Raw genomic sequence first — 60386 nt, 5'->3', positions numbered from 1 at the left:
GTGGAAGCTTTTCCACGAGCGACTACACTACCCCACAGCCCACGTTACAAATCAAAAGTCAAGAGTTATGTGGAAGCTTTTCCACGAGCGACTACACTACCCCACAGCCCACGTTACAAATCAAAAGTCAAGAGTTATGTGGAAGCTTTTCCACGAGCGACTAGGCTACCCCACAGCCCATGTTACAAATCAAAAGTCAAGAGTTATGTGGAAGCTTTTCCACGAGCGACTACACTACCCCACAGCCCATGTTACAAATCAAAAGTCAAGAGTTATGTGGAAGCTTTTCCACGAGCGACTACGCTACCCCACAGCCCATGTTACAAATCAAAAGTCAAGAGTTATGTGGAAGCTTTTCCACGAGCGACTACGCTACCCCACAGCCCATGTTACAAATCAAAAGTCAAGAGTTATGTGGAAGCTTTTCCACGAACGACTACACTACCCTACAGCCCATGTTACAAATCAAAAGTCAAGAGTTATGTGGAAGCTTTTCGAACATAATTAATCCAGAAAGAAATTTGGATAGTAAGGAAGTTGCCCGTCACACGCAACATGTGAAGCCAGTTTCTGTTATTCTAACATAAAAAGAACTTGGATGTTGCCAAGAGTGGTTTAAAACTCATCCCGCAAATGAGGTTTATTAGGTTTTATTTTTGAGAAGCTGCGTGGCGAATATGTAAACAGGGAGACTATGTTGTAGATTATCCCTATCTAAATGAAATGAACAATAACTAACAATTATATAAGACTCTGCAAATTCTGCACCTTCCTTTCTTTAGAATTACACGATGACAGCGACAAAGAGGCGAATGCATTAGGTCGAGTCAGAGAAGGAAGGTGGTTACATACAGTTGTAACAATATTCCATATATAATACAGCAACACTAGTCTCAAACGCTACATATATCCATTTGGGGAACAAAAACTTCAGCACGAAATTTTTAAAAAACTAGGTGACCTCGTCGATCGTAAAACGCAATGCTATCTTGTGTTGCAATGCTGCTCGTTTCCTGTCGTCATGTTACTTGTAGTGACAGCTTCCTCGTCTGTCAATCTTCACACTCTACATTATTACAACAGGCAACAACATGTAGCAAGTCCGGTATTTCTTCACTAGCACAGGATCATCCCTTATTGCTACTTTGCTGCACATAAGATGGGCTGATGCACCTTCAGGACGTATCAAGTCAATTATTTCGTACAAGCACGATAGGTTTCAAAGCTTTAAATTTAAATAAGATTTAGGGCTTGTCCAACCTTTGTCCAAAAACCATGTGCATGTGCGGGCTTTGTCTTGTAACGGTAGGAACGCCTGACCTTAAGGTCCCTGGTATTCTTTTCCAAGACTGTCACAAAAAATTAGCTATGTCTCTCTATACTTCAATCTGCACATAGGCAACAACACACTTGCTGGGAACCTACTCTAACCACAGGCCCTCCTGTCACTGCGAGATTTAAAGACTTTTTAAAAAAAAATATTAAAAATTTTTAGATGACTGCCCGACTTGAAATGCTTCACAGTACTATATATCTAGACACATTGTATTGTGAATCATTCGACAGTCATCTAAAAATTTTCATATTATTAAAAAAGATCTCTAATCCTCACAATGACACGAGGCCCTGTGATTCTAACCCAACATTACCACCTTGTACTTTTAATCTCACTTGTGACAAACAGCAAATGTTGATGGAGCACATTTTCTAACCAAGAAAGACCACCTGACCTATTTGGTTGTAGCATGTGAAATAGCTACTGGTCCGACAGCCTGTGGCTAGTAAAAATCCAGTTAGGCTGGTAAATCTCCAGTCTGTGGCCCGACTGGCCAGTGAATTTTCATGGAGTCATTTTGAAGATATATCACTCTCCAACTTTTTAAGTTACAACAATCTTTCAAATAATGCAAGAGTATGGCCTGATAAAAATGTTTATAATATTAGCAGTTTAATGATGAAACAAGAGTCTACATTCAAATTTCGGAATTGGGAATTATTTTAGGGGCCAGTAACTTTCAGGCAAGCTAGCCCGACAGCTAGCAAAGTCTGGAAACTATTTCCACACTGTCTGGTCGGTTGCTGGGAACATGTTCTAACCAAGAAAGAGTTAGGCCTAGATATTCAAAGCTCTCTTAGCGCTAAGACAGTCGTAGGTTAAGCTTAATGTAGGGTCTTAGGGCTAAGAGAGCTTTGATAATCTAGGCCCTACTCACTTACCTGGATGTGTCTTGAAAACCTGGGCATCTAGATGGGAACACCTCACCAAACACCGCCAGTGGGGCACACTGTTATAGTAACACAAGATGATATGAAACAATGAGATTATAACTATAGGAAAAAACAACAGATTTTGTCCCAGTGCATTCAACACAGACCAAGGTCACATGTTTTATTCAGCCAAAGAATGGACACACAATAATTTTAAACATTCCTTGTAATAACTTCAAGTATTACAACTGCAATAGTAAATATACAATACTCTATCACATAATCACATTCACCTTCCACACACTATTTACAATCAACAGTTCCTGATAAACTGTTACACACAAGTGCTTCTTCCTTCTCCAGTAGATCATTCACGTGTTAATGTGTCACTTTCCTTTCTGGCTCAGTACATTAGAAAACATGCTGTAGAAGCACTGTAATATCAACCGGTTCACTCTCCAATGAATATGATATGATTTATCTTTTTTGTTATGTAAGAATACTGGGGTGGTTTCACTGCAACATTCTGGAATTTGCAACAGCTGCACATAAACACTGCGTTGTGCTTATTCTAAGCTTAAGATTCAGACCCACTGTGACATTAAGACAATCACCTGGCACGTCACACCGCTTTCTACAGATGCATTCTGAGATAACATGAAAAGCATCTGGTTAGAGTATTATGACCTTTTAGATGTAATGTCAACTGCATCAACAGAGATGTAAACTGAGGGATTTATCTGGAGTGAAGCTACGGAACATCAGATGAAGACATATCATGGCTCTCAGATGAAGTAACAGCATAGCATTAATGATGGAGAATGTCTCAGATCATTCCGATCAGGTCATCTTCAGGCCCTGTGTTTGGACTCTGTCTGGATCTGATGACCAATCATATCAACCAGCTTTGCAGCAGCGTCTGGTATCCGTGTTCCTGAAGAAGAAGACACTCTATAGGAAGATACATAAGGTAATCAGCATCTGGGGTGCGGGGGAAAATTCAAACCAACCTGCACAGGTCGCTGATTCTTTGAAGAGAGTCCTCCAAGAGGCAGTTATAAGCATTTCTAAGTCCACTTAAATTCCTACAACAGTTGTAACAAAATTTTGAAAAAAACATTTTACGAAACAGAATACTCGTATTGTCTTGTTTGAACACCCCATCAGGTCCCTGTGGGACCCCACAGCCAAAGGTTACTCTAACCTTCAACCTCGGAACTCACCTTCCATGCTGTCATTCACATGGTAAAGACTTGTGTCCTGTCCTGTCGACTTTTTCAAGAAGTTTTTATGCAAATAAAATTGCTTATAAGTAACCCCACAGAGGACCTGTTCTCAAAAAAAATGAAGTTGTGTACTTGTCTGACTTTGGATGTGTGTGTGGTTGTGTCAAGTATCAGCAGTGGATAGCTGCTCATAGGTTGTTTTTTGTTTAACGCTGCAATCAGCGATATTCAAGTGGTCTGTAAAAAACTGTCTGGGTCATCATGGGCACTGATCTAATAGCATGGATTGATGCTCATGATGTCAATCACTGGATTGTCCTGTCCAAAATCAATCTTCACAGATGTAATCACATTGCAGGAATGCTGCTGAGTGCAAAGGTAGACAAAAAGCAAACACATGAATCAACCAAGACAGCGACCCGGACCACCTGATCATTTGTTGCCTATTAGGACAAGTATGGGTTCCTGAAGACTAATTCTAACCCGGATCTTCACAGGAACATAAGACTTACAGGAAACACATGACTTACAGGAACATAAGACTTACAGGAAACACATGACTTACAGGAACATAAGACTTACAGGAAACACATGACTTACAGGAACATAAGACTTACAGGAACACAAGACCAACAGGGAACAAGAGGCTTACTACAAAGACTAACTGGAAACATGACACCAGGAGACAACACTATCAGGAAATACAAGACTAACAGGGAACAGGAGGCTTACAACAAAGACTAACAGGACACAAGACATCAGGAAACACAAGGTATCAGGAAACACAAGATATCAGGAAACACAAGACTAACAGGAAACATGAGACTAACAACAAAGATGAACAGGAAACAAGACATCATTAAACAACACTATCAGGAAACACAAGACTAACAGGGAACAAGAGGCTTACAACAAAGACTAACAGGAAACATGACACCAGGAAACACAAGACCATCAGGAAACATGAGGATAACAACAAAGACTAATTTATGCTCACCTGGGCCAAAGATGGCTGAGCATCCAACACTGTAGAGGAAGTCATAGTCCTGGGGAGGTATCACACCACCGGCCACAACCAGGATGTCACTGAAACAGCAAGACATGACTTAGCCACCACCAGGATGTCACTGAAACAGCAAGACATGACCTAGCCACAACCAGGATGTCACTGAAACAGCAAGACATGACCTAGCCACAACCAGGATGTCACTGAAACAGCAAGACATGACTTAGGGCCAAGTTAGGGGACAGACTGAGTAAAGGAGTCCTTTCACTCCAGTCATCAGAATCACAACTAAACAAGGGCAGTGGGTTAGTCTAGTTGTAAGGCATGTGCTCTTCATGCAGAGGATCTGGGTTATATTTCCCACATGGGTACAATGTGTGAGCCCATTACTGGTGTACCCCGCTATGTTATTGCTCAAACATTGTTAAAGGACCACTAAACTCAATTTTTGGGTACTCTTTTTATCACTGCATATGAAAGACTTTTTGTTAGTCATAAACGAAACACCATTTGTTTTTTTTAAAAAAACTTGTGGTTAATTAATACCAAGCGCTTAAAAGTTGCTAAAAAGCCGTCTGCTTCTCTCTTGCCAGCAAACGAAACCGCAGACAGGTTACGTAACTCTCTCACCAGAGCCGTACAGTGACGTCATAGAAGGAACGATATCCATTTAAATGTATAGAAAATGTGTAGGAAGCTCGTCATTTTGCCGATTTCTCAACGTCACCAAAGACATGCCGAATTGTTGTGTTGCCGTCAGTTGTTCCTTGGGGTCGGGTGACGGTGTCACTATGCACAGATTTCCACCAGACTCTGTAGTTTGTGCTTAAATTGGTTTTTTGTGTGTGCGAAGTGAGCATTTTGGAAGCATGTGGTATATACTAAATTGGATGGTTCGCCCCCTACCACACTTCCAGGACAGAAATTGGAGTTTAAGTTTCACTGAGTTTATAAAATAAAGACTGCTTACTACACATTACTGACCAAAAGCATTTTGCATGGATATAACGCTTTCTTCCCCGGAAACGAGGTTGTAGTCGAAGTGACAATATTATCATAAGTAATATTATATTATATTATTTGACCCCTTATATTGACCGATTCCAAGAGTGAAATTGTTATGTTATAAGCAATGTCATGTAAAAGCCTAAGGTCCATCAATAAAATACATATTTTACTACCAGTAGAAAGTAATTTTGATTTTGTAAGTTGGTGAAAACAAACTTAAATTGCATTCATCCTCAGACAGGGTGCTGTCATTTTTGAAAATCGTGAAGTCACAGGCTAAAGTCCGTTAGAATTATTGAGATTATGATTTGTTCTCATCAAGTTAGAAAATCAAAACTACTTTTTACTGACAGTTAAATATGCATTTGAATCATGGCCAAAAGGATTTAGCATGACACAACTTTAACATATGACCTTCTTCTAAGGAAACAAGGTGGGGGTCGAAGTGACATTTATATTGCAATGTTATATTGACCTCCACCTCACTTCCAAGAGTGAAATTGTTATGTTATAAGCAGTGTCATGCAAAATCCTAATGTCCATCAATAAAATACATATTTTACTACCAGTGGAAAGTAATTGTCCTTTTGTAAGTCAGTGAAAACAAACTTAAATAGCATTCATCCTCAGACAGGGCGCCGCCATTTTCGAAAATTATGAAGTCAAATCCATTTGAATTAATGATATTATGTATGGTTTGTTCTCATCAAGTTAGAAAATCAAAACTACATAAATATGTATGTGAATCATTACCAAAAGGAGTTTGCATGACACAACCTGTAACATAACCTAAGCATGGTCGGGGTCGAAGTGAAAATACTGCGCGATAAATTTCTTCAGTTGCCAAATTTACTTGGTTTGTAACGTTCACTCACCAGTATGTAGATACTTGTCAATATACATCTTTATACTTGGTCTCATAATCCTAATTACTTTATAATCATACTTGTATGCATTTTGAATAAAAAGAAGCGATCTGCGAATGTATAACAGGAATGTAATATGTAGACATTACATAGTTTTCCCAAAAGGAATCATAATTCGCACGCACACCCTAGTGTATGTCGTCTGCATCATTACAATTAATGACGAAAACCACGATTTTGTTGAAAGCTACGACAACTTATTAAAAACAAAAATGCAAATATTAAAATTAAAGTTATAGGAGCAATGTCAGGCTATCACCTTCTTTGAGGAATGTATCCATCAATATCCACAAAAACAAGTGATACATAATTCATCTGCAGATTTCCCAAGTGATGTGTCTTTTAACAGTCCAATATACGAAAACGTGATGTATCGTTTCAGGTTTTTCACATTGTTGTATAGTTTCATTGGTAACCCAAGATAGCACACCTGGCAACTAATTGCATAATGTGCGTCATTCTTTTTATTTAGTTAGCCAATAATGAGCAATCAATCAATGTATTGGCGGTTAATCCTTTGAAAGATGAGTGTTGTTTACATAGACACAGACACGACAGAGTGTATAGATTAGTAAATGTACATACATAAACACCACCTTTTAACAAATCCCCCATTTAAATCCCCATAAAACTAATTAATCAATCAGCGTGTTATCGGTTAATCGTTTGATTGATCAAGACAAAAGAAATGCCAAATGGGAGCCTTTGTCGGGTAATCTAAGTGGCGTTACCACTAATTATACCTGTTATAAATTCATTAACTGAGCATCAAGTGTATAATGACAAATAACGTGTAGGTTTATACCACCTAACATGGATTACAACCTAGCGACACCAAGTGATTTTGACAGAATCGTCTATGAAAACAAGGGTTGTAACTCGAAAACTAGGCAACGCAGGAGACAAAACTAAATGATAGTAGATTGTGAGAACATATAGCTTTCATTTTTCTCAACAGTTTTCGCGATTTCAGGTTTGTACAAACCTGTAAACGAAATAGTTTAACCCCTGAAATGTAGATGAATACTGCACAGACCCTCATTTCTACCCACTATTACGTCACAGAGACGGAGAGAATTGGTTGAAATTTCGTTTGCGGTTGAGAATTGTGCACTGTTGACAAAAAGGTCGATTTAAGGTAATTAAAGATTGTAAAGAGCAGTCTTAATGACAGGGTTTCATTTATAACGATGTCAGCAACTGATTTTGCATTTGTACCCTGTTAGAGCATATGTGACCTTTAAAAGCATGTTAAAACAGTACTCATACAGCTACATAACAGCATCCAGTGCAAGAATACAACAAGCACTGGAGCTGACACTGGATGACTTAGTACTTCAGTGAGTTGCAGTTTACACCATCAGTGTGTGTTCCTTACTAATACCACGAGCACCAAGCATGGGTCCATTACCTAGCCATATTGGAAATGAAACCTGAAAAAACTAATTTAAAACACTTTGTCACCTCTCAACCCCTGTTAATGAAATATACTGGACAGCAAGAGAAACACAACTCTGATCTTTTTCGAGTTTTTGAATAGAAGACATAAACATGAATGCTTCCTTTTATGAGATTCCATTTTTTGAAAATTGTGTTACCTTTGCAGTACAGTATCTATTAAAACAAAAATATGTAGCATCTCTATTTCATACACTACGATTCCTTCAATAACTGTCATACTATCTCCCATACATACATGTCAACTATATGTGCTACTCACGGTCGTCCCATGTTCTTGAGTTCTTTGATAAGGTCGGGAATCAGGGTCTTGTGACCAGCAGCAAGGGAGCTAACTCCGACAACATGCACATCAGCATCAACAGCCTGCTGGGCAGCCTCTTTTGGAGTCTGTGATGAAATAAAGAATATATACAGAGGTTAAAATAACCCACGCCCAATGCCCAGGAGAAGTCGGTTTTCATTTCAGATAATCAAATAATGGTGTCTTACTTGTCTGTGGGCTACAACACAATTTCTGCTTATGATTTCAAACTGCAAATACACTTGGAGTTCATTTCATATCTGCTCAAAATGTAGCTATTAAATTTCACAATGACAATACAGGGTTATCTTTCTTTGGGTGAGTGAGTTTTGTTTTACGCCACACTCAGCAATATTCTGCTATATGGCAGCAGTCTGTACATAATGAAGTCTGGACCAGGCAATCCAGTGATCAACAACACGAGCATCAATCTGCACAATTGGGAACCGATCAGATGTGTCAACCAAGTCAGCGAGCATGACCACCCGATCTCGTTAGTTGCCTCTTACGACAAGCATCATCACATTTTATGGCAAGCATGGGTTGCTGAAGGCCAATTCTACCCCGATATATTTTTCCTAATTATATTATCATCATTATGTAATAAATATCTGGGCAAGTGGACAATTAGTCAGGACAAGTTAGTTTCCTTGTGGCAAGAGGTTTTGAAAAAAATATGTGAACCCCTGATATATATATTACACACTAAATTAACATGTGGTCATCTTGTCTTTGCTTAAGAACCACTGGACAAAGAGACATTTAGACAAAGACATATGCCAGCATGTGTAATATGGATGTTACTTACGGTTTGGTTTGTTGTTATATGCTATATGGCGGCAGTGGTCAGTAAACATTTGAGTGTGGATCAAAAACAGTCATTATGATTGACATGCACACGTGTGATGCGGCATGTGTCAGCCAAGTCAGCGAGCCTGTCTACCCGATCCCATTAGTCACCACTTACGAGAAGAATGGATTGGTGCAGACCACTTCTCACCCGTATCTTCACAGGTGATTTTATGAAAGGAGTGAACATTGAACAGCTTATTTGAGTCAACATTTTAATATAAAGTTTCACTTACTGCAAAAAGGGGTCCTATATCAACATCAAAGCCGAGATCAGCAAAGCCTGTGGCAATCACCTTTCCTCCCCGATCGTGACCATCCTGACCCACCTTGGCTACCAGGATACGTGGGCGGCGACCTTCTGACTCCACAAAGTTCTACACAAAAACAATGATACTTGCTAACACAGTAACAATGAACTTAAGTGTTTGTTTTCTGGAACCAAAGTCTTCAATATTCCAGCTTTATCATGGCAGTCTTTCAATGACAAATTCAGGTCAGATTCATGGGGAACACCTGTTACATGCAGAACTGGCTGTGTTATTCCAAGTATTTCATAAGCATGTGTTCAAGAATAGCTATCTTAACACCTATTTCATGAGCATGTGGTCAATAATCGCTATCTTAACACCTATTTCAGGAGCATGTGTTCAGGAATCGCTATCTTAACACCTATTTCATGAGCATGAGGTCCAGAATTGCTATCTTAACACCTATTTCAGGAGCATGTGTTCAGGAATCGGTATCTTAACACCTATTTCATGAGCATGAGGTCAAGAATCGCTATCTTAACACCTATTTCAGGAGCATGTGGTCAAGAATCGCTATCTTAACACCTATTTCAGGAGCATGTGGTCAAGAATCGCTATCTTAACACCTATTTCATGAGCATGTGGTCAAGAATCGCTATCTTAACACCTATTTCATGAGCATGTGTTCAAGAATCGCTATCTTAACACCTATTTCATGAGCATGTGTTCAAGAATCGCTATCTTAACACCTATTTCATGAGCATGTGTTCAAGAATCGCTATCTTAACACCTATTTCATGAGCATGTGGTCAAGAATCGCTATCTTAACACCTACTTCATGAGCATGTGGTCAAGAATCGCTATCTTAACACCTACTTCATGAGCATGTGGTCAAGAATTGGTATCTTAACACCTATTTCATGAGCATGAGGTCAAGAATCGCTATCTTAACACCTATTTCAGGAGCATGTGGTCCAGAATTGCTATCTTAACACCTATTTCAGGAGCATGTGTTCAGGAATCGGTATCTTAACACCTATTTCATGAGCATGTGGTCAAGAATCGCTATCTTAACACCTATTTCAGGAGCATGTGTTCAAGAATCGCTATCTTAACACCTATTTCATGAGCATGAGGTCAAGAATCACTATCTTAACACCTATTTCATGAGCATGTGGTCAAGAATCGCTATCTTAACACCTATTTCAGGAGCATGTGGTCAAGAATCGCTATCATAACACCTATTTCAGGAGCATGTGTTCAAGAATCGCTATCTTAACACCTATTTCATGAGCATGAGGTCAAGAATTGCTATCTTAACAGCAAAGCCAACAGATGTTCACAAAAAAGATAAGCGTGTCATGCCCCGCTGATAGCTCTCGTCATAATGTATGCAATTCTAGTCCAGTAAAGTCTCGTCATTTATCACATATTTTCAGTAAACTACAAATGACACTTGATTTTACTTTGACAGACTGTCCTGTGTGAGTCTAGTTTTGCACCACACTCAGCAATATTCCAATATGGCGGGGGTCTGTATCTAGACTCGAGTCTGGACCATACAATCCAGTGATCAACACTATGAGTATCGATCTATGCAACTGGGAACCGTTGACATGTGAGCAAGCCTGACCATCCAATCCCATTAGTCGGTTCTTCTGATAAGTATGGATAACTAAACATTAATTTTAACCAGAGCTGACAAACTGTCCTAGACTTCTGAAGACAGAGATGTATGTTTAATAAATATGCCCACTGGATCATGAATGAATGCTCACCTTTATTCTCTCGGATACAATTCTCATTTCCTCTGCTTGTCCGAACTCTGTTGCATACGCTCCGCTCACCATTCTGTCACTGGCTACATGACGTCCAAACACCTGTTCACAAACATGTTCACAAACAACTTCAATATGGAGTTACACAGTCATAATTTCTTATAAAACTGTTTGTTTGTGTGTGTTCTTTAATCCACACTCAATCAGCAATAGTCAAGCTATGAGACAGAAATCTGTAAATTACCAAGTCTGAACCAGACCATACCAGTGATTACAGCATGATAATCGATCTACACAAGTGGATTTTGATGGGCATGTATCAGTGAGTCTGACCAACTGATTTGCTTAGTCATGCCCTGGATCCCCCAAATTGTATTGTTAAGATTACCCTTGACATAAACAAAGAAGGAGGACTATTTTTTGTCAAGTTGTCATGACGACATGAGAAATGTTGCCTATGCAGAATGAACACATTGTTAAACCATAAAAAAAATTGTCTTCTTTCTTCATCTAACCAACTTCAAGACTGCCCCAAATACAGTCCTATGTAAATTCACGTCAAACAATGAGATTTCACTCCTCTTCAGTGAAGCTTTCTCAGAAAGAGGAATTATCCACAATGTTGAGCTTACCACTTCCATGGCCTGAGTTATCTCCCCTACAGACGCCCTTGCTCGGGAGGCCTCTATTGAGAGGTGGAGCAGATTTCCTTCTCCTGTCTCACAGCACTTGGTGAGAGCAGACAGAGTCTCCTGACACTGAAACAAAGAGAATGATACAGTTAATGTATACTTAACTCACCCATAGATGCGTAGGTTTGAGATCATGGTGTAACAGCTTCTTTAGGATTGATGTTTAACCACAGATCCATCATAGCTACTAAGAAATTTGACATTCTCTACCTACCGACCCATGAGGGTCTGGGGTTTAATAGGCCTTCAGCAACCCATGCATGCCATAACTAATGACAATGCTTGTCGTAAGAGGTGACTAACGGCATTGGGTGGTCAGACTCACTGACTTGGTTGACACGTCATCCGTTCCCAATTGTGCAGATTGATGCTCATGCTGTTGATCACTGGGTTGTCTGGACCAGACTTGATTATGTACAGACCGTCCCCATATAGCAGAACATTGCTGAGTGCAGCATAAAACTAAACTCACTCACTCACTCACTCTCTTCCTACCTTAGCCTCGTCTCTTGTCTCCCTCATCTTCTTCAGTCGGGCCACCTGTTTCTGTAGCACCACAGTGTTGTCTATAGACAGGACTTCCACAGTGTCCTGATCCTTCAGTCTATACTTGTTCACTCCGACTATCACCTCTGTCATAAAGGCACACAATTATTGTTCCCTAAATATCCACAATATTAATAAAACCAGCAGACCACAGATTGGGTTTTAATGTGTTGTATCAAGAAAACGATCAGCAAATGTTGTGTTAGATAAGAGTTTACATGGTCCGCAAACTGAGGATTCTTCAAAGAAAACATGGATATTAACGGGACATTTAGGTACAGAAGTTAAAACCTGTATCAGCAACAATTTACTTGTTTCACTAGTAAAATAACAAGCATCTGTTCTGAAATATTAAACGAAAAGGATAAGAAATTGAAATCCAGATCTTTTAAATAAGTCAAAATACTGCTTAAAACCTGAAACATTAAAATATCACAGACACTTCAGTTTACTCTTCAGAAAATGACCCCAAATGATCAGAATTTCCACCTGTGTTTAACATCTCTAACCTGACTCGCTGTCGATCCTTGCCTGCCTCTTGGCTGCACATTCCTCGATCTTCAGTTTAGGCATCCCTGACGCTACAGCCTTAGCCATTCCTCCCATCTCCTCAATCTGTGGATAGACGGTACAATCCTAGTCCCTCAAACTCATTGTTATGACAGGCACCTGCTCTAAGAGTAATGGTGGCTCAACGCCTATCACTAGTGGCAAACAAGGATAAGTTGGACAAGCACAGAGTAAGCGTTTATAAGAAATAGGCTCTGCACGGCAATGAGCAAATCCATTTGGTTTGTGAAAGGCAGATCAAATGTAGGCTAGTGCATGTGCAGTGCATGACTATGAAATTGATCCCGCGCAGAGCTGCACATGCCTTGCTAATAAGACTCTCACATGTCACATGCTCGTAAGACTCTCAGCTGATATTATAACCTGGGACCCCTTCGCTCACAATGGTAAACGCCAGTGAGCAGCACTGATACATGCTAATATGGTAAACTGTTGAAGTGAGTAACCAGAATATCTGGGCAAAATGGGGATTTTCGGAACTACATGGATCAAGCAATATTTCCCTGATTTACAGCTTTGCTTTTGTTCAGTTTTCTAATACACACAGAAGAAACAATCCAAATTGTTGAAAGGGCGAATACGTGTTAAAATACCTTCTGTTGAAAGAGACAGTACAACTCCAGTCCAACCTGCTCATAGTCAGAACAGGCAAATGTTCCACAAAATGATCGTGGTTCGAATGACCATATGTCAGGGTGCATTGGGTTCTTTTTCTGCACTTCACAAATGTAGGTTGCAGTTAAGAACTGGCCAAAGCACATATTTTGTCAGTTTGTGTGGAATTAAGAATGCCCCCAGAGCACAAAATTTCAGGATAGATCAATACACTGAACAAAGCTTGACAGAAAGTTAAAGTCCAGTTCCAGTGTTGAGATTTGTCAAGCATTGTAAACCAGACATCACTGTGTTCTTTCATTTGAATGGTTAAAAAACATGATCAGTTAGCATTTGATTCCTGGAAACTGCATGACTATTTGTTGCATATTGCCAAGTACAAATATCACACACAACTGTATTGTTGCATCGTCAGTAGTGGTGATGTCATTCACATCATATTGTGCTATACAGTCTGAATGACATAGGAAGTTCCAGACACTAAGTTCCAGATCAGCTTAAACAGCCAGCTGATGACACTTCACAGCTGAACCTGTACTCGACGTCAGTGAGTCAGACAGAATAACCCTTGTGGACCTTTTGGTTTACTTTACAATATCAGTAAACATCATGTGTTGGCCAATTTCCAGGTGTTATTGAGTATTTGAAATTGAAGCATGTGAATGCTGTCAGTTCCAAATTGATTCCTATGCCTCAAATACTCGATAACACCTGGAAATTGGCCAACACATGATGTTTATCTCCTAAATATATAACCTCTCTGTCTCTAGAATCAGGGCAGGGATTGATGCACTTCAGCATATCCTAGTACAACAAAGGGAAGCAACTACACTTTTTAGATCACTGTGATGCCCATGTATTCAGCTGACAGATGAACATGTTGAGGGTGTCTTGTAGGGTAAAACATATTATCACTGAATACTAAACTGACCTCGTTGATCAACTTGAGTGCTTCATCGTAGATGTCATTGGTGAGATTCTCCATCATGTAAGATCCACCCCAGGGATCAGCCACCTGAGACACACATTAAACAGTATTACAGGATTTTTATCGCTACCTCAATTAAACTCCAAAGAATCCTTGATGTCCCCAGGGTCTCAGAAAAATCTCCACTATACCCTGAATGTATCTACAGGTCAGTCTGATAATTATATTACCTCCCTTTGCTGGGAAAATATATGCAAGAACTTCTACCTCTTTAAGTGTTATTCTGTTGCCAAATTTAATGGATGAAATAATTCAAGAAGCAAAAGTGAGTTGCGATTGGTAAGCTCAACTTCCCAGCCTAGACACCTGATTGGATGAAAAGCCAGCCCAGGGAGATAATAAAGTCGTTGAGTCGAGCTGTAGATGCATCCAGGGTACAGTGGAGAATTATCAGAATATGAATGTTAAACAATATCCAGGAGGGATACTACAAACAAATTTGAATTATGATGGTAATACAGTTTCAGCTATTCAAAGAGCAAATGTCAAGCCAAGGTCAAAAGTCCTGCTGAAAGCACATCTACTAAATTTAATTATACTTCGAAACTGGTAACTGAGTTTCTTAAATGAACTGGGCTTACATCACTGTTGAAAACTATCATGTGAATCTTCAATGTCACTTTTGCTGAATCTTGGACTTGCAACAGAGGAAAAATAAGACAACTGACAAAGGACAATTATGCCAAACAATGCATCAATTGTCATTCTGCAAACTACTACAAACTTTCACAGCACTGGTATCTGTTACAAGATGATTTACATTAGGAATGCCCGACTCTTCCTGCAGAATGATCTGGGTGTTCCTGGCAATCCTGGCACTGAATGGCGTCGGCAAGCCCAGAGCTTCATCGAAAGAGTTGGTGTGTAGAGACTGTGTGCCCCCAAACACTCCAGACATCGCCTCCACCACTGTGCGGATGATATTGTTGTAAGGATCCTTAATGAAGATTTATCAGTTATTATAACAATGAGATGTCCTCTTTATACAGCTGATATTAGTTGAGGTGATTACCAATAAACATGAAGATATCTGATGCTAGTTCTTCTGCAATATATGTAATAATTGTAATTTCACTTTCTAAGGAGAGTAGAGATTGTTACACATTTTGTTTAGAATCCCATCTCAGATCTGAAGCTACTCTCCAAGAGTGAGGCACCTAATTGCCAGCGCCAAAATTCAATGATCTAACCCAGTCAGCAGCTCGACAAACTTGACAAATGGTAGCCTACTGCACCTACTTTGTGTACTCCTCTGACAAGTAGAAAGTATCATGGCGCTCGATGGCCAGATGGACTAAATGCCCAAAGTGTAGAACTGTCCTTTACTGACAAAATGTAACCCTAAATATCATATGCTATACCTGCCCTGTTTCTCAAGGGCATTCAGCATTCATATATCCCAAAGGCACTCACCTGTTCTGTGAGTGACCAGCCCGATGTCTGACAGTGAGCTCGGAGTAACTCGGATTTAGGGTTCTTGGGCTGGAACTTCTCCCTCACTAAGTTGGCCCACAGGCGCCGAGCTGCTCGCATCTTTGCAATCTCCTGCACACAGAAAGTGTACTTGTTGGGCTTTGTTATTACTGTGATAATAATTACTGCAAACTGTACACTCAGAATGTTATGAAATCTGTATTAGGTTCCACTACATGTGATGTCATCACAGTAGGATCTTTCTCAGGTGTAAGTGAGTGAGTGAGTTTAGTTTTAGGCTGCTTATATAAATCTGAAGTGTGCTTCTCACTTTCTATTAGGTCGTCTCTTGCTTTCCCAGAATTGAGGATTTTGTTTTGTGCAAACAGGTTCTACTTTTCGTTAGTAAGACCTCTTCCCAGGTTTTACCTTTTGTTAGTAAGACATCTTCCCAAGTTTTACTTTCTGCAATCATCTCTTCCTAACTCATTATGAATATCAACATGCAAATGATATGCGAGTGTTTTAAATCAATTGAAACATATCATTCAAGATTAAGCTCGAAATGCTAATGTTTTCCCTGGCAAGGTTGGAACTGCAACTCTCAGATTTGTAGGAAGACGCTCTAGCACACAGACACCGGGCTAACAAAGGAAGTGGGGTTGAATTATGTACTTATAGTTACTGTCATTAACCTGATTTTATGTGTGCTTCAGTTATTGTTATGTCAGGAAATTTACCTCCCCTCTGGTTTTGCATTGTCTACGAAAACCTCAGAGGTGTGTTCTCTCCTATGCTTAGCAATATTCCTGCAGTATCATGGCGGACACTCTAGAAATGGGCTTGTATCCATGTGGGGAATCGAACTCAGGTCTTCGGTGTTACAAGTGAACACTTTAACCAGCAGACTACCCCACCGCCCCTCAGGTATAAGTGAGTGCACCATATTTAAAAACAAAACGTACAACTTTATGGGTGACAGCTTCTTCTTTATTGCATAGAGTGGCGTTTTGGTGTAGGTTCTTACGTCATTATCAAGCTAAGAGTGTGATGTAAGAACCTACATCAAAAAGTCACTCTGTGGAATAAATATGTTTGTTTCAGTTTTGAGTCACCAACTTCTAAAATACAAATCAGACAATTTGCACCATGTTTGAGTGAGTGAGTAAGTTTAGTTTTACGCTGCACTCAGCAGTATTCCAGCTATTTGGCCGCAGTCTGTAAATAATCAAGTCTGAACCAGACAATCCAGCGATCAACAGCATGAGCATCAACCTGCGCAATTGGGAACCGATGACATATGTCAACAAAGTCAGGAAGTCTGACCACCCAATCCCATCAGTCGCCTCTTACGACAAGCATAGTGTCTGTGGCAAGCATGGCTTGCTGAAGGCCTTTTCTACCCCAGACCTTCACGAGTTCATGTTTGATGGAGGAAAAAGAACCATGGTTTGCTGTGTACAACTCACCATGTAGAAGTTCATGCCAAGGCCCCAGAAGAAAGACAATCTTGGTGCAAACTTGTCTACATCCAAACCTCGACTGACCCCTGGTAAAAGAACAAATAAAAACATTTACTAACTGTAAAGAACGGAGTCAAGACATATTCACTGAGATGTTGGAGTTGCTCTGTGGCCATACCTCTCACACAGTGTTCTATAAATTTAAAAACTGTGACTAATCGATTTTCCTTTTAATTCTATTTCTATTTTGCACTAATGTATTCAGTTGGTACACAGTTCACTACAAGATAGAAAGACAAAGACTAACAAATCTGTGAGATGGTGAGTTCTAATTCAAATGCAACAATAGGCCGTCATATATAGAACCACTCACCAAATTTCAACACTAATTTCATAAGAGGCTGAAGTTCAAACAACTCTGGTTGAAAGTGCTGTCGGAGAAACATTGTGAAAGTTCAACTCCATGTGATTCATGCAGTGAAAACTTCCACGAAGTAATCCCACACTAATATTCTACATGTACTAACACAATTCTCCTGAACAATGCCTCTTCAACTAAGTGAGTGAGAAAATGGGTTAAGGTTGTTTGGGAATCCCAGACGAGAATCCAATAAGTTTACGGTGCTAACAAACATTTTCTTCTGACACAAAGAAAATGCCAGAACACTGCACCATGACATACTGAACCTGACAAATGGTCATGCCTGAGTCACCTCTGTCTTTTGTGTACACATTTCCAAGGACTGTATAACTTATACCCCAAGTACTAATGTGTTCACACCTGTCCTGATATACTCTAGCCCATCAGCGACAGTGAAGGCCAGCTCTATGACGGCGTCTGCTCCTGCCTCCTGCATGTGGTAACCGGAGATGGAGATGGAGTTAAACTTGGGCATGTTCTGGAGACAGAGGAAAATGTATTAGGCTTTCAGCTTAGGCATCAAATGTTTAAAGGGCATTTAGAAAAGGAATGCATAAGAATAGGAAGATGTATGGATGTCAGTTTCTTTCGTTTCAGAGTGTATGCTTGTTCCTTCATCATCAGTAGATGTTTCCAAGGCGGAAGATATCACAGATTAAATTGACATAACTCGAGACTACTACACGCATTGATACTTCTTGCTGTTGCTGTTGCTACTGCTCCTGCTGCTACATAATCGAACAAACTTGTAGAGGTTGCAGATTCTTTGAATAGAGTCCTCCTTGGGGTACTTATAAGCATTTAAATGTTCTTTAACTTCTTGCGACAGTTGTAACCATATATTTGCTGCTACATAACTGAAGATTCATTTAGATTGCCAGATTTGATTGTAAACCTAAAACTGCCTGCTACAAGACTATACTTACAATATTCATTTTCCTTGACTTGCTAGCTACATCAGTCTATATGTATATACACACCAATACCATATGAACTCTTAATTTTGAAATCCAAGGCAACAGTGCTGACCTGGTGTACTGAGCTTTATGCAAAATATTTAGATCATCATTCCAGAGACCCAGACAAACCTTTGAGGTGTACTCGAAAATGTCCCCTATGATCTTCATGGAGGGTTCAGGAGGGAAGATGTAGGTATTCCGCACCATGAACTCCTTCAGGATATCGTTCTGTATTGTCCCGGCCAGCTGGTCCTGTGATGCCCCCTGCAGACCAACCATACCATTTTGTTGCATAACACAGCAATAATCTTCTATCACACTCACTTAATAGTAAGGGTGATTGTGAGGGGGATGTAAGGATTTGGGGCATCTAGGTAGAGGGCGGAAAGTCAGTAGTTCAATATACTCTATCTGAGTGAAGTATACATCTCAAGCCAGGGCACGGTTTGGTTTGGTTGTTGCCTAACGTGGCACTTAGTAATATTCAAGCTATATGGTGTCTGTCTGTAAATAACTGAGTTTGGACCAGACAATCCAATGATCAACATCATGAGCATCGATCTAGAAAAAGGGATACAATGACATGTGTCAATCAAGTCAGAGAGTGTGTTATTCTGGGAGTCTGTGATGACTGGAGCTATGCAATCGATAGTTGTCTTGAGTTGATAATAGGGGTGACTAGTGAGGGACAAACAAATTTTGCCATAGTGATAGTCTGTTGTAACATACTATTGCAATAGAGATAGTCTATAGCGAAATACTATTGCAACCAACTATTGCAATAGTGTTTTTCTCCTTTAATTGTCTCATTGGAAGTCATTTAACAAATGAACGTATAGTTGCTATGCAACAAATAAATGTTGAATTAGTTTCAGTCTCTTTTAGCTGGTGACAAGAAGCTTGAACCCAGATCAAGTGTACAACTAAAACATAAACTGCTTGGTATTCACAGTATTAAACTCCCAGTCTCCCATGTTTGCTTAAGAGATAACAGGGGCAGATAACTCTCAATAAAGTGAATGAATCAAATACTTCCTGTATTTCGTGCTGCCTATTTTTTGCTTCTGTGGCTTAAATATGTGATAAAATTCACATCAGTCTATAAAATGTCAAACCATAAAATATTATAACATGAATGTTGAACTCTAACAACAATACCAGTAGAGGGACATACATTTGAAAATACTTTAACTGTTTAATGTCTCATAGACTGAAGAATATCATACAGTAATGCTGACGCTGTTCATCACTGGATTGTCTGGTCCAGATTTAACGAATTACAGACTGCTGCCATATTGCTGGGATATTGCTGACTGCGGCAATAAACAACAAACCAAGTTTACTGGTGGGTCAGAGTAGCCACATTAATGCTGAAGAAAATATCACAAGTGTGCAAGTCCAACATACCTTATGACAAATCAGGGATTATCCTACAACCAGTAGATCCAGTGATTAATGGAAAAACTTCAACAAAGATCACTTGTTTTATCTTCCCTCACCTGTTCCTCAGCAGCGACCACGAACATCGCCAGGACTGGCAATACTGCTCCATTCATCGTCATTGATGTTGAGAGTTTGGACAGAGGTATGCCATCGAACAGCAGCTTCATATCTTCTACTGAGTCTATTGCCACACCAGCCATACCCACATCACCAACTACACGGGGGTTGTCGGAGTCGTAGCTGAAACACGAGACATAAAGCTGGGACTAACATCACAACATTGTATCTGTCCAGCATCTGGATGGTTTACAGTACAAGGACACTGAGATACTATGTCTCAGGTTAAAGTGGATAATGAGTTTGTTGTTTAATGTTGCACTCAGCAATTTTCATCTCGTATATTCGTTGTTTGATGGCTAATGTCACACTCAGCAATTTCCCAACTATGTGAAGGTCCAAACTCCCTATCCTTATCATCTGGTACACTGCATAAGAACAAGAAACAGTTCAAATGACATCATGAGACACAATGTCCAACTCAAGACATAGTGTCCACTAAAATTATATGGCACATATGGAGCTGAGATGACGTGAAATTGGGTCTAACATTGTACTTGAGAATATTTCACTCACATGACAACTTATGTGTGTGTGGTTGCTTGCACACGCCCTGACTTAAGTTGGTTTTATAGTGCAAGGAGATGCCATGCCGCAGTTGAGCATGAATACGCCACTCAGGCACATTATACTGACTCCGAGCTGACCAGTCCTTGTTGAACCCATTACTGCCGAACATCAGGCAGGGACCAACAAGTACCATATTTTAATGTCTTTTGCCATGACCTTCCGCTTTCCAGGCAGACACTCTAACCACTACACCACGGGGGCAGTCACAGCATATATAAGATGACTCTGGTTGTTTCAGTCCGTGCTGAGACTCACCCTCTGTGTGTTGCAAGGTCAAAGGCAACACTGAGACCCTGCTGGCCAGCTGCGATATTGTCACGGTAGAACTTGTTGCTCTCCTCCACGGTGCTGAATCCTGCATACTGAAAAAGAATGTACCAAAACACATTGATCACTCAAAGTCTAGATAACTACTCAAACTTGACGTGTGCTATATCTGTTGTCATAAGATCTGCCTTAGACCTGATCTGCACCAACACATGCTTGTTGTAGGAGGCAAAACTAACGCCATCAGTGGCGAGACTCCCCAAATTGGTTGGCATATGTTATCGGTTCCCAAATGCATAGATCGATGCTCATGATGTTGATCACTAGACTGTCTGGTCCAGACTCGATTATTTACAGACTGGTGTAGGGGACTACAGGTCAAGTCACACATCTACCTATCTGATGGTCCAGGGTGTGTGTGTGTGTGTACATGGTGTAGTAGGGACCCCTGGTGTAGGGGACTATGGATCAAGGCATGTGTGTCTACCTGTCTGATGGTCCAGGGCCTGTTTGTGTACATGGTGTAGTAGGGACCCCTGGTAGATCAAGTCACACATCTACCTGTCTGATGGTCCACATCCTCGATATCTCAAGGGTATAGGTTCCGATAAGTCTCCACTACACCCTGGATGCATCTACGGCACTGCCCCATTAAATTTATGACCTCCCTTGGTTGTGTTTTTATGAAATCAGGTGTTGACGCTGATAAATTGAGCGAACCAATCACAACTCACGTTCGTTTTTTCAATTATCTAACCGATTAAACTTGGCAACACAAACTATGCAGAGGTTCTCTGGTAGGAAGGAGCGCTTGCATATGTTGTTTTACAGTTTCGGGCCTGTCAATTTGTTTGTATGATTTCTCTAAAATCTGAGTCGCACTGCCAGGAAACCTTCACAGGTGCGACCACTACCTAGGTTGACACCGACAAGCTCGGTGATAACGGCAGCTTAGCTGATTGGCTATTGTGAGAATGCGGAGCCAGCAAAGGGAGGTAATAAAATTATTGGGCAAACCTGTAGATGCATCCCGGGTATAGTGGAGACTTATCGGAACGTATACCCTGGAGATTATCGAGAATGGATGGTCCAGGGTCTGTGTGTGTACATGGTGTAGTAAGGACCCCTGGTGTAGGGGACTATAGATCCAAGTCATGTGTGTCTACCTGTCTGATGGTCCAGGGCCTGTGTGTGTACATGGTGTAGTAAGGACCCCTGGTGTAGGGGTACTTCCCTGGGATCTCATGTGGTATGTCCTTCACATCTTCCTTTGTGTAGAGAGGCTTGATGTCTATCCCCTGGTGATAGAAACAAAAAACATTCTTACATATCATTCTTACAAACAGTCACATCATCACACGTCATATAAGTGATGTTCAAAATTGAAAAAAAACAACAAAAAAGCATTTGAACTATGTAACCAAGAATTACTCAAAACTATTATGAAAGGAAAGGTACGGCTATATTCACACCTCATGAGCTTAATGATTTGTTTCAGTGGCATTTCACAAAATGGGACGTACAATATCGAACAAGTTCCACGGATAACAACTTCTTTATTTCAATACAGATTCTTTTTCCATTGCTATCCATAAAATTTGTTCTATATTGGGTTTATTCACGCTGCAGTATCGTAAGGGTTCTGTGATATACAGTGGTCCAGTCTGGGATTAACATCCTGTTTAAACAACAGATTTAGCTCTAGCAATGAGATATACTCTGTGGTAACTCAGATAATATAAACAGTGATGTTTGAGTCAGAAATCTGGATTAGACTGATTTTGTCATGATACAAATGTATATGAACACTGAAAATACATACAGCAAAATTTGGCCTCGTATTTGACAGTGATCAGGATTCCAGTTTACACAGATTCTCTTTGAATATTATTTGAGAGAGTGACCATGTGCGTTTATGACACTTTCAGCAATATTCCACTTCCAGCAACATGACAGCAACGAACACCAGAAATGGGCTTCACACATTCTACCAGAACAGAACAGAACTTTTAATACACTCAGGTGGGGATACTTGACATAAGAAATATAAAGTTAAGTGTATATAGGATATACAGTTTACATGGAATATTGTTGTACAGTTTTCGTGATGGTATTACAAAATATAAAAGCAGTGGACTCCCTCTAAACCAAATTCTGAACCAGTGAAACATGTCAGTTTAGAGGGGGTTTTTTTCCAAACACTTATTCGTTTACAGTTACAAGTTGGTACATTTTAACACATTGAGTATTGACACGATATGCTTGAAGAATGGGCACAGGAAAATGTACTGAAATTCATCGACAACATCATGTGTCACAGAAGTCTAAGGGATAACAATCAAGGTACACAAAACAGGGATCTACCTTAAGCCCAATATTTGAGTGTCCCTGGGACTTATACTCCTAATTTTCAGGGGTTCTGAACTACCAAACAGTTGTACCAGACACTTAAGGCTGCATAAAAAAATTAAATGTTTCGTGGGCACATTATTTTCAAAAGTGACATGGGCGGGAGGAAATAAAGAGAAAATTTCACTTTTTTATTCAGCCTAAATATTATCATTAATACTATATTGTGAATTTTGTTTTAATTTGTGATTTTTTTATTGTACTGTGTATCATGACATTGTTACAGTAACTGCAAATAATACCATAACCCAGCTAGTAGCAGACTCAGTGATAACTACCATTACTAGTTCAACATTTTCACTTTTTCTACATCCTTCTGGACTCACTATTAAATATTGTTGCATCCATTATTAAATTTTATGTGTATAGTACGCATCCTGTAAATCCCTGTTTGTGACAACTACACTGGACAGAAGACAAGACGAGACTGATGTACACATGCAGCACAGACAACCCACGAAGAAGACTCAGACGTGATTGGCTCAATGTGTCAAACGTGTGATACACAGGTATCACAATACATAAAGGGATCATGTGTCACATGTTTACATCTCACAGCTGTTACAGACACTCTCTTTGGGTGGAAGATTGTGCCACCAACCCATGTGGGGAATCAAATCTGGACCTTTATACATGAGAGAATCAAATCTATTTACTAATGATTGGTACATGTCTGACAGTAAAATCAGAGCAGTTTACAATGCATAACTTTGTACATAACCAGAGGAGGTGGATCACTACTCAACTACCGTAGCCACAGTACACATGGTACAATGTTTGCTAGTTTGATCACCTCTGATGTTCTCCATGTGAGTGTGTCCTCCACGTCCTTCCCTTTCAGTTCCTTCTTGGCTCCAGCCGACCACACAGGGTCAAGAGGAGATGAACTGCTGGCAAACTGGGTGCAGTTCCATACAGGCACGAGTATCTTCAACAGAAAAAAGCACTGATAAGCGATGGACATAAATATAGACTGGAAGACATTAAGTAAAACATATTACAAGTGCATAATAACTTAGGAAATCATAGAGACTGATATATTTTGAAAAGACCCATGAAAATTCACCAGCCTGCTGGAAGATTACCTGCCACAGGCTAGCAGCCCAGTGGCCATTTCACACACTGATAACAAACAAATAACACTTAATCACAAAAACGCCAAGATCCGATTGACAGTGAGCACAAATCTCATTCACATCTTTAAATGTTTCTTTTCTTTTCCAAAATGTCCCTATTCCAGTATGTAGATTGTAATGTGATTCCATAAAATCCTCTAAAACATTAGCAAAGCCCTCTTGTGCATTGACAAGTAGAGTGTCAAGGGCTGCATGCCCAGACAGTTATAAAGACAACAAGTTAATACTCAGTGTAATATTTTTTACAGCAATATTACACTAGTGTGATACTGCTAGACATCATAACGCTTCACAGGTATGACATCACAATGCTAATGCCACTGACGCAATGATACTGGACCTTTCTTGTCTTAACACTGCTGGCAATTTCGCCGCAGTTTCTATCAATTTATGTTGCCAAGTAATAAACAATACTAAATTTGCTTCTGTGAAATACCATTTCTACTAAACTCATGAAAGATATTGTATCAAACTCGCTTTCTCTTGTTTCATATCAAATTATGGTATTACTAATTAGCAAGTCCAGACCAAGTGAGTTGCCAAGGGGCGTAACTCTGTAGTACTCATGAAAACCTGGTCCATTTTTGGTAGCGGGAGGGGTCCTTGTTTTATACGATGTATTTGAGTGAAAAACAACAATGGGTCCCTTCAGAAGATATTCCCGCGTTGGCACCATTGGCGAAAAAGGTTGGTTTACTCTGTTCTTTCATAGTTTTTCAATACCTTGTGACATTTGTATGTTATTTTCAATAAAAACATTTTGTGGTAGTTAAGCAATGATAAACCAAATTTACATGTATTTTCTGTCTGTATCCAGAAGTGACAGCCAGAGAACACAAAATTGTGGCTAATATTTGAAAACTGACTATATTTTATTGATCTTCTAATTTAAGAAGAATTCAGCATTATTCATTTGTGGATGTCATAGCACTTACATAAACACATGATGTAGATTTGAGTAGAGAGTAAGTATTTTTTGCACATTACAGCATCACAACATACTCACTGACTCAGGTTTAAAGCGAACAATGAATTGGTTAAAGGTGTTGGTATTCTTTTTCAAAATTTAAATAAACATATTGCTGCCACATTAACATATGTTAAGATTTGTTCTGCTTCATGAACCATGCATACAAACTCCCATTTCATAATTTTCACTGATACAATTCAGCATCAGATTTGCTTCAGGTTTGAAACATGGTATCTTCAGTTTTAAAGCACTGTCTAAATTGAATCTTCAACACTGGTGATACAGGTTCAAGATTAGAATATATGAAAACATGTCACAATTGATCTTAATTGATGCAAAACAAAGGTAGCAGGTCATTATCTTGACTCTCTAACTTGAATCTGTTTCAATAATTTAGTGTTAAGATACTGATTTTGCCAACATTGACCTTGTACATCAGTCATGTTTAATGAACTGTTTCTGTCTTCTTATAGGTCTGCAGACCTGAAACATATGTTGATTTGAAGTTCTAGGATGTTCAAAGAAGACGTATAATTCCAGATGAAACATTTTTCCTCTGTAAGCACTGTGCTGATAGAAAACACAATTAATATATTTGTGGTTCAACAACATTTACTTAAAACAGTTTGGTATTTGAAATAAAAGGGTGTGACAGTTTTTTTTACAAAAATGGAAACGAGGACATTTCGCATAGTTTTAAAAATCTGAACCGTTGATTTAAAAATGGTGTGGACTAGCTAGTATTACATGGAAGGTCATTTAATATCCTTTATGTAGGTACAGCTTATACAAGATTCCCCAGAAAGTGAATACATAACTATCCAAATAACAAAATGAACATGTCTGGTTTTACTTTTCAGTGAACAGTATTTTGGATGTCCTCACATTATGCCAGAGTGATGTACCCATTTACAGCTGGCTGGACTGGAACACATTGAACATATGGAATTGATGCACCTTGATCACACTTTTGCAAAAAAGAAATGTCTTTGCATTACATAGTACACTCTCAATACGCCAAAAATGTCAACATTTCATTCGGACACATTCGGATAACTTAAGATGTAACGTTTGTCGACATATTGCGCCAAACCGATCAAATAATTTGAGGGAACTTTAAAAAATGCCATGTCATCAGAAGAAATATGTTATGGAGGAAATAACTACGTGGTCACATATGTATCCAGTGGCATGTTCCTTTGAAGGTTGTGCATCAGTACGCTTTTACTGCATATGAAAAGTCGTAAAGATATTGTAGTGATCGAAAACAGAACATTTTGTGGTCGATCAGAATATATCATGCCTTCTTTCCGTATCCATACAATGTCATACATGCAGAAGGCTCTTTGGATGTAAGCAGTTTACAAGACATACTTGATTAGATCTGTTGCCTATTCCTCTTCGACACAAACTGTAGACACGAAACATGTTTATGATTATATCGCATCGCCTGAACACAAGAAGGTCAAGGACGACAACGGTGGACATGAAATTACGGATTTGGGCTAAAACGAATCTGGGGAGTATTGCACTTTACCCTGCGCATTTTTTCAAATTAATTAGCGCTCCCTGATGATCGGAAACGCTACCAGATCTTAACCCCAAGCCCTAACTCTAACCCCAAACCCTAACCCTAAGGATTGTAAATGGTGCCCAACCCTAACCCCAAAAATCATGCCGTTGACGGTGAGAGATTCAAAGACACGAACGTGTGTTTGTTGACATAACGGCTCTCACTGGTCCAGTGTTTTTCTGACGACTTTGCGGGTTTGTTATGGTGATTGTACGTGCGCTCCAAACAATTTTAGGAAATGTAACTATTAATCGCTAGGCGTTTCAAAAAGAATACTGTAATATTTGTATAACTAATCAGCTGTAATCTTTAACACTGGGCATATGTTTCACATTCATGGGAATATTTTAGCCTACCTTTTTTACCCAATCGCATATTTTTCAGTGAATTCAGTTAAAATTCCACTTGGGGTATTGAATTGCAGAAAGGTTACACGAATGTTCAGTTTGAGAAATATTTCGAAGTCATTTTGGCTGTGGGATTTAATGTAGTTTGTATTTAAGAATAAGCTTTAGATGCATTTTCAATAAAACAAATCCTGTTTGTAATTATTAAACCCCTTTCAGAAAATTTTAATTTAATTGGAAATATATGGAGAACATGTAGTAATAATTACGTCAGAATATGTCTTTAACAAATATATTTTCTCCTTCTTTTACGTGTACCAAGAGGTGTAATTCTAATGTATAAAAACAGCAATGCAATATGCATGGGTCCTTCGGTGATATTACGTACCATTGGAATCAGTCAGGAATAGAGTTATCGTGGCATCGTGTAATCATCGTTCCTGTTTGAAGTAGTTATGATGTTCCTAGGCAAATTTGAAAATCCTTCGAGAGAGGCAAGAGTCGCTATTCGGCTTGTCCTAACACGAGTTGGTCACGAATGGAGCTATCAAATTTGGCATCCTGTTACAAAAATCACAAAGACTACAGTCTCACTGTAACCAACTTACCCACCAGTGATAATGAACATTGGTTACGATCGTCCACGATGGCTATTTGCACTTCTTACGGTAAGCGGGTATAATTCAGGCCGTCTGCTGTCATCACGTGCTGCACGTGATCTCCGACCTGAAACACGACAAAAGATCTATTGAATCAGAACACAACTGTCAGAGGACTCAATCTGGCCCCAGTCTGTTTCGCCATTACGTTCAGGTAATTGGTTCTGATTAACTTCATTCAATCAAATATCAAATTTGTCCTAAACATTTATGATTTTCAAACGCTTGAGAAAGAAGTGGATCCGGGTATCGCATTGTGATAAAATGGCTAAGATTCGTTTCGGTCCCTTGAGGACTGCACAAAGGTAAACTGCTAACTCGATGAAGAACTTTTATCAGGCCATAATCTTGCATCATTTGTAAAAATGTATCATAACTTCACAATTCGGAGATGATGTATTTACAGAATGACCCCATGAAAATGGTTGGGTTGAGTTGTTTAACGCTACACTCAGCAATATTGTAACTATATTACAAAATTCGACCTGCAACCGATGTGTACCGATGTGTATCTATATGTATGCATGTTTGACTGTGTCGGTCTGTGTCTGTGTGTGGCAACATGCAATCGTCTTGGTGTCCCCACCGTCATATTGCTGCGGCGTAAAACCACATTCTACCATGACTTTAGTAAATACTGGATTGTGATTGATTAATCAAAGTCATTCAGTGGTATATAATCACACTATATACCTCTGATTTTCCAACACATTATGTATTTGTTTAATATCTGAATAACGCGGTTATGGCAGAATGGAGATAAACGTACTGTGTTGGTAAATCAGACGAATATAACGAAATTTTGTATTTGAAACATCACGCTACGTGTTCGATTTTAAATCAAATTTAGAGCTATTATAATTTTGTTATATACCTCTGATTTTCCAACACAATATGTTTATCTCCTAATTCACTCGCCCCAATTATGTTGTTTTCCTGAACTTAGTGACAGGGGGAGGTATAGTTGAAAGAGAAGGTAACCCTCAGGACCACATAAATGGTTGTGGTTGACAGGGAACCACTGATCTGATTGATGAGGGTCTAATAGGTCAGAGGGAAAGACAAGACCCGTTCCAGATTCGAATACGTTAATGTACCAGAGGACTTATTAAAAGAAATTGCAGAGAGAAAAACAGTCTGAAAGTAGTGTGTAAGTCAAAAGGTTAGTGAGTTTATTTTTAGCAAATTTTAGCAAATTTAGTACCATTTCTTCATTCGTGTCCACACTAATTATGGTGGTGAGTTTAGTTTTACGTCGCTTTTAGCACTGTTCCAGCAATTCAGCAATCCAACAATATCGCGGCAGGAGACACCAGAAACGGGCTTTTCAAAATGTACCTGTGGGCAACTGAACCCGGGTCTTCGGCGTGACAACCCTACCTTACCGTGCGACACTATTAAACCTGACAAGCGTTTAAAGCATAGTTAGAAAATTTCTCTCTCAGTTTCGAACATTCAGTGAGTGAAAAACTGCTATCATTTCAGAACGACCGGGACATGTCACTGGGTCCACTGAAAGAGTCCAACCGGCTCAACGCACCGACGTCTTCCACATCCAAACCAGAGAGCAAGAGTTGTTGCGCTGATGACCTTGTACATTCAATTTCTTCCTGTTCACCAACATGCAGTTCCGCCGAGAAGACCTTGAAAGAGAACTACAAAGAATCCGGGTGTTGTGGTGGACATGATGCTTTCTGCTCAGACGAAAATTGTTTGGATGTATGCGAGTTTTCCCCAGACATTCCCGAGCCCCAGATGTGTGGGAAGTGCGGCAAGCATGGCGTACGATTGAAGATATGTAGTCGGTGTAAGACAGCGTTGTACTGTTCAAGAGACTGCCAGAAGAAAGACTGGCAGAAACACAAGAAGGTAATAAAGACATAAATCTGCAATACGAAACACCATGACCCTGCTCGTCACAATATAGGCTTTCGATTGACTGGAAATTCTTGTCCAATCAAATTACTCCCACGAGCGAGAGGATGTATGTGCCGAAAGATGCAGATGACGTTTGTGCGAAGGGAATGTGTCCAATTTGTTTATCAAACTGGAATGGAGATAAACAAACCCGTACCAATACAATTACTACATTGGTCACATTTTTGTTTTTCACTCGCCACTTGAATCTCAAATTGATGAAACTGATTCTTGAATATAACTTTCAGTTATCAAACATCCCACGCTTTGTAGGAAACCAATTTATATGGTAGCGCATGTATTTAGAGGGAAATAGTTTGAGGCGAAAGAGAATGCCATTGCAATATGTAAGTCAGTACTTCCGGCTGCCCCTTTCTTTACACTCCTCCCTCGCAATAAATAGTGAACTGTGGTAATATTTTAATTATAGATTGATAAACAACGGGGTTTTTCAAATTATGTTTAGGGCTTAAATTATGCAAAAAAAACTTAGAGTTGGTCGGAGGTTTTGATTATGACATCCGTTTCATTGAGAAGTCTGTTTAATAGTTTTAGAGTTTGACTGCAATTCATCGGTCCACTTTTGAGTCAAACGGACTGTAGGTTATTCTTTCGTTAAGCAGACACCCGTGACGATCTGGATTAGAGCTGGCCATCAGTAACCAGTCCCTCCTGGATTCCGCGATTCCGCGGTTGCAGAAAAAATCGCGGAATTTACCTTGCCTTGCAGAAAAAAACGTCTCGTCCGCGGAAAACGCATTTGCGTGCAGCATCCGTGCAGAATTTGCCACTTCTCTTCAACGGAATTAGCTCATTTAAAAAAACTGAGTGAAAACTGACTGTCAGCCGAAACGAAAAGTAGAGCTAAAGTAGGGTTGGTTACACATAAAAAGGACTGACATATTTATTGTGAAAGCATTTTCAAAATAATGACGATTATAGATATTTTATTAATTAAGCAAGGTTTAGGCATTTTTCAAAAGATATTAGATGAATTTGACACTACAATTACATTCTCAAAATCGATTACTTTGAAAATTGAAATTATTTCAAATTTCTTTTAGGTATAAAACTGTCTGCACGAAACCGGAAGTTGTTCGTCTGCATCAACGTTAGAATTGAGCGGAGAGAAATAACTGTCAGTGAGTGTTTAATTTTCAAACACAGAAAAAGTGTGGGTGCTTTGTCACTCAAGATGTGATGTGTACTGTCGACTTAACTTCGTATCTGTGTTTGAGAATTAAACTATGAAGGTCTTTATAATGTTTTTGGTTTTTTTTCTAAATATTTAGCCACAGAATGGTTTCCAGAAAAGTGCGGTGGAGAATTTGCTTAAATTTGCAGCGGAATTCTTAAATATTTGCCACGGAAACCAGGAGGGATCGAGTAACCCCTGCTTGTCGTAAGAGGTTACTAACGGGATCGCGGCGATGTGGTTGTCCAGTGGTTGTCCAGTGGTTAAAGCGAATACCCAGGTACGATTCTCCTCATGAACATCACTGCTTAAAGCGGCGTCCAATTAAACCCCCCTCACTACTAAGGGCGTTACTGGTCAAACACGCTGGCTGACACGTCATCTTATCCCTACTACGTCGTTCGATGCTCATGATGTCAATCGCTGGTTTATCTGAACCATATTATTTACAGACCGCCCACTTGTAGCTGGAATATCCCTAAATGCGGCGTCGAACAACAAACACAAGTGTAGTGACATTCAACGATGCTGAAAATCAAATACTTGCTTTTTTAATCCAATGCTCACAATTAATATAAAATATCGTTCAGACATGCAGAATACCGGACCACGACGGGAACGACCTGAAGACTCTCCTAAAACAACTGACTACCAGCCTTGTTGTAGAAAAACGTAGAAAACTCACCTTCACTGAGGCCAAGGTGAAGGCTGAGAAGTTATATCCAGGGAGACCACTCTTCGATGAACTCTCCAAACTAAGCACGCACCCGTCACGGGGGATCTTCCTGGGGCTTATATCAGAAATGCACTTGTATGTAATTCGGCACGGAGTGTATGTGAAGGTAGGAATTACAGATTTGATTTCAAAATGTATTCGCTTATACTTTGACCTCAAATGAGTTGATATTTCTTTTATTTTTCACATCGGCAATATTTCAGTCATATCGTGACGAGATCAGTTAAATGTTATTGGTATACATAGTGATTAACTGTAAATTGTAAAATTTGTCAAGAAAGGACAATAAAATAACTAGATGATCGCAGATATGAATTTAATACTAATAATAAAATCAAAAACAGTTTAAATATGCATGAAAATACAATATAAAAACAGGCAATAGATTGCCAACAACTGAAGGGATCACTGGGGACTTGAGACACATTTGCTTCCTGCATGGGCCGGAGCTGGATTTACATCATCCCTTCAGCCGTTAGTAATTGAGACAAATCTAGCCATATATCCATATATTAAAATCACACATATTCTACGATTTAAAAATGGAAAGTTTTGATTTACCTTGAATGTTTTGGGACTTAAGTACCCTCTCAGGAGGACAATAATTTTACAGCAATATACCTATGACAACATTGCATGACTTTTACCCGTCTGTTGTAGGACCGCGTCGGCCGTGAGACATCTCTATTCTTCTATCTGGATTACGACAACCCTGACCCTTACTTCAGCTGGAACGACCTTCAACCGGGCAACTACATTTGTGTAAAGAATCCCTCTTTGCATATTTTCTTAGATGGTCAGGCTGGATTTCGTATTGACGAAGCATGTTCTGTCAAGATTATTTTGTGACAACATCGTGTCGACCATGGGAACATTTGTTGATTTCTTTTTAGGTTTGGTCGATTGTCCATTTGTCATTACGATCTGTAGGGAAATAAATACAATATATGTAACTGTCCGCATTTGTTTCCATGTCACTATTAGTTATTTATCTCTTCTTGTCGTCCAAGACAAAGTGGCAACATAATCATTGTTGACAATAAACCTGACTCCCGTCGCCAAGACTATTTTTGTTCCCTTGATGCAAACTTGAGAATATATACTGAACGGCTATAGAAACGCAAGTTTCGATAAAATAAAATCTCAAAAGTAAGCCTTCGTGTTAATGTCTTCTATTCAGAAAATTAACAAAGAATGATTTGCGTTTCATTTGCTGTTCAGTACATGTCTGTTGGCTATTCCTCGCTGTGGAGTAGTCGGCGGATAACGAGAGAGAGCTAGAGCGAACGTATATGGTTTTACGCCGCTTTTACTCGAGCAATGCAATGGTTGCATACACAGAAAATGGTATATATAAGTCGTGCCCTTTCTGAGAATCGAGCAGGGGTTTCGACATTTCGTACAAATTCTTTATACATGTAACCACCAATACGCAAGGAGGTGAGAACTGGTCCATGCGAATGATGCATACCATTTAGTACGCCGGGAACATCGAGGTTTCGTTTTACAGAAACAGTAAGACTCCATGGTAGTTTAATAGTTTTAGCATGAAAGTTATTATTTTTACTTCGGCAATCGTTTGTTATAAACCGAAGTCAAATTTCAAAATGGTCAAAATTGTATAAAGTGTTCTTTGTAATATGATTGCACACAAGTTCGCATAAAGCAATGATTTGTTACAAACAAGTCGCTTTAGGAACCCCGCATTACTTATTTCTGCACTGATATTCTCTCCTCTGTAAAATCCCTTTTCAACCACTCCTATGTTTAACTTAGTTTAACAGATACTTCACGCTTTCACTTTTAACTAGATAAGTTGTAAAGATATATGTCAAAAAAGTGTATTTTACTGTTTCCGACAGTACTTTAGTATATCGCTCAGCCCTCTCATTGGAAAGGTATTTGAAATGGCGCTGATACAACACTTACAACCGCTGAAGTCTATGGCAACATTTCCCAGTGAACAGCATATGGCGTATGAAACATGTTTGTGAGCACTCGGAGCATCATTGAATGTGCAAGAGACTATGCTCGAAAGGAAGTGAGATATACACATTGTCTTCTTGGACACAATGGCATCAGATACAGTTTCAAATACAAGCGATATTACAAGCATGGGGTCCTGGCTACGTGTGGACTACTTATTGACAGGATGTACAAAAGTGTGACATGTACAACTCTGGCAAGATAAATCTAATCAGTTTGAGCTTCTCCGAGGAGTCCGCCAATGCGGAGTCCTTTCAGCTGAGCTGCATTTGTTATATTAAACGTATATTGATAAAGAAGAAATTCTCTGATGCCAAGAAAGGTGCAATGTTGTTAGATGTGGATGTTTCTTCATATGAGCAACCCGTAAATGTCCCGGGGTAAAACTGGCTTTCCTCAACCCATGCTTGCCATAAAATGCGACTTTGCTTGTGGTATGGGGCGACTAACGGGATCGGGTGGTCAGGCTCGCTGACTTGGTTGACACATGTCATCGGTTCCCAATTGCGCAGATCGATGCTCATGTTGTTGATCACTGGGTTGTCTGGTCCAGACTCGATTATTTACAGACCACCGCCATACAGCTGGAATATTGCTGAGTGTGGCGTAAATCTAGACTCACTCACTCACTATGTTGACGTGTAAGGACAGGTCCTCGCAAAGGTCTTCTGGACCGAATACCAGCCTCACGCAAGCGGTTCGTCACTGTCTGATCAGAAATTGTTCTGAGTGCTGGCACTACCGATGTTGTGGAGGATCTGTTCCGCATATGTCGAAGCCGAATAAACCTGTCCTGAGCGGTCGTGGTCACCTGACCTGGGGCGATCACGTGTTGATCCTTGCAGGTGGTAGCGATGCCAAAGTCTTGTTATGGTACTGTGTGACACATTCAGTTGCCTTGCAATCCCCAGCCTCCAAATGACCAATCGCATTGTTGCGCTGAGCCTCAGTAAGTCTAAGTAAGCCTCAGTAAGTCCAAATATAAGACAGTCAACTGTCACACGAGCATTGAACCCCCCCACCCCACCCCGACTTTTATTGGAAATGATGCATGGAATGTGCGTGCAAAATGAAACACATGAATTTCTTCCCGTTCACAATTTATTGCATTTATTGAGGAAAACAGATTTTGGTACGTTTTGGCGAGTTGTCCTTAATAACAATGGATTCAAACTCGGAAATGTTTGCAGACAATTGTATTTCATCAGTTGGTCATTGCGATGTGTTTTTGTAACAGCTCTTGCCTGTAACACAGTTCTGCTTACTTTAAATAATATCAAGGTCCAGTCGAAACGCCTGCATCAACAATAATCGTTCAGATACCTGAAACATAACTTCCAATGAATGCCCGTGCCTGTTATCTCGCTAGTGTCTGTTTGTTTTTGATGTATATCACTTCAGCAGTTAACTGACGTAATAACACGTATACATACAAGTGAAGATCGGGGTTAGAAATGTTCATCAAATCAAGCTTATCCTTGGATAAATATCATTACACCCCAGTTGTCTAAAACGATGCTCATGATGTCAGTCCCTAGATTAACGTGTCCAGTTTCAATGATTAACAACCTGTGAAAGAAGATTATTGCCTAGCTGAGGCTTCGTTATGTGACCCCTTATCACCGTCATCGGGTACAGGGACCGGGGACAGTGTGCGAGGCATTGATCCAGGTCTCGTCAAAGTACACTGACTCGAAACCTTCCTCGCGCTTCTTCTTATTACCCTGAGAAAATTATTTCTCAAGCGAACGATATCACAGAGTACTGACCTATTCTCCGCCGAAAATTTCTTATAACGATACCCGAAAGAGTGTAAGAGTCGCCAGAGTGTGTACTTTGATACTCTGAGGTTGTGGTCTTGATTTTTTAAAAACTTTTAGTGACATGTATTTGTTTTCAGAATAGAGCTTGTTGATAGATTGCCTTGCAAGGTTCTTTTTTGTCCAAATGTACTAATTTGTGTGATTTTGACACCACTGGCTGTTCCGTTTCTGCGTTTTCAGTGACGATAGTTTCTTAAACAAGTATTTGAGTGGAGTCTGGAGAATGTTCAAACATAAGAAAGCTGTTGGGTGTTAGTAAGTGATGAACATTTGTACTATTTATATTCATGTGGCAATTTTGTACAATGATAAAATTTGAAATTAATCGGTCCGTTTCCGACTCAAACGGACTGTAGAGATGGTCAACACGCCTGGCTCTGGCATACATGGTAGTTTTCAAATATTTCCTTTGTGTTGTACAGTTTCAAGCTGTACAGTTTCTCATTTTTTAAATCAAAAGATGTCAGATTTTTCCAAAGAATATTACATGCCACGTGATAAATATTTTATGGTATATTTGTGGTCACTGAAGATGACTTTGTATCTTTTAATAGTTCTCTTCACAAATAATGCCAGGGATTTACTATTTAACACACTCTTTACATAACGGTATCTTTCACAGCTTATTGTGCATTTTAGGAATGAGACGGATATCAGTTTTTGAAATTCTGCTCTAATTGTATTTAAACAGTGTTTCAATGCTTTCCAAAGATTTGGGCACATTGTACTAGCAATAGTGGAATAAACAATGTACTACACTGTCGTTCTGTTATATAAAACATGAAAGAGACATAATCTGTGTGAATCGTGAATGAACCTCGAAAGTGCGGCAACGTTTCATGCATGCAGAAATAAAACCTACTTGGACCAGACAAAACTATGTTGCATCTGAATTACGCAAATGATGATTTAGAGCATTTTAACAAAACTGTTGACTGTTTGATGACATTATTTAATTTTACGTCATGGTATTTCATGACATGAATAGTAACAGTCATACATAACTCCCTTGTGATCATCAGAGTCACTGCTCTCAAACCAGTTCGTCGTCATTCTGGTTTGCAGCTGCAGTATGCTTTTTGAATAGTGGTTGGTTGGTTGGTTGTTTAACGCTGTTCCAGCTATATGACGCCGGTCTGTAAATAATCGCGTCTGGAACTGACAATCCACTGATGAACTGCATGAGCATCGCTCAGCACAATAGGGATACGATCACACTTGTCAACGAAATCAGACAATCTGACCACCCAGCCAGTTTGTCGCTTCTTACGACAAGCATGGGTTAATAGCTGAAGACCAAATTAAACCCGGACCTTCACGAATTATCTATATACCTTAACTTAATGTATAACGTTAATGTGTATAGCGTCTAGGTGTGACGTCACACGAAGCATTTCAGGCACAGCTGTTTCACGCAGTCCAGGGCTCGAGCACTTTCCGGCATGGAGCCAAGTATACCCAAAGCGAGCCCACATTACTGATGAGAGTCAAGGTTTCCTCGCGTTTTCACGAAACGTTTAATTTTGGCGAGTCCCCCCGTTTACCAGAGTCTGCATTTGTGTCTGGATTCCAATGCACGTGTGACCACGTGACTCGATACACTTGATTGTTCTGTTTAATGCCATCTGACCGTATGTTTACGTCTTTCGCCAAGACCATACTATATGTCATTGTGGTGTACATAATAATAAATACTAACGTGTTCATTTATGTAGCATCCAACTCCACACTAGGCATGTTCACAGTGCTCACACTCAAAGCACGGGACATTATTTCCGGATAACCCAAGCTACTTCTTATGTGCTAAAAGGTTATAATCACTTATTCCACCCGGTACCCATTTTCTGGCAAACTCACTCGCCTAAGGTGAGATATGTATCACATGTGTTCGTTGTGGGTCAGGACTGTCCTAGAAGTCCTAGAAACTGTCAGGAGTCCGTCACCCATTCAAGAACTCAAGACCTTATGCAGTCTCATCTCATTTGTGACTTGATCTCAATGTACTGGACGACTAGTATGGTACAAGACAGTATAAAGAATTATTACCAGTACTATGGATGTCACCTTTATAATTTTGCTGAGTATAGCTTCGAAGAACCCCTTGCAAACTGGTTATCCTTCGTGGAAATATGACGTCCAGCGTTTTCCAGGAAGATGTTCTCAGACACTGACGGACATCTGACAAGAAGCCAACAAAAGAGTCACCTAACTTCAGGTCAGGCGATCTACAAATAAGCTGAACACATTCGTAGAAAAATACATTTACTTTAGTTTAGGTAGATCAGTATAGTTAGAAGGCAAAGGTGATGTACAGTTATGTCCTGGACAAAGTTCACTGGCATCAGTAATGGAAAGCAAGACTAGACTCCTAGGACCTGCATGTCATGCACGTAGTTGTTCCCTGAAGACAATAACCTACAAATACCGTTGTGTCGTTGTTGAAGGAAACTGCTAAAATACTTCGATTTATCCGAGGTTCGACAGAAAGGATGACTAAATAATTAAAAGGTGCATACCAAATGTTTACTTCGAGAGAAACATATGTTCGGCACATCAAAGTTCGACCCAACGGTGTTTGGCTGGGTGTCATTTGTAGACAGTAATTGTTGCTGAATCATCTACCTTCGTGAAGCCATACACGTCCAAAAGAATGCAAGCGATAACTGTCAACACCATAATCGTGGCTCAACTCCAAAACTGTTGTTAATATGTTACTTTCAGTTCAAAACAAACCATAATTGGAGTTGCACACATACAGTCAACACAAAAACTCCCCAAGGTAATATGTAACGGTGTTTTGACGTCACAGGTGGAAACAAAGAAACTGTCATCCTTTGATTATGTAATTTGTTTGACCGCCCACTGACTGTTGAGATGTTACGTCATAAGCATTGTTAGGACAGGCTCCGATCCACACAGCCTCTCCTTGCGCTACTCCATTCGTAAGTCTATGATAAACTAGTGAGTTACGACGGGTCGTAATGTTACGAACACTTTGTGTATTGAGGCCCAGAATGCTGGTGTACGAAACAACCTTAGCACTAAGACTACCTTAGTCTGTGTTAAAGTACGGAAGTTACGCTCACCTTAGCGCTAAGATCGCTTTGTAAACGGCACCCCGGGCTATATCTTGAGTAAATGACATACGGACGGGTCAATACCACCTTTAATCTGTGACTGCCTGTAGACACAACAGGGAATCCCACTCACAGCGGAGAAACATGATTTTAACCCGTCAGCGCTAAATAATAATGTAAAATTAACATGTGTAATACTAACATATGTATATAAAACAATACTCTGTAAAAGTATACAGACATATTCCAAGAACTGGAGATCAAGTGAGATCCTGACGACATTAATGTGTGTACAGTAACTCTTCAGTGAACACAAGCAGAATACATTCATTTACGGCAACAGCTGAACATTTGAATAAAATAATTTCGTTAGCAAGTCCCCCTTAAATTATACCACCTAAAACCACATTGTGCCCTTGACATACAGGTTATTCTGAACAGGATGTCTTGTCGGTAAAAATGGGTTTGGTCCCTCCTTTCAGGGGAGATTAAGAATAATTGATCTTTCTCCAACAGAACAATTTACTGGAAGCTGGATGCAAACACGACCAGATGATTTGATAATGATGTTTATCATTGGAAGAATTACTGTACGTACAACTGAAAAACTACTCACAACAATACTGAACATCAAGCCCGTACAGCGAACCAACATATACTGAACAGCAAAAGAAACGCAACTCTGGCCGTTTCACAAGTTTTTAGATCAAGACATAAACATGAACACTTACTTTATGACATTTTAGTACTGAGAAATTGCGTTTCTTTGTCGTTCATTATGCAATATCTCAGTACTAAAGGTGATTAGCATTTGCATTTCTCATCAGATTTTCAGATTAGAGTCTGTTTTACTAATTTAGCAAACGTTTCAAGCACCAAAAGGCTCTGCACTGTAATGGGTATATTTTCTCGGGGTTCAAAAACCTCTTTAAGTGATTGTGCACATATGTTTCTTGTGTTAAAGGCACGTCACTGCTTATGGCCCAGGTTTTAAAGGGTTCCTTACTGCCACGTGACAATACTGATATTCTGATATTTACAGGACGTGTCTTTAGTAGGTTCACTATACAAGCTGAAACAACACATATTGCAAACAATGAATAATACTGATAAATGACCACCGTTCACTAAATAACAACATCCTTTTAATTACATGTATATGTGATTATCAATCCCATGACCTTATTGGACTTACGCCTCATATATCATGTAAGATATTCCAAGATAATCACACATCGCTATGCAACAGTTGGAAGATCTGAGAATCGTTGATAGAGCTGAGGATAGTTGGAAGCAGTGTGAGAAATAACCACCGGCTCGCTAGCTCATGGCTAAGAAAATTCCAGTCGGACCAGTAAATCTCCTCAGTCACTGACACCAATGGTTAGTGAATGTTCACGGGGTCAGTTTGTAAATATATCAGTCTCTCCGACTTGTTTCGCTATAATAAACTTTTAAATGGCTTGATACAAATGTTCATCGTTATCGCGTTATTGGCTCATTTTACAAACTATTTCAGAAATTCAGCCATGCGTTTCCTGGTTTGTTTTTACCTTTTTGTGATCGTTTGCTCGGTTTCTACATTCACATTTTATCCCAGTGAATTATTTTGTGGGCTTGTAACTTTCAGGCATAGCTGGCCCGACTGGCTAGCACATTGTGGAAACTATTACGCACACTAGTTGGAAGAATAATGTACAGTTAGAAGGCCTCCTGAAACAGGCACTAAGATTTTTTTTTAGGTAATGGATGTTTCTGCAGGCAGATATTACAACTGTAACGATGCACGTCACACTACACGGTATTAAAACCAAGGATACCATTGACTGTAGTGCACCGATGAGTATGCATGGTGAGATGTGACTACATGAATATATAATCAAGGCACATTTGGCCTTTCTATTGCCATCCTACGTTCAATGTTTGAATTCCAGTAGTTCAAAAGGATATGTTTACTTATGAAATCAATAGAATTAGATCAAACAAAACAAGCAGAGGTGTTTTGGAACACATAACACCAGTAATCTTGCTATATCGTTAACCAAAATTTCAAAACATATATCTAACGTCATAGGGGAAACAGATTAGCTCTCAAATGTTTGTAAACTTATAATTCAAACAAAAGTAGATATGAATAAAATGTGTTTCTTGATCAAATTTTCGATCTTCCCTGCTGGAATGATCTGTGATCATCGACAAGAATGTAAAACAATGACAGTCTGATCAAGCTGGTAATGTGTAACTTTCCTGTCCTTTCCCTTCTACAACCGGTCTCATTTTGTCCAGCTCCAACACACGCACGTGCGCACATACACACACACACCTCTTTCCTACCATCCATTAACGCCACACACCCACCAACCCCCAAGCTTCAATTGTCTCTACTTACCTCTGTATCAACATCACGTAACGGTTTCGGAAAGTCAACGAAGCAAGGAAGAGGAGCATATTGATTGAGTAACAACAAGTCGTCTATGTGTAACATAAGTGCAGAAGCAGACCACTGCTAAATGCCGTCTAACGTGTACCGTGCACAACAAGGAACTGTTTGATTTAAACGACGGCAGTCGTAGTCCTTAGGAATTGAATATCTAATTCTGTATATTACGAAATGAGTATCTATCACACGTTAAGAATTGAGTATATATTGTGCATGTTACGAACTAAATATATATCTATTCTACACCTAACTCATTCAGTTATCAATATCTAAGGAAATCACTACCAGCCACTTTATGCAGCACTATCTGATGTTTCTATAACGCTGAATACATATGAATACATTTTGATTTCGGAGAAGTATCAACGTTCGACATATTGCACTCCAGCGAAGGAACGTGTAATCGACATCAGTGTCCGATAACATTATGTTTGGAAATTTGCCGATGTAGTAGTTTCGTTTAGACATCGGGTATTAAGTTATATTAGAGTGTGGGAGTTACGATCATTGTGTCGCTAAGATCGTTTTGTGCATGTTGGCCAGTACATATCCATGGTATGGTTACAGTAGTTCTTTAATCTTGCACCTGGTGCAGCCTTTGGCAATAACCTTGTTGTACCAAACACAAGCAGGTTGTACCTGCTGGTGAGTACCTTAATATTGATGACTTAGAACACAATTCTGGGCCTTATAAGATCATTTGTCTTCCGTTTTAACAAATTAATGACATAAATAGTAACAGTCCTCTGTTTTCCACTTGAAGCGTTATTCCATTGAACAGAAAAATATTAACATGCAGAAGCTGCAAGTTGGTACAAATATGAGGCTGCATTTTGCAGTCTGCACCAGCGCAAGTTCTAACTGGAGCCATGTTAGTCATTAACATAATTGACCAAATACCATGTGTCTGTAAAATGTAGACGAGAAAATGCTCTTATATCACTACATACAGAAGGACTTACATTCACAAAATATTTCTTATACCATTACTACACAGCCTACTAACGTGTTTCATCTATGCATAGCACTAAGAAATCTTGCATAATATCCAATACGCAAATATTAATCAAATTTACATTTGATCTCTTGAATGGAATGAAATGACAGTCTGGAAAATACGAATGCGACCTCAAAATTCACTCACTCACACATGCATGACAATCACACCTAACAGAGCTCAAACTAATATCCTTTGTGTGTAGGTGCGAGTTGTGCTTACGCTGATTTCCACATAATGATACTGTGTCAACATTATGAGGGAGACGGACCGGAAGTGACGTATAGCACTTAAGATTATTATCAGAGAATTATGACACCACTAAGGGACGCAACTCTGTAACAAATCGCGTCTGACTTTGTCTTAATGCTACAACGTTTGGGTTTTTTTTCACTTTACGCAATTTCGGTACTGGCCTCAAAGCTGACTTGGGACTGTAAGTAAACAAACGACACATGTATCACTACACGTTCATAGCATAGCTGCCATGTTCTGCCAGATATGCTGTCTATAGTCAAACGACAAACACCTAAATGACCCATTTTCAGAAGAATATGGTGCGCAGTTAAAATACCGCCCAGCAGCAAAAACCGTGAGAGGACGGTTTTGACCATTTGTCAACAAACGCCTAAAATGTGAACTAGAGTAATGGGGCGATTTTGATCGTCTGCTGTTACACGTCATCTAATATCCGGTCACGTGACATCCCCAAATGATGTATCCGATCAGATCATCATGTTGGTACACCCTGAACCGTAATATCAACACAACATATGTATCTGTAACATTGCACCCTTAATTCGAATATAATGTGGCGATTTCTTGTCTCGTTGCTCAATGGAAGACGAAAGAATTCCTAGTTTCCGGTCTGGGACTTAGATCTTCGTATGTGACCTCGCTGATTCTCTTCTGTGCCTTCAACATTCCCTGGTATCTCAGGCTCATGAGGTAGTCGGAGTGGAACTTGCCGTCAGTGTAGTCCATGAACCGTTTGTAGTCGTCTTGCAATGCCTGGGAAATTAAAAAATATTTTATGCTCTTTTTTCAAAGAACCTCTGCTTAACTGACATTCGTACCTACTCTTTCCGCGACCTACAAGAAGACTCGTACCCCTCTCGTATGCCATCACTGTCAAGAATCGTGGCAAACCAATCAAATCGCGTGTAGCAAAACGCATTTCGAAACATAAACTTTGAGCAACAGGATCAACAACTTTCAAAACTGAAACATATCTACAAGGGGAATGTGACCGTATTCTGTTTTGCCCATGGGCAGTTACGAATGATTAACTGAGTGTGATGAAACTTTTGAGGTGAATGCCTCTCAGACCATGAATATGTCTAGCAAAATGATTGTTCATCCTCGTAAGGATGACAAAATCGCAATAACTTCATGCGCCCAGTGGTTGCAAGGGTTGTATGATCCCGGGGAGCTGAAATTGATACTACGATGTGCCGTTGAGATTAACGTCCACTGATAGAGGGAAAAAGCACCAGCGCCTTGAGAAAATACTAGATGCGTGGAGATGTACGCTGACGTGAAGGTCCCGGGGTAGAATAGGCCTTTAGCAACTCATGCTTGCCATAAAAGGTGACTATTCTTGTCGTAATAGGCGACTAACGGGATTGTGTGGTCAGGCTCGCTGATTTGGTTGACACATGTCATTGGTTTCCAGTTGCGCAGATCAATGCTCATGCTGTTGATCACTGGATTGTCTGGTCCAAAAGTAACTAAGCATTAATCTATGTTATGGTTCCTGATTATTTTGAAAAAAATAGGTAAGTGAAAGATTCTAAGGGTCACAGTTTGGCAATACCCAGGAAACACTTTACTGCCAAATGTTGACTAATAGGTGTGTTTCTAACATAATTCGGACTGAAATCTCTTCGAGTTACAAAAACTGTTCCTAAATACCGTGGAAGCTGTCTAACCAGCACTCATTAGGACTGAAGAAATAATCCGGTTTAGGCAATCTGTCCGATTATAGACCCGATGGTAAATGTACAAACAACTGATTGGACAACTTTCCGGATTGGACAGATGCCCATTTTGACAGCTTCCACTGTATCAACAGTTAATAAATACCAGGAAGTCATTTTCGACCCGCTGTCTGTGTGCTTGTTCCCTCTGATAGTTCGTTTCTAGGATGTCGTACCTGAAACATAACGAAGGTCTAGTCACAGGTTTGCAGCTATTCAGCGAGAATCGTTTTTTGTTTCATTGTATGTTAGAGAATAGTATGTTGTAAATTAGTTACAGTTCAGTCATATATTACATTAATGGGAAAAATGTGACTGTTGAGACAGGAATCTCTATTTTGTAGAACAGTTTGATATATTTTTAACATACTATAATAAACCCATTGGAACATGTTCATAAAAGTTAGATCATGTAGGAACATCATCATTATACGGTATCTGGTTTGTGCAAAATCCACACAATCATGTAGAAAAACATGGGAATTTACTTTTGATTAAGTCGGTTCACTTCCTGTTGGTGGAGCCGCGCAACTCTCTCTGCTTCCTGTCTTGCGAGCTCCTCGCACTGTCTGGTTGTAAGAACAATTACTTCCTCTTCCCTTTTTCTAAACTGTTCCTGAAATACAGATTGATGCATTAGATACTGGGAACCATGAGTGGAGTTTGAAATCTTGGAGCCGATGGAAGCTAACGCTTAGTACAGATCCATTACACTATATGTTGCCCTGAGTATTGTCTGCAATATTGCATCTATAATATAGCAGTCTGCAAGAACAGAACCTGACATATCAGTGGTTGCTAGTATGAGTGAGTGAGTGTGTGATTATGGTTTTACGCCGCTTTTAACAATATTCAAGCAATATCATGGCGGGGAACACCGGACATGGGCTTCACACTTCGTTCCCATGCGGGGAATCGAACCGGGTTTTCTGGCAGAAAAGCGGGCGCTTTAACCATCAGGCTACCAGGATGCTCCGATTGGTAGTATAGGGTATTACCAATATTGCTAATGCATGATAATATGCAAAGTGACCGTCGTCACACATCTCCGTCACACCCATGAAGATCAGGGTTAGAATTTGTCTTCAGTAGCCGATGCTCGCCGGCTTGGTTGACACATGTCATCATATCCAGCAATATTCCAGCTATATGGTGGCGGTCTGTAAATATTCAAGTCTGGACCAGACAATCCAATGATCAACAGCATGAGCATCGATTTACGCAATTTGCATGCGATGACATGTATCAACCAAATCAATGAGCCTGACCACCTGATCCCGTTAGTCGATTCTTACGACAAGCAAGGGTTACTGAAGATCAATTCCGACCTGGTATCACGCGTCTTAGTCGACACAAAGTCCATGTTCTGTAACTAGATCCTGAGTAACCGAGGACTTTATGAGACGACTGACGGTTGGTCAGACTTGCGAACCTGAGTGATACAAATTCCTAAGATCGATGTTCCAGATTATTTCCTACAGAATCGATTATGTATTGACCGCTGCCATATAGCTAAGTACAATAATTTGAAAGCGACCTTAACTCTAAGGGCGTGCCATGGAAACATTAAGTAACATTAAGAAAAGGTCCGCACGATTTCATGAATTACTATACGTAAATATGTATAGGAAACTACACTGCTTCCAGATTTACCCTTGCTGCCTTCAGAGCCAGTGCTACAGCCCTCTCTTTTTCCAGTGCAAACTCATTTCTCATGGCCTTGCGAAGCGCTGCGCATGCGTCAGCAATGGCTATTTCCTTCAGCCTTTCACATTCCTCCCACTGCTGTTTGAGAGCTTCCTCCTTCTCCTTCTGTAATTTCTTCGTAAGTTCTTTTATTCGTTCTTCCTCCGCTCTGTCTCTCTGCTCCGATACTCTCTGTGCCAAACGCTCGAAGTACTGAAACGAACACATGAAATACGGTTCCCCTAATATCAGACGTGTCATTAAAGCAATGAACTGCACATCCTCCTCTACATTGAAGTAGATGTGCTTGTTTCTTGTTTAACGCCACATTCAGCAATATTTCAGCTGAATGGCGGTGGTCTATAAATAATTGAGTAAGGACCAGACAATCCACTGATCAACATCTTGAGCATCGATGTCTGCAACTGGGATACGATGATATGTGTCAGCGAACCTGACCAACCTATTCTTAGTCGCCTATTACGACAAGAACGGGTTGCTGAAGAACATTTCTAACCTGGATCTTGATGGGTCGACAATGAAGTCATTATTTTCCATTCACTGTATATTCTGAGTGAGTAAGGTTTTATACATCAATTTGAATAGCATTCCTGCTATATCAGTGCGAGTCTGCTTAATGTGGAATGAAAGCCCGAAGTAATGCAGATATTAGACGTTTACCATTATTGAGTAACCCACGAGCACGGTTTGGAGCTGATAAACCTAACATACTCGGAACAAACCAGGATTCAAACCCACAAATCACATGCACAGGATCCTGACGACCTAAGGGGCGCAACGCAGCACAGGAAAGCGCTGTGCACCGCCAAGCGTACCTTAAACTACGCTGAAAGTAAACAGAGGAGCATGTATTCACGTTGGAACCAACTACATCACGGCCGTGGCTATACTACCTGCGGAGGGTTTGCATACATATAATACGGAGAAACTGTCACTAAACAGAATGCTGGTATCAGGTTACGTTTGGGGTTACATTAGAGGGCACCTGTGTTGTCCCGTCCTATGACAGACTTATTCCATCGAGTGACAGGCAAAAATATATGTTGTTTTGGGTTTTTTGCAGCCAAGAGTAAACCATCTGCTTTGTAAGGTTACTGACTCGCAAGTTGATATCAGACGTTAGTCTTCATAGAAACCAAATTCTAAAGTATTTTTCAAAGTTTCGGACTTAATATGGGAAACTTTTGTGTCCACATGGCAGGTTGGTTAAACAGTTTTCCTGTGAGTGAAATGACATATCAGTCACACGACTGTGATCTTACAACTTACAACACATAGGTAGTCCTTCATATGTATTTACTTAATGAGCTCCACACACGTTCATCATCCTAAAGTCCCTCTATCTGTTACTTTTGGTAACAATGCCGCATGAATGGGTCACTGAATATGAGCTAAGACCACAACTTTTAATGACAGTATGGCACTGCTCAGCGGCCTGTTCCCATGTACGTGATGCAGAATATTTTCTAGGCGCTGAGCTACCCAAGTCTCTACATACCATTACAAAAGAGTAGGGGATGTTCCATTTTGCAAGCATACCACTAGCTAATGCATACGCGAAAAAAGTAATACATACCCATACAGATGAAACATTTCCAAAGGAATGGAATAAATTGTCACATTTTTCCTTAATTTGTCTTCATCAACTTTTTTCCTCCTTGGCTTCATCATTTGTATTTTAAAGACCTTGTAAATCTAATATCCGCTACTTTGGCTTAGTGGTAGCCTATATGTGAAGCCCATTTGTGCTGACCCTATCTATATCATTGCTGGACTTTGCGTAAAGACAACTCACAAACATATTTAATATGTTCAATCAGACCACCCGCTCAAGGTTCCTGGAGGAAGATTCACAATGCTGACCTCTTTCTGAGTTTGTAACGCCCGTCTTCGCTCTGCGTCCTTCTGCTCCTTCATACGCTTGAGCGCTGCACGCAGTTCTCGTGTTGCACGTGCTTCTGCCGCATCCACGGCGTCCTGGATGGCCTTTTCCCGCTCTTCCTTTGAATCGTCTGTCTGAACTGTGAGCATGCGCCCACCCAGCTCTGAAATGGCGGTTTGGTTTGAATTTTTTGTTTTTTAATAGTGAATCTGCAATATCCACACTCTGGTGCATGCTGGTTAGTAGGTAGTGAGAAGTGTTAAGAATAGTAACGGGATTGATAGAGACAGTTTTTAGGATTGATATCGCGCACAGTTTGCCCTCCACGGCATGGATTTACGTAGCTAAGTTGTTTAGGCTGTCCATTCGATCAAGTCATTTAGTACGGCAAGCTTAAGCATGGATGCTAAGGATTTATTCGAAACCAAAGTACTCGATGGAATTAGATGCTTTGTTTGTTCTAATACTGTCAACATTATGTAACTTCTTGAAAGTATAAGGTCTGTCAGAATGAATGGCCATTTAGTGTCGATATGAAAAATACCACTAATTACCGGGAGACCATGTAAACAATCCATTCAGAGACAGGAAGACCAATGTTGTGAGAAAATAGTTTACAAATAGTTTACAAATTGTGCTAGCCAGTCGGACTAGCTATGCCTGAGACTTACTAGCCCACAAGATAATTAATAAGCTCGAAATTTGAATGTGGGCACGGGTTTCATCATTATGCTGTATTTGCATCAGACACTAATTTTACATGATTTAAAAACGCGGTATAACCTAACGCGCTGAGAAGAGTGATATATGCTGGACAAAAAATAGGGATCATGAAGTTTTTCAACCATGCGAAATTTGTACTTTGGCACACAGTGAAAGGATTCGGAGATAAGAACAATGACACCAAATTTCATCAACCTCTAAAGACAAATCCAGTTGTGGTGCATGAACATGGCATAACACATTATTAAGCAGATTGAGCCCAGTGAACAGCTGTTTGAAAGAAGGATTGAAACATACCAGAACGCATAGTAAACAAAAGTCACATTAACAATGACTATGGCCACCGTGGGCTTTAATAACGGCTTGACATCTCCGTTGCATGCTCGTGGTGAGGCTTACGATGTTCTGTTGTAGGAGATTGTCCTACTCATGTCTGAGCGCATCCCCTCCCAAGGTCATGGTTGATTCGCATGCTCTGAAAGCCAACACATGTTCAATGGGATTATGATCAGGAGACAGAGCTGGCTTCTTCAGATGCTGAATCGTCTCCCTTCCAAGGTAGCCCTTCACTACTCGGACACAGTATGAAGTATTATCAAATTCTGACCATACGGCCCCTGCAAATTACCTCACATCAGGATGAAGCATCTCATCGCGATTGCGGGAAGCATTTAAGGGGTCCATGTGGTATGACTACCATCTCAGAACGGCTCGCAAGAAAAATCCCACTTCAAATCACGACAGATCCACCGCCAAAGTGATCGTGTTCAACGACCAGATTAAGACAGTAATCCTGTCTGGACCCTCGCCCCATCTCTTGCCGTCATGAAAGTCCAGATAGATTCTCATCTGTGAAAAGTACTGACTCCTAAACACGCCGATCCCATTTCACGTGATGACGTGCAAATACCAGGCGTACTTGTCGGCGTCGTGGAAGATGTGTTGGCCTCACGACTGGCCTGTAAGCACTCGGGTTGACTTGGTACAGTCTGTCTGGGGCGTTATGTGCCACCCTGTTGCAGCATTAAACTGTCTGTCCAGTAGTACTCCAGCGGTCCGGGAGTTGTCATGTGGACCGTGGTATTCCACTCCTTGTCCTCTCATTGACTGTACCAGTTCCTTGAAACTGTGTTCACGGTCTGGAGATGACACTGTAGGACACACTGAATGCTGCAGGAACATCATATTGTGTTTGACCTGCATTCAGCATTCCAACAACCTGGTTGAGCTCTTGGGTCTTCAGATGGCATCTTAATGGTGGTCTTGTTTGGGGGCATGATGTTTCATCAATTGTCAGTCTCCGCAGTGGTGCACAGATGTTGGACAGCGCCACACGTCTACTCTTTGGGATCAGTGAAATGCACCAAGAGCTGTTCCGAGTCTCTCACGCAGGGGCAAATCGTGAACAAGCATGCAACCTAATATGATTTTCACCACGTTTTCGAGGGGAAAACTCCATGATCCCTACTTTTTGTCCAGTATATTTACAAAACGACTCCATAAAAGTTCACTGGCCAGCCGAGCCAGTGTTTATGAAGATTTAGGCCCGTAATCCCCATGACGACCATAACAACATATTTGACCTTTAAAATTATAACTGTTCATGCGCCGATCCAGAAAACAATATTAATTTTCTTGTCAATATGCCATTCATTAGATTCATGTATATTCCTAATTTATGCTTTTGCGGTGCATTTTGCTGTAACCAGGAAAGTGACACCTGTAGATTTTAGTCTCCTGTTGTTAAAACATGCTCACAGCTCGGACAGGAGGGTCAAGAGGAGACAAGTAAAAGTGATCCAAGAGTAAAGGGTGTCAGCAACACAAGTGGGTAAGGAAAACTGAAAATAGCTTCAGAGATAGAAATTATTACATCATATCCTGAAAAGAAAACAGAGGTCAAGCAAATTCGTGAGCAAAAGCAAATCAAAGAACATGTTATTAATTCACATACTATAAATGGCAGTAAGGGCATCGTTTTTTTAAATGTGTTCCACGTAGCCACCAAATTCTGAACATGGGTCGGCCGGTTGAGATTTGGGTTTTTTTTCAAATTCATGAAAACAAACTTATCCGTCTAATGTTCTTGATTCTCATTCACTGTAATCCTTATTACAATTTCTCGCATTCTTGAGACTTGTTGCAGCGACTGATTAAAACATGTTAGTTGAATAAACAGGCGTTTAAAGCTCGAGCTGGCGGTGTTGGAATTGAAAAAAAAAACGTTTTAGGGGTGGAGTGATAATAAAATTAGGAGAGCCAGTCGAACGATGCGAAACACAAAAAATAAATATGCTGCCCCCACATAAAATATTAATGAAAGAAGAACATGTTTTTCTTGTCAAAATGCGCGTTCGTTTTGGTGAAAGGGTTGACACTGGTTCTCGGTGACACAGAGAGTGGTCACGTTAATTTGATTGTAAGGTCACTGTAACTAATGACGTCACAATGGTCTGCACAACTTCGTGTAAAGCAGTTTCATTTCGTCGTTATCACCCGTGCTGCTGCAGCTTGTTCCACAGGTTCATGTAACTAATATTCCACCACAAACCCCGCAGCCGCCTCAACGGTTTTTAAAATTATATATTACAGAATATAACTTATATGGCCATGTAGCTGACCGACATGGGATATCCCGTGTGAGGCACTTATAATCGACAAATAAGAGTTTATTCAGTTCCCTCACTGAAGCATCACCGTGACAATCGCTAAAAAATAGTAAGTGAATGGGATAAAGCATTGTCACTGATTTTATCATGTCAGAAGGATTCAGCTTTTTGAGAAGAGGAGGGGTGGACCATTTCTGTAATTGTCCTAGTATGTGTGCCATAAAATAGCTTTGCTGAAATTCTTGTGGCAAATGATGTAATGATAACAAATTCAAGCAAACGCCAAACGATTTTAAATAATGTTTTCAGCGGCATTTAGAAGTTGTTATAGATACCCAAGAGATGTCCGACCTGCAGCTCGTAAATCTTTAAAATAACCTGCGCATCGTACCAACTCTAATCCGCAGTTGCTTGTTAAGGCCAGATTAAGACATATTTGTAGACGAATTACTGGTTGCCTGATAATTGACTCGTGTTTACACCGTGTACAATAATTTACTTCATCAGATAACAATGGGGATTCTATCGACGTCTTTGGTATCCAGGTAAGCATGGTATAACATATACACCTGTACTGATATATAAGCCTGACCTGCAGCTCGTAAATCATTATCTTGAATCACTACACATACGACCGCCAATATGCCAGGCCACATCGTTAGTCTCTACCCATTGTTACCGATTTAAGGGAGACACGCTGACAGATATATCAATAATAGGCTCAGGTCTATATCGATTTGTCCCTTGTTATGACAAACATGGATTAGATTACGGTGTGTGTGTCGGGATTGAATCTGTTAACAAACAGGGAAGGACTTTGATCGTTGTCAGATAACGCTATGGATATTTATATGTAGACGATATAACAGACTAAAACAATCCACAGTTCACTCTGAACTTTGTGAAATTAAAACAGAATTGGCAAGAAATTGGTTCTTCTGTTATCATACAACGAAGCACGTGACATGGATAACAACAACCTTACCATGTAGAAACGTCAGTCTATGCAATAACCAAGAAGTTGATATTCATGAAATCATGTGATTCGCAGTTGACTCGCCAACTCCAAAACATGCACAAAATGAACCAGCTTTTTCACTCTGACAAACTAGGAACAATTAGGAAATCAGCAATATTTTGTAAAACAATAATGTCTCATTTTACGCAACGTCCCCGCAAAAGATAACCAACGCTTGAGTTACATTGTTCACTTAAGTGATTAAGTACATGTACATTTTTTTCTTGCAACCAAGCGATATGTATATATGACCACTTTGTGTTTCATACCTATATGTAACATATTAAAAGTGGTACATAATGATACAAACACGTGCCTCTAACTAGTGGTGTTCCGATGATCGAATACATGTATAATCGAAAATCGATCGAAAAAAGGATTAATGATAATAATCGATCGTAAGAAAACATATATTCAATGAATCCGAATTTTGTTGTTTCAGTATAACACACATGTTGGAGTAAAATAACCATTATATTTGATGAACCTTCACAAACAAACATGCGCTCAACAGCATAAAGTCATTTACATTGAAAACTTTTAACCACTTTTATTGTTTAACTACAACTGGAGTGACTTTCTTGCATGCACGCTTTTCATTGCATGACATTATTAGTTTAAAAAAAAATGAATTAGATAAAAACCCTGGAAAATATTTGTAAAAATGGTAATTACTTTAAACGTATATATTTCGATTATAATCGATAGTCGTTCACCACAAGTCCTCCGATAATCGATAGAGGACGTAGTTCCCGATTCCCAACACTACCTCTAATGCCGTAGAACGCGATCTGAGCGTAAGTAATCTTCAGTTCAGCTGGAACACCACACAAACAATTATTGTTATCATATCGCTTTCAAGTACAACAAAGCATTTTACCCATTAGCAACACACACACTCATCATTATACGAAAGGCTGCAGGTTAATTATAAGGGTACTTTAGAAGGGGTGGACGAAAGCTTTATGCGTTATCATTATGAGGGGTGCCATCACGTGCTGATCACGTGACGGGGAACCTCCCATTCTAATTTGCACGATGACACCAAAAATAAAGACCGTATCCACTACTTGTTGGTAGCATTATGTCGTCCATACGCCTATGATAAACTCGAGAGTTACGACAGGTCGTAATGTTACGAATGCTTTGCGGATCGCGATCGCTAAACTGGCCTTTTGTGCTTAATATCCTGGGATAATGGGTATCTTTCCGTGTGAAGCTCTGTTTTTCAGAAAATTACACAAACGTTTACATACATCGGAAGTATTCAGCTAAAAAGATCCGCAGCAGTCACGAATACAGATGTGTATGAAATATACCGAACATAGTTATGTAGACGTAATGTCCAGCCTGTCAGAGCTAACATGACAGGTTCACTATGATGGCTCTTAACAGGTGCTTGTGCCTTGCTTACAACGTGAAAGTTATCTCTGAAAGCTTTCAAGTAGGCTTGTTGATCCTGTTCTTGTGAAGGTATTCACTTGTCCCCACCGCAATCAATCAACGGCTTTATGTTGTGTCCCTGTATTACTTATACATGCCAGAATTGGAAAGTTGACACCTGGGCCCTGTTCAACAAAACGATCTTTGTGCTAAATTGGTCGTAAGTCTCATACACAATCAAAGTCCTAGGACAGTTGTAAATGTACGATCGCCGAGGAAAGTGGGCAAATGCCTGCCTGTTTCTCTCGGACATTGTTCATGGTATATAAGCCACAGTGCTTTCTTTGTAATACAACTATTGTGACTCACACCGTAACACAGACTTAAATATTCCTACCGTCAATATCTCTTTGTGCCATTAAGCCGTAAACAGTAGGGGTCAATAGGCGACTGTGTAACTACCTGTCCGTACAAAATAAATAATACAATTCTCTATATTTTCTACAGTGATTATTCTGCGTGTATAACAGTAAGGTCACATACACATAACAATATATTTCCTTGTAAAAGAGCGTAAAAAATGTAGAAACGAGTGTCCTTTCATACTGAACAGATATGCCGAGTGTTACATAAGGGTCTCATGTAGACTTTCAACGGAATGGTGTATTTTAGCTATGCTCAAAGCTGATAATCCAAATACTCCAAAAATACGGAAACGTGTCACAAACGTCTAGTAGGTTGGGATGTATCAAGAATTATCTCAGAAACATCGTCTAAGGAATAAAAACAGGTTGTTATCCATAAAACGTGTCATGTATTCAGATTGTTAATGCGTTCAAAATTGAGATTTTATAAAGTTATATATATCATATACGTAACAGGATTAACTGAGACACTTTGTTTGGTAGTGATATCGTGCACGGTTTGTCCTCGACGGCATGGGTTTACGAAACTAACTCGTTGAAGATGTCCATCCGATTATGTCATTTAGTGCGACAAGCGTGGATACGGGGACTTGTTCGAAACCAAAGTACTCGATTGAATAGACTGTTTTATTAGTTCTAAAACTGTCAACTTTACGTAACTTCTTATCAGAAGAACCACGTCGATGTGAACAACACCACTAATTACCGGGAGACCATGTAAACAATCCATTCCGAAACAGGAAGACCAATATTGTTCGTGTAAACACTGCGAAATAGCTTACAAATTTTGCTAGCCAGTCGGACTAGCTATGCCTCAGACTTACTAGCCCACATAATAATTCATAAGCCCAAAATTTGAATGTGGGCACGGGTTTCATCATTATGCTGCATTTGCATCAGACAATAATCTTACATGATTTAAAAGTGTGTTATAATACAACAAGTCGGAGACAGTGATGTATTTACATAACGACTCCAAAATTCGCAGGAAAGCATACAGTGATGGAACATAACGAAATTATTCATGTATTCGTCTGGTTATCAGTGAGATAATGATCATTTAGGAGGTTATGTCTACAAAGCGGTGTGTTATATTCATAAACATAATTTATGACATTTTAAATTCATTTATTGGAATTTTGAATTACGTTTGCTTCAGAAATGCGTCGAAAATGTAGAAGGTCTAGCCGGTCTCCAAATTCTAATTCAGTATTATTACCATAGTGAAGTGGTGTAGAGTGATCTCTCTGAAGCAATTTCCACACAGTACAAGTTGCTGGGTCGCTAATGATAATAGAATTGTATTTACTACATGTGTTGCAAAAATAGTATTGAAGCACGGAATGTTCCTCACATGACAGCTGTGTGTTGGGATTATGTATGATTAATTAATATTTTATGTAAAGATGTAAAAGAGCAACTTTAGAATACAGCACCACAACTTCTCGTGAGGACGTTAGGGTTAGGTTAACCTAGGGTAACTTAACACTAAACCCAATCCCAAACCCTAAACCCAGTTATAACCATAACCTACTCCTAATCACCTATAATTACGTAAAAGAGTATTATGGTGCGTTTTTAAAGTTTGTGGTGCTGTATTCTAAAGGCAGGCCAAGAATGCATGTAATGAAATATAATCGACTTCGTGCTTACATACACTCTACATCTCTATGTAATTTGGGATTTACTTCAGTAATTAATAAACCTGAAAATTATTCGTCTGGCACAATCGTCTTATTTTTCCAACACTCTAAGTAACTCTCTTTAGAATCACAACCCGGGGATTATATATTTATGATAAAATCATGATACTTCTCACATGTAAATGCTAACTAAAGAGGGGTATTTTGAAAAGGACAAAACTACACTTAAGTATTTACAATCGGCGTCCCAGAAGTGAAGAAAATGAGGTGTAGGTTACGAACTTACGTGCAGCTACATAAAGGCACACTAGCACGAAAGCTGATAAATGACTCCAAGCTCTTACGGGGTCATCGACGAAGTACAAAAGTGTTTGAACCGTCACTTGAACAGATCCGCTGATAAAACATCCATGGAACCTCGTAGTAGAAATCACAGTGGTGATCCCGTCAGACTTACCTATTATTTGGCCATGTGCAACTCGTTGAGTGCTTAAAGTTGTACGGTTTAGCATCCGTTCGAGTGATTCGAACGGGTCCCGAGTTTGTCTAATAATTTTGGTCGACATCTTGTACCGTTCACAAGCGGGAGGCACCTTAACAAACACAAGTGTCTACTACTACAAAAGCCCCACCGCCGTGATGAATGACAACCGGAAGTTTACGGTTGCTTGGAGCTCTGACGCCAGCTCAGTATACTACTTTCCTAACAAGTGCTAATTGAACAAATGTATGATTTATGTTCTCGCGTAAAAAAAAAACATCCGAATTTTCAATGCGACTTTGATCGATACTTATTGGTTTTTGGTATTTTTTATTTGTATTATTGTTTGCTTCACTGTGTTCGATTGTTAATCAGTACAGAAATCTACTAAACAGTGTTCTAATTTGAGGCGAGGAAACGTTTAGTGGGTATGGGACGCTGCATAAGTTCATTCACTGTTTTCTCTCTTAATGAGCTGGTGTGAAATAACGTTAAACAAACCCTACGAAGCTGTATATACTATTAAGCAGAAAAGTAGTGTTTACATATGTTATACGTAAACGAAAGACAGCGTTATTCCATGTATGTCTATCACTGACACTGTTTTAATCGTATATTTTTTGTTGTTATCTTAATTCTTGGTAAATTGTTGAAAATCACTAGTTGATAGAGAGCAGAAGCCCATGCAGGAAGCAAAGGTACATTAACTCACCATGGTCCCAAGTTTGATCATCTACTTTTAACTGCTTGTGATCTATCGCCCTTTTATATATTGCACTGTTAAATAAGAAAATATATTTTCATGTTACGCAGTTATTATATACTGAACAGCAGAAGAAATGCAAGTTCCTCAAAAATGAAAATCTAATGAAAGTAAGCGTTCATGTTTATGTCTTCTATTTAAAACCTTAACAAAAAGTGTTTCGTTTTTATTGCGTATCAGTATATATGTAAAATGTCTCTAGTCGCGATATGGCTGAAATACTGCCGATGTCACTCTAGATATTAACTCACTCACTCACCCTGTTATATTTACATTTATCTATTGATACTGCGTTTATCAAGGACTTGTACACAATAATATTTGAACACTGATCTCCATGGTCCGTCTGATGACAAAGGGCCCAGACAAAGGCTGTTGTTTACGGAATGTATTCTCCGTTGAAAGCCTGTAGTTCACATATTGTGTAATTTAATACCAACACGGATGCAAGCATTTCACTTTGCTGATCAAATCTAAATTTTCTAAGAACTTTTGGGGGTGGTTTGGTAACTTAGTGGTTACACCGTTCGCTCTTTGCGACGAGGACAAGGGTTCGATTCCCCACATGGGTACAATATGCGAAGCCCATTTCTGATGTCACCCGCCGCGATATTGCAGGAATATTTCTAATAGCGCGTAAGAACTTTACTTGTTGTTTAAAGCCGCTCTCCGCAATATAAGACAGCACTCCGTTAAAGGTCACATACAACGTAAAACACAAAATTGCAGATTCTGATTTCTTTCGGTATGCACTTACAAATCAGCAAAAATGCCAATTCAACCTCTAAATTTGAGAGAGAGAAACGCTACGAAGAAAGCCAGCGAAATTGAAGTACAAGCGTTTCACTAATTTTCCCCCTGCGCTGGGAGAAAAAGCGGTTTCAACAGCTATGCTGCGCTGCGCTCATAGCGCAGTGAATAGGTTCGCGGAGCTTCAAACAGTATGCATGCCAGGAGTATGAAGTCGTGAGCAGTAGTCTAATCTTGGTTGTGTACACAAACAAATAAATAATCCAGTCGTTACCTAAAAAGCATGTTGGATGTGACAAGGAGACTCTGTCACAGAGAAAACTCTTGTTTATTGACACTTATATGTCTGCCTCCCTGTCTGCTAATGACAACATATAATAAATGATATTACAATAAATGAGAAGACGATGAGTTCACCAGCTGATGGGAAGCCAGAAGTTAATAAGGAGTATGGTATAGGGGATTGGAAGCCAGTAGAGTGTTGTTATAACAAAGTAGATAGAAGTACAGAATTATTTGAACAAGTGATGATATGCGAGTGGAATTTGATAGCCCTCATCTCTGTTGATGTTCAATCTTCATGATGTGGAGTGCCTCTAGAAGCTTGCGGATTTTGTAGTCTGATTGGTTCTTTTCTAAGATTTTGATGTTGTTCCAGTTGATGGAGTGGTTTGGGTGGTCTCTGATGTGGTCGGTAATGGCTGATTTGGAGTCCTGTTTTCTAACTGGTCTGGTGTTCCTTGAGTCTGTTGATGAGGGGTCTGGAGGTCTCACCAACAAAGGTGTCACCGCAGACACATTCAATGTTGTACACTACACCTGCTGGTTCTGGCTTCTGGGATGCTGTGGGTCTGCCTGTTGCTTGCAAGAGGTTTTGGGTGCTGTTTCCTCTTTGGAAGGTGACGTCGATGTTGGTCTGTTGTATCAGGAGTCTGTGGATGTGGTGGCTAGTTGATCCAATGTACGGGATGCTGATGGTGAAGGGAGCTGATTGTTGTCTGGGGCTCTTGGTGGTTGGATGGAGGGTGCTCTTGATGGTCTGGTTGACAAAGGAGGGCGGGCATTCGTTATAGGTTGTGAAGGCATGTCTGAGATGGTTCAGCTCGATCTCGAGTAGTTCAGGTGTAGAGGAGATGTTTTTGACACGACGGGTCAGGGTTGCGATAACGCCTCTCTTGACTTGGATGGGATGGTAGGAGGAGAAATGGATGTGTTGGCCGGTGTGGATTGGCTTGCGGTATACGCTTGTGGTGATGGTGTTGTTTTCTCTCTGCACCAGTACATCTAGGAAGGGGAGTTTGTTGTCTGTCTCTGTTTCCATGGTGAACTGCATCCGGGGGTTTTGGGAATTGAGATGTTGGAGAAGGATGTTGGGGTCGTCAGATGGGGGAAGGATGACAAAGGTGTCGTTAACTTTACCAGCAAGTTGGTTGGATGGGGGATGTCAGGAAGGCTGTCTCTTTAAGGTGGGTCATGTGAATTTCAGTGATGAGTGGTGATAGGGGTGAACCCATGGGGAGGCCATGGGTTTGTTGGTAGATCTTGTCTTGCCAGGTGAAATATGTAGAGCTGATGCAGGCTTTGATGAGGTCGATGATACTGTCTGGAGAAAGGTGGGTGTCAAGGGTGGGGTGGGCATCGTGTACTCTGGACTTGATTATGGTGAGGGCTTCTTCATGGGGAACGTTGGTAAATATATCCACGACGTCACAGCTGAGTAGTTGGCCGGGTTCCTGGAGGGTGCTGATTTTCTTGCAGAATTCGCTGGAGTCTGCGATGAAAGATTTGGTTGTACTTTCCTAGTAGGGCAAATAGGCGGGACAGGTGCTGGGCGGTGTTGTAGTGGAGCAGAAGAGGAGGTGAGCCTTGATGGGATCTTTGTGGTCTTTGGTAGTTGCTCGGGCATAGGGCGGCTGGGGGTGCTGGGTGAAGAGCTTCTTGTGGAGGGTGGGGCCTATCTCGTTGTTGTCTAGGAGTTGCTTAAGTAGGGCACGGTGTTGTCTCTGTAGTCGGGCGTTAGGGTATTTCTTCAGCTGCTGGTAGGTGTTGGTGTCACTCAGGATGTTGTTGGTAAGGAGGTCTGAAGTGTCAAATATGACAGCAGCTCTTCCTTTGTTGGCTGGGGCGAGAGTGATTTTACGGTCAGCTCTGAGCTGCTTCAGGATCTCCCTTTCTGCCTTGTTTATGTTGTCTTTAGCATTGTTTTGATTACCGTGTTTAGCATTGGTTGGTTTCTTTTTACCCAGTATGTCAGCAATTTGATGTCTGAGGTATTCTACCCTGCCACAATGTTCTAGTTGTGGAATTTGGTAGCTCTCATCTCTGTTGATCGCTGGTTCAATCTTCATGGTGTTGAGTGCCTCTAGTAGCTGAACTAATTCTGTACTTCTATCTACTTTACTATAACAACACTCTGTTGGCTTCTAATCTCCTATACCATAGTCCTTGTTAACTTTTGGCTTCCCATCAGTTTGCGTACATCAACCCCATTAACTGTATAAACAACTTATCTTTTTCTCATTTATTGTAACAATGATTTATGTATATATTCACTCAACAAATTTATTACCCTGTACCATTTGGTTGACAACGACATTATTATCTATGTCGAAACGTCGCACTCACTGAATAAAAGAGGTTGTATATCCATAAATCATAGTCCTCACTCTTCATCTACTCA

The 60386-nt window shown here is 40.0% G+C and overlaps 4 protein-coding genes across 5 annotated transcripts; 1 reads left to right on the top strand and 3 right to left on the bottom strand.

Moving 5' to 3' along the window:
- Window positions 1-2359: 2359 nt before the first annotated feature.
- Window positions 2360-27083, bottom strand: LOC137281844 (methylmalonyl-CoA mutase, mitochondrial-like). Of its 2 annotated transcripts, XM_067813486.1 has the most exons (19): window positions 26968-27083; window positions 24281-24415; window positions 22245-22376; window positions 21067-21173; window positions 20181-20364; window positions 18811-18945; window positions 18083-18200; window positions 17308-17387; window positions 15839-15970; window positions 15186-15362; window positions 14369-14452; window positions 12762-12867; window positions 12202-12338; window positions 11647-11772; window positions 11015-11116; window positions 9222-9362; window positions 8095-8222; window positions 4432-4520; window positions 2360-3142 (listed from the first exon to the last, which is right to left on the bottom strand). In XM_067813486.1, exons 1-19 carry the CDS (start codon window positions 27079-27081, stop codon window positions 3060-3062), a joined length of 2310 nt encoding a protein of 769 aa, XP_067669587.1. In that variant the 5' UTR covers window positions 27082-27083; the 3' UTR covers window positions 2360-3059. The 2 variants fall into 2 exon arrangements, with proteins under 2 accessions (XP_067669587.1, XP_067669588.1); XM_067813487.1 differs by lacking the exons at window positions 22245-22376; window positions 24281-24415; window positions 26968-27083 and adding an exon at window positions 21566-21613.
- Window positions 27084-28196: 1113 nt separating this feature from the next.
- On the top strand, window positions 28197-33173 carry LOC137282689 (uncharacterized). Its single transcript, XM_067814476.1, has 4 exons — window positions 28197-28326; window positions 29658-30041; window positions 31875-32126; window positions 32681-33173. Exons 2-4 carry the CDS (start codon window positions 29670-29672, stop codon window positions 32867-32869), a joined length of 813 nt encoding a protein of 270 aa, XP_067670577.1. The 5' UTR covers window positions 28197-28326; window positions 29658-29669; the 3' UTR covers window positions 32870-33173.
- A 10004-nt stretch (window positions 33174-43177) lies between these two features.
- Window positions 43178-56374, bottom strand: LOC137281136 (uncharacterized). Its single transcript, XM_067812265.1, has 6 exons — window positions 56170-56374; window positions 47893-48074; window positions 45976-46221; window positions 44811-44938; window positions 44429-44498; window positions 43178-43354 (listed from the first exon to the last, which is right to left on the bottom strand). Exons 1-6 carry the CDS (start codon window positions 56276-56278, stop codon window positions 43178-43180), a joined length of 912 nt encoding a protein of 303 aa, XP_067668366.1. The 5' UTR covers window positions 56279-56374.
- Window positions 56375-58427: 2053 nt separating this feature from the next.
- Window positions 58428-59027, bottom strand: LOC137281135 (uncharacterized). Its single transcript, XM_067812264.1, has one exon. It carries the CDS (start codon window positions 59025-59027, stop codon window positions 58428-58430), a length of 600 nt encoding a protein of 199 aa, XP_067668365.1.
- Between the last annotated feature and the right edge of the window lie 1359 nt (window positions 59028-60386).

The sequence above is a fragment of the Haliotis asinina genome, chromosome 4, assembly GCF_037392515.1.
Source record: "Haliotis asinina isolate JCU_RB_2024 chromosome 4, JCU_Hal_asi_v2, whole genome shotgun sequence".
In the NCBI taxonomy this organism is placed as follows: domain Eukaryota; kingdom Metazoa; phylum Mollusca; class Gastropoda; order Lepetellida; family Haliotidae; genus Haliotis; species Haliotis asinina.
This window is presented reverse-complemented; position numbering and strand designations above follow the sequence as displayed.

Coding starts and splice junctions, on each gene's coding strand:
- LOC137281844 (XM_067813486.1), bottom strand. CDS start 27,081: ATGTCCACCGTTGTCGTCCTTGACCTTCTTGTGTTCAGGCGATGCGAT. Junction 20,365..21,066: donor GACCTTGCAACACACAGAGG/GTGAGTCTCAGC, acceptor CTCGTGTTTCAG/CTACGACTCCGACAACCCCC. Junction 8,223..9,221: donor ATATAGGACCCCTTTTTGCA/GTAAGTGAAACT, acceptor ATTTCATCACAG/ACTCCAAAAGAGGCTGCCCA.
- LOC137282689 (XM_067814476.1), top strand. CDS start 29,670: ATGTCACTGGGTCCACTGAAAGAGTCCAACCGGCTCAACGCACCGACG. Junction 30,042..31,874: donor ACTGGCAGAAACACAAGAAG/GTAATAAAGACA, acceptor AATATCGTTCAG/ACATGCAGAATACCGGACCA. Junction 32,127..32,680: donor GGCACGGAGTGTATGTGAAG/GTAGGAATTACA, acceptor CGTCTGTTGTAG/GACCGCGTCGGCCGTGAGAC.
- LOC137281136 (XM_067812265.1), bottom strand. CDS start 56,278: ATGTCGACCAAAATTATTAGACAAACTCGGGACCCGTTCGAATCACTC. Junction 48,075..56,169: donor TGCACATGGCCAAATAATAG/GTAAGTCTGACG, acceptor CCGCCATTTCAG/AGCTGGGTGGGCGCATGCTC. Junction 44,939..45,975: donor TGGCTCTGAAGGCAGCAAGG/GTAAATCTGGAA, acceptor TCTGTATTTCAG/GAACAGTTTAGAAAAAGGGA.
- LOC137281135 (XM_067812264.1), bottom strand. CDS start 59,027: ATGGAAACAGAGACAGACAACAAACTCCCCTTCCTAGATGTACTGGTG.